General features: G+C 35.3%; 1 protein-coding gene across 1 annotated transcript; it reads left to right on the forward strand.

Moving 5' to 3' along the window:
- The first annotated feature begins 2,726 nt into the window (after window positions 1–2,726).
- SNX2 (sorting nexin 2) lies at window positions 2,727–56,498 on the forward strand. The gene is made up of 15 exons (XM_022588670.3): window positions 2,727–2,871; window positions 24,595–24,712; window positions 29,420–29,583; window positions 30,946–31,012; window positions 31,343–31,386; window positions 33,095–33,236; window positions 37,472–37,550; window positions 43,342–43,417; window positions 44,336–44,449; window positions 44,706–44,799; window positions 46,123–46,328; window positions 52,689–52,832; window positions 54,038–54,118; window positions 54,238–54,309; window positions 56,013–56,498. The coding sequence occupies exons 1-15, from the start codon at window positions 2,764–2,766 to the stop codon at window positions 56,061–56,063; spliced, it is 1,560 nt and encodes a 519-aa protein (XP_022444378.1). The 5' UTR covers window positions 2,727–2,763; the 3' UTR covers window positions 56,064–56,498.
- Window positions 56,499–60,948: the final 4,450 nt, after the last annotated feature.

Genomic DNA, 60,948 nt, shown 5'->3' on the forward strand with positions numbered 1-60,948 from the left:
TACAATATAATAGGTGTTATAGAAACATACACAGTAAGTGATGGGAGCACGGAGAGAAGAGAATTTCCATCCTACTTGAAGGCTGAAGGATTCAACTGGCAGATTTTATTTTGTCATTGAATGAGCAGGCTAAGTCATTTGATGAAAATGAGGAGAAAAGGTGATGGGATACTTTATGATAAAAGAGAACCTTTACTGGAAAGAATAGTTGAAGGGTTTGGAAAAGAAACAAATGGTGGTATCTAGGCAGTGGGGAGTTGCTGTTAGAAATCACGGACTTACAGGCTCTCCAGTTGAGGTTGGGGTTTACTTTTCAAATGCTCTTAGCAATATGGATATAAGATTAGAGAAGCTGATGACTGAATTTGGGATTTCAGAAAAGATATAACAGAAAAGCAAAGGACCGAGGAAGAAAATGAGGCAAGAAAAAGAGCAAGACAATTCTTAAAGTCCTGGTAGAATTTAGGTTGAATAGGGAAAGAAAGGCAATCAAAGCTGCTAGGAGTTTGGGGAAATGAGGCTGAATCTGACCTCCCACTAATCACTAGGGCCAAGGGAGTCAATGCTAGGTTTGGCTTAAGCCTAGGTCATACACTCCATTCCTGAGCTGGAGGAGACTTCCAGGCTAGAGTAGGAAAGAATGGTTACCCAGAAGGAAATTCAGATATGCTACCATAAAAAGAGTGAATAGATGCTTTATAACAGAGACTGCTGGTTTCCTACAATAGTCTTCATTTCTTCCAGAGTAAGGGAACCCCTAGTTTTTAGGGGGTGGCATAATGATGGCATTTTCTAGTCTCCTGTATCTAGGATGGCCATGTAAGTAAGGACCTGATCAAAGGGATGTGGAGAGAAGTGGTGCGTGCAATTTCTGGACTATGCCCTTAAAGTAAAGGGGATGTCATTGCATTTCCCTTTACTCCTTTTGTGCCTGCTGGAATGTGGTTTGTGGTGGTTAGCCAACGTGGACCATGAGGAAGAGATTACACCCTAGGGAGAAGAGGACCACAGAAGGAGCCTGCAATCCCTGGATAAGCTCATGGAGCCTTCATCTTCCCACATGAGGGATAATTACACTGCATTTTTCTAAAGCCATTTGGAATGTGGTTCTGTGTTACAAGCAGCTGGACCTATATTTCAACTAATTCAAATGTCCAATAAAAAAGACATGCTGGGAATATAAATGACCATAGCATAAGACAGAAAGTAGTAAGCAATAAACAGAGGCACAGGTAAAAAGGGTACAGAGAAGAATCACGTCAAGCCACAATGTGAGCTTTCAAAAGAGATTAAAGTTTCTGATCAGTGACAGGCCACAGACTGTCCATAGGTGGTGGAATGCAGGCCAGGGAATGTGCCTCAACATCTGATTCCAGACGAGCTGACGGCAGTGGCAATGGTGATGGGAGCATGACAGTGACAATTGGCCCATGCATCCAACTCACCCAGGCAACATTTGATACCAAGCAGTGACTTGGTATACTTACTTAAATTAGTTCTGGTTTGGGTTGATACTTCTTGACAATAATCATAGAAATTCAGAAATTTAGGGGTGGAAGAAATCCTAGTGACTAGAAAATCTTCTGCTCCAATACCCTTAAAAACATAATAATTACAGTGATGCTAAGTAAGTCTGGCACATAGCCAGTAGAACCCAGGCCTTCTAACTCCCAGGTCAGTGAGGGCTGAGGGCTTCTATATACTTAATTTGTAAAGAATCCCTGTGAAGATTTCTTCTCCAGCAAAATTGTAACTTCAGGTTGCTACCTGCAATGCCTTTTTATTTTTCCATGAACAAACCTTGCATTGGCATAGCAATCTTTAGCTTTCAGAATAATTTCACATTTTTTCTCATTTGATCCTGACAATAATCCTATGCGGTGAGGTGAGGTAATTGAAGCTGAAGGTCTTCAAGAGACCCTCCGACAATGAAGATCTATTAATTGGCAAAGGGAGTTGCGTTTGATGCTCTTACTAACCATCCACTAATTTTCCTAATTGTCATTTTTCCAGCCTTTCTGACTCTTACTTTATTGAGGAAAAATATTGTGTGCTGCCTTGTGATGAAATTGGAGTAAACCTCAGACAACAAGTTATTCAGGGTGGGTTTTGTTATTTGGAGCTGCATTGTCCAATAGGTAGCCTCTATCCACATGCGGACTATTTAGATTTAAATTAATTAAAATTAAGTACAATTTAAAACTCAGTTCTCAGTCACACTAGTCTCATTTCAAGTGCTTGGCCACCGGCTACTCTACTTGACGCTACTGATATAGAACATTTCCATCATGTCAGAAAGTTCTATGGGACAGCCTAGAGATCTAAGAGACACGTCTCTCTTCCGCCAATCCTCAATCTTGCCCTCAGTCTGTGCATAATCCAAGCCCAAAGACTGGTCCCCAAGCTCTCCCACTTCCTAAAGGAGATTTTAAAACTGGTAACGACAACAGAAATCGTTTGGCCTAGTCCTGCTAAGAAAGGGACGTGGCAATAAAAGTCCAAGATTCTTCCACAAAAGTCAGTACAGCAAGTGGGCGGTGAAAAGGTGGCCGCGACCCAGACGTGGAGGTGGAAGGAGAAGCAAATGGGCGGGGATGAACGCGGCGCGCGCCGGGCGGGCGCAGTCTCGTGGCCGGGGGCGGGGCCGCGCGCGGCGGGCCGGGGAGGAGGGGGAGCACAGCGGCCCGCGCGCCAGCCTAGCCGTGCGTGCTCACGTGACAGGTCCGCGAGGTCCCGCTCGCGCAGTAGTCTGGGCGAGCGAAGATGGCGGCTGAGAGGGAGCCTCCTCCGCTGGGGGTCGGGAAGCCCACCGACTTTGAGGAACTGGAGGACGGAGAGGACCTGTTCACCAGCACTGTCTCCACCTTAGAGGTGAGACCGCGTCTCCGTGGGTGCTGCTCTCCGTCGCTGCCGCGCGTCTCACCTTTCGGTGCCTTTGCCGTGCCCCGACTTGTCCCTCCCCACCCCCCGGGATTTGCAAGGACCTGGTTGGGGCGACACCTGTGACGCGGACCCCACCTCGGGGACCTGTCATTGGGCTGGAGTTGGCCTGAGCGGCTAGGCCTGCTTAAGACAGCAAACTGCGGGCCGGGGGGCCGACCTGAACCCCTGAGGGGCCGGAACCGGACAGAGCATCGCAGTGCCCTTTCCCCGTTCAGCTGGCCCTCGTCAGTGTCACTTGCACCTCTTCTTCCAGTGCAGAGAAGGTTTTGCCCTGGGTCCCCGCAAACCTCACCGCGCTGCCGGACAACCTCCGCAGCCCCTTTTAAGAGGTGCTTGCTTTTCCCTTCCCAAGGAAGGGTGTGCCTCCGAAAGGGGAGAGCAGTGAAGAGAGTGCTCAGTGGCCGAGGCGCTGGAGGGAGCGTGTGGATGCACTTTTCCCGGTCCTGGCCCTTTATGGACTGCTAGTTCCCCTTGAGGGAGGTACTTGTTTTGGACTGTTAAATAGGTAAATGCATTTGACCGGTCTTGCTTGTCTTCTTTAGTTCTTAAGCTTTTTAAGGAACATAGTGTTGATAAAATATAAAGTTGAAGGGAGGGAATAGTTCAGGAAACTGCTGGGCGGTGGGGGAGGTTTTTTTTTTTTTTTTTTTAAGTTACCAGGGGAGAAATAAAAACAGATCCTCACTCCTTTTTCCTCTTTCCTCGCATGATCAGCGATCTCTGAAGCTAAGTCTTCCTGTTTTTGTCAAAGGAAACGCCCTCTGTGAACTTAACTGTATTGGGCCTCCTGTATCCAGTTCATATTTGAATTGCTTTGCCTTTGATGAGCGCGCACACACCTCATAGCCCAACTTTAAGTGTGTGTATGTGTATTAAAATATAAGCAAATTTCCCAGAGAATTGTTTATCTTGGGCTGTACTTCTTTATAAACTGCTTTTTAGTAAGCTTTCCTAGCTTGTTGAACTCTGCAGCAAATCAATTGGAAATTACTGTAAAATATCCATTATTTGGCATTCACTTAGCTGAAACTGGAACTTCCGGCACCCGTTTTCGGTACTGACCACATTCTGCTAATTGTATATGCAGGTTCCTGCCCAAACCCCACCTGTCCTCAGGATTATATGCTTCTTGGGCCTAGGGATAGTGCCTTGATCATCTTTGTTTCCTCACAAAATCTTGACCATTGATTGTATTTAGCAAATGTTTGCTGAATTAATTGTCAAAACCAGCATCCCCTAAGAATTAGTAAAAATTATCTTGCACAGCAAATTACATTTTGGGGCAAATATCCTTGTAGTCCTTTATGTATACTCTACAGCTACCTTAACACATATTGAAAGTTAGTGTCTATGCATGATCCTAAGACCTGTATTCCTTGTGAGAGGTACAAAGGTTTTCCACCAGCAAGGATCAGAATAAACTTAATTAACATAGTTTAAACTAGAATATTGTGAACACTAAGCATTCTGTTTAATTGAAGTCTTTTAAAGTTGAGTAAAAGGAACTATAACTTATATTTCCCATTTGGATGGGACTTTTTAGTAAGGTATTTGACTTTTCAGTAGAAGTCTACAGAATTTTGAGTATGAATAAATTTATTTTGGTTACTGCATTATGAAAACTTTTTAAAAAGTTGGTTTTGATTGTTCATCTAAACCCCTTATTTCATGAGACTCATTCAGGGTATTAATTTTAAGGTAGTATAACTGTGAGACTTAAAAATTCAGAAATTTTTTTTTGCTTTTCAAACTATTTGGGGAAGGATATATAGCAGCATTTATTAGTATACCAAAGCTGCTCTAAAGGAATGTTTTTTCAGTATGCCCCTTTTCTTTTGAATAGTACTTCTCAAACTTCAGTGTGTAGGGGAAACCATAGGATTCTTGTTTAAAATGCAGATGCCTTTGCCTGACTAGAATCTGCATGTTTTATAAGTGTTCTAGATCATTATTTTTCAAACATTATATATAAGTTACCTAGAGATCTTGTTAAAGCAAATTCTGATTCTGTAGGTCTGGGATAAGCCAAATTCTGCATTTTTAACAAACTCCTCATGACATTGCTTCTAGTCCCAAGGACAACAATGAGTTGCAAAGCCCCAGGTGATTCTGATACAGGTCATCTGCTTTGAATAGTTCTTACCTAAGCCGTAAATTGTAAGAAAGGCATAAAAATTAATGTCTTTCTATTTAAAAAAAAATTAAGTCAGAGTTTTAAAAATATTATGCATGTAGAAACTTTTTCATTTGAGGGCATTTGGAGGAAAAAAATCAGTTGAAATCCATATAAGTGAAAATCAAATTATACACAGCTTCCATGTCATAATTGTTAAGCTTGTAATGACTATACAACTTAGTGTATATGTATGCTATGAGTATGTTTTTATCCCAATATTAAACTTTCCTTTCAAAATTAAGAACAGTCACATAAAGCTATGTTCAGTAGCTAAAGCATATTTAAAACCCCTAGTGTATGTTTCTGTTGTGACTATGAAACAGAGTGGAGAAGGGCTGGCATGGGGGCAGGGAAGGGACTGAAAAGGGAAAATATCTGGCAAAAGCTTGTTCTTCTTTTGTACCTGAGAGGCTTTACATTGTTTAGGAATACCACTTTTACTGCCTTTTTTTTTTTTTTTTAATGATATAGTCCTAAGCTTAAAAGGTGCTTGCCCTAAGGCAGCATGAAGTAGTAAGACAACACCTTAAAACGGTCAGGAAATTTATATTATATGCCTGTTCTTTTTTTTTTTCTTTATTGGATTATAGTTGATTTACAGTGTTGTGTTAGTTTCACCTGTTCTTTTTTTAAACAGCTTTATTGAGTTATAATTCACGTACCATATAACTCACGCATTTAATATGTACAATTTTATGGGTTTTAGTATATTCACAGATACTACAACATTTTCATCACCTCAGAAAGAAACCTCGTACCCTCTCACCCCCGTCCCCATTCCCTAAACTCCTTTGCTCTCAACCTTAGGCAACTACTAATTCACTTTCTGTCTCTATAGACGTCCCTATTCTAGACTTTATATGAATGAAATCATGTAACATGTGGTCTTTTGTGACTGACTTCTTTCAGTTGGCATAATGTTTTCAAAGTCTATACTTAATTCTTTTTTATGCCTGAATAATAATCCATTGTATGGCTATACCACATTTTGTTTATCCATTTTGTCATTCATTGGACATTTGCATTGTTTCCCCATTTTGACTGTTATAAATAATGCTGCAATAAACATTTGTGTACAAGTAGAATTGCTGAGTTATATGGTGACTCTACATTTAATCATTTGAAGAATTGCTGGAGTGGTTTCCCAAAATGGCCACACCATTTTACATTCCCACCAGCCATGTATGAGGGAACCAGTTTTTCCACATCCTCACCAACACTTGTTATTATTCGACTTTTTTATTCTATCCATCATAATGCATGTGAAATGGTTTCTAAGTGTGGTTTTGATTATATTTTCTTGAAGACATCTTTGCATATGCTTATTGGCCATTTGTACATCTTTGGAGAAATGTCTGTTCAGAGCCTTTGCTCATTTTTCAGTTGGGTTATCGTTTTATTTTTTATTTTTATAAATTTATTTATTTATTTTACTTTTGGCTGCATTGGGTCTTCATTGCTGTGTGCAGGCTTTCTCTAGTTGCAGCGAGTGGGGGCTACTCTTTGTTGCGGGACACAGGCTTCTCATTGCGGTGGCTTCTCTTGTTGCGGAGCATGGACTCTAGGTGCACAGGCTTCAGTAGTTGTGGCGTGCGGGCTCAGTAGTTGTGGCGCAAGGGCTTAGTTGCTCTGTGGCATGTGGGATCTTCCCAGACCAGGGCTCGAACCGGTGTCCCCTGCATAGGCAGGCGGATTCTTAACCACTGCGCCACCAGGGAAGCCCTGTCTTTTTATTTATAAGAATTTTTTTGTATATCGTAGATACAAGTTCTTTACCAGATACATGATTTGCAAAAATTTTTCTCCCACTCTGTAGATTGTCTTTTCATGTTCTTGACAGTGTTCTCTGAAGCACACATTTTTTAAAAATTTGATGAAGTCCAGTTTATCTGTTTTTTATTTTGTTGGTCATGCTTTCAACATCATATATAAGAATCCTCTACCCAATCCAAGGTCATGAAGATTTATATCTGTTTTTTTAAAATTTATTAATTCATTCATATTAACAATAATCAACCTATTACGTGTCAGCATAAATCACATTTTTAACAGAAAATATATTTTCCAAAACAAGAGAAAATATGTGAGGAGTGGCATTGTTTTACATTAAGTTCTTTTTACATAAATTTATGTCACATTTTTTTTTATTCAAAAAGAAAGTCACAAAAATTATAATCATCCTCATCAGTTCACTCAGCCCCATGTAATTAATTTTTTTTTCATCTTGATCTTTTGTTAGCACTTTTATGAATTCATCAGTTTTCCATTAGAGTTCTGAAAATGCTTATTCATTCAGTTCAGCAGTATAGTCAGTTACCAGAAACCTGTACTTGTCAGAGTCTTTTCCATGAATTCCATGAATATCTATTTTCTTCTAAGAGTTTTATAGTTTTGGCTCTTACATTTAGGGGTTTGATTCGTTTTGAGTTAACTTTTGTATATGGTATGAGGTAAAGTCCAACTTCATTGTTTTGCATGTGGCAATCCAGTTGTCACAGCACCATTTGATGAAAAGACTGTTTCTCCATTGAATGGTCTTGGCATCCTTTCTGAAAATTGGTTGACTGTAGATGTTTACACCTGGTTCTTGCACTAACCTCAAATCTTAAGGTCCGCTGAAGTTAAGTTGAGAACCACAGTTTCCCCAGCACTGTCACATGATAGTTTATAGTGCATTTCAAATGAAATTTCCAGATGGGAGGTTCACAGGTCTTAGAATTCCTTTCCCACCATGTAACCCTATGCCATAATTGCTCAGAAGATACTGTACTTAGTTGACTTCAGTGAATACTTGAGTATTTACTCTCTACCATACTTTTTAGATGATAACAGGAGTGCAGATATTAGCAAGATAATGCAAATCTTTGAGGACAGAAAATCTCCAGTGGAGAAGAAAGATATACAGAAAGCTCTCATACAGACAGACTGTGACTATATGATCTGAAAACACTGAAAGTACCAGTGAAATGGGAGCGATTCTAACTCCTATCAGCGTTCCTGACACATAGTAGATGAACAGTGTTTCTGTTGGCTAGGAAAAGCCATTGAGATGGTAATATTTAAGAGAGACTTCGAAGGGTGGAATGAAATTTCAGTGTGGGAGAATGGCACGTGTCACTTAAGGTTCAGTCTATATTTTAGGGAACCATAAATAATTCTGAGTGGCTGAATATAGGATGTTACAGGTTAATGTGGTGAGATTGTGAACAGCTTTGAAATTTGTTTTGTAGGCACGTGAGAGCTCTGGAAGATTTTCAGGGCAGTAACATGATCACCTAGGAAGCTTAATGTGCTAGTGGTCTGAGGGATAAATTTGAGTGCGAGGTATCATTGGTAGGTTGATGAGCCAGAGGTTATTTTAAATCTGAGGTTAAAAGCCTCAAGAAGAAAAGTGCAAATAATAAAGGAGAGAAAGAAGTTGATGCAATAGCAGATTAAAAGATAGACATCTTAAGACTTACAACGTCTAGGGGAAGGAATTATAAGTTTATTTCATTTGGGAATAAGTTACACCAATGCAGATGCTATCAGACAGCTAGAAATACTGGGTGGCTAGAGATACAGATTCAATACAATTTATTGAATGGTGACACTAAACCAAACTAGTTTAGTAGAAATCTAGTCCTTGCCCTTACGGAGTATATGAACCAACAGGAGTCAACATAATAAACACACCTGTGTGAACAAGCATCTGCAATACCAGGTGATATATGTGTGATTGAAATATGCACATGGTACAGAAATAGTATAGAAAACTGGAGTGACTTAATTGCATAGAGATGATCTTTGAAACCCTGAAAAGTGGGTGACATTATCAAGAGAGCAAGTAGAGTAAGACTAAAAAGTCTTTTGATAAAGAACTGAAGTTAGTATCTATTGTTCTAACACAACAGGTAGTAACAGCATATATCTTGTTTTCCTAATTCTGTTTCCTTTGGGTTGGCATCCAACTTTAAATGTTCTAATTTTTTTGAAAATTTCATTATGAATTACCTATGTTTAAGAGGAAAGACATTTCGTGACCAGGTATTTAAAGGCAACAGCATGGAAAATACTAGAAAGAGATTTATGACGAGGTATAACTCTAATTGACTACTTTCCCTGGAAGCCATTAAATATAAGGGTTTTGGAATGAACTATTTTTAATACCTGTAAAAAATGTTATTCTATGTAGTTGCTTGAGGCAGAGGTGCTCAGTTTTTTCTTAAAAAGAATAATTTTTTTTTTTTTTTTTTTTTGCCATGCTGCACGGCTTGTGGGGTCTTAGTTTCCTGACCAGGGATTGAACCCAGGCCCTCAGCAGTGAAAGCTCAGAGTCCTAACCACTGGACTGCCAGGGAACTCCCTAGATTTGTCCTTAATGTTACTTTTCAAATGCCCACTTTCCTATAAAATTGAACTCTGGTGTTTTTTTCCTGTGATGATAATTTTTAGTTGTGATAAAATTTACCTCAGTAAAGTTCACTACCACCTCAATCAAAGATATAGGACGCTTCCATCACCTCCTAAAAATTCTTTCATGTAGTTAACGCCTCCCACTCCCAGCCTCTGGCACCCACTGATCTGTTTTTTGCCTATAGTTTTGTCTTTTCCAGAATTTCATATAAATGGACTCATATAAATGGAATTATATTTTTTATAAATAAAACAGTATGAAATTTCCTGAATGTAGCTTCTTTAACTTAACCTAAAGTATCTAATATTTATTGATGTTGTTGCATGTATCAGTAATTCATTCCTTTTTGTTGCTGAATTTAGTATTCCATTGTATTGTGTATCACAGTTGTTTGTTGTTGAAGAATGTTTATGTTGTTTACAGTTTGGGGCATTAATGACTAGAAACGACATAAACATCTTATGTACAGTTTTTTTTTTTTTTGTGATACGTGGGCCTCTCACTGTTGTGGCCTCTCCCGTTGCGGAGCACAGGCTCCAGACGCGCAGGCTCAGCGGCCATGGCTCACGGGCCCAGCTGCTCCACGGCATGTGGGATTTTCCCGGACCGGGGCACGAACCCGTGTCCCCTGCATCGGCAGGCGGACTCTCAACCACTGCGCCGCCAGGGAAGCCCTATGTACAGATTTTTGTATGAACGATTTTCATTTCCTTTGGGAAAATACTTAGAAGTAGGATTGCTGGTTGTGTGGTAAATACATGTTTAACTTTCTAAGAGACTGTCAAACTTTTAGCCAGAAAGGTTCAAGGGAGATAAAGCATAGGGAGATGAAGTTAATTACTTTTAGTCTTGCAAGTTAATGGCTCTAGTAATGATATAACTCAAGTTATAATAATAACTAGTAATATAACCCAAGACCATGTCCATTAGGACAGTGTTCTCCAAGTCTGAGAATTGATAATATATGGTTTCATTAAAATGAAAGCATGATGTTTCAAGACAAAAGTATGTTATGGTATTTCCTCCCATCATAAAAGTTATTTTAATATTGAAGTTTTAGGGACTTTCCTGGTGGCGCAGTGGTTAAGAATCCGCCTACCAATGCAGGGGACACAGGTTCGAGCCCTGGTCCAGGAAGATGCCACATGCCACGGAGCAACTAAGCCCACACACCACAACTACTGAGCCTGCATTCTAGAGCCTGCAAGACACAACTGCTGAGCTGGCATGCCACAACTGCTGAAGCTGCACGCCTAGAGCCTGTGCTCTGCAACAAGAGAAGCCACCGCAATGGGAAGCCCATGCACTGCAACGAAGGGTAGCCCCCACTCACCATAACTAGAGAAAGCCTGCCTGTGACAACAAAGACCCATTGCAGCCAAAAATAAATAAATAAATTTCTTTAAAAATATATATATTGACACTTTATTCCTATTCAAAGAGTCACACTTTGTATGTATTATTGAGTGCTTGAATCCTGAAGGCTAGTCTGAAGGAAACTAAGTGCCTCTGGATTTGCCTGTTTTAGTCTCTGGTCAGGTTTTCATTCATTTTATCTCTGAAATATAAAAAAATTGTAAAACATTCTAAGAAAGAAAGGGAAAGAAGAAAAAGATAACTGCCAGACTGTTTTCTTCCATGATGGAGAATTCAGTTCTTCCACATCCTTGTCAGCACTTGTTAGTGTCAGTTTTATTTCAGGCAGTGGCACGCTTGGGGCTGGCTTATACTGGCTTGAAAGAACTGATGTTTAAATTTTCAGGAATTTTGTAAACTGTTTAGTAAACAGCCATTGTTAAAAATTAAATTATATAAACATAAATTATATTAAAAAAACAAAGGTAATAAATATATAAAACTTGTCGCTTCCTAATTACTATGTTTTACTAGTTTCTGTATTATGTCTGTTGTATCCGTATGGTGGAAAGTAACATATCTTCCTAGCTCCACATTCAGTCGGGAGAAATCAGCCACAGAGGGTATGTTTATGCCACAGAAATAAGCAAAAGCTAAAATTCAGGGTCTTCTCTCCCAAAGACCTGATTGCTAAACATATACCAGCATACCAGTGATTTTTAGCCAGTCTAAAAGGTATGTAGTGTTATCTAATTGTGGTTTTAATATACATTCCTTAATGGTTAATGATGGTGTGTATCTTTTCACATACGTGTTCACTATCTGAAAATTGTCTTCTTTGGTGAAGTGTTCTTTTGTATCTTTTAGCCATTTTAAAATGGGTTTCCTTATTGAGTTTTGAGAATTCTTCATGTATTCTGAATACACATCCTTTGCCAGATGTGTGTTTTGAAGATATTTTTTCCCAATCTCTGCCTTGTTTTATCCTTTTTTAATTGATAGTACTTCATATGTTACATATGAAATCCTGGGCTAACATTAACACAAGGTCACAAAGGTTTTGCTTATGTTTTTTCTATAAGTTTTAGCTTTTATATTTGGACTTCAGATTGATTTTGAGTTTATTTTCTTATGAGTTGAGGTTCATTTTTTTTTTTTTTTTTTTTTGCGGTACGTGGGCCTCTCACTGTTGTGTCCTTTCCCGTTGCGGAGCACAGGCTCTGGACACGCAGGCTCAGCGGCCATGGCTCACGGATCTAGCCGCTCCACAGCATGTGGGTTCTTCCTGGACCGGGGCACGAACCCGTGTCCCCCGCATTGGCAGGCAGACTCTCAATCACTGTGCCACCAGGGAAGCCCGAGATTCATGTTTTTGAATATAAATATCTTGTTGTTCAACCACCATTTACTGAAAGATAATCATTTTACAGTTTGTTTTATGGCTCAGAATATGGTCTTCTGTGGTAAATATTATGTGTGCACTTGAAAAGAATGTATTTAGTCTGATATTGGTTGGAATGTTCTATAAATATTGTTAGTTGATAGTATTTTTCAGTACATGCAACAAACATCAGTGAATTTCAGATGTTTTATATTAAGTTAGAGAAGCTAGACTTTAAAAGTTTCTTCATTGGGTTGTCTTTGCATCTTTGTCAAAAATCAGTAGAGCATATATATTTCTGGACTCTGTTTCATTGATCTTTTGACTATCTTTTTGCCAGTTCTATGCTGTCTTGATTACCTTGATTAACTGAGCCTTGAAATCAGGTAGTGTGAATCCAGTGACTTTGTTCTTTTCAAAATAGTTTTGGCTATTCTAGTTCTTTTGCCTATCCATATAATTTTAGAATCTATTGATTTCTATCAAAAATGCCTGCTGAGATTTTAATTGAGATTGTAATGAATCCATTAATTAGTTTGGGGGAGAATTAACATATTAACAATATTGAGCCTTTAAGCCATAAGTATACTATTTCTCTCTTTTTTTTTTCTTTTAGGTCTGTCTTGATCTTTTTCATCAGTGTTCATAGTTCTCAGCATACAGATCTAGTACATATTGTATTAGTTTTACCTATTTTATGGTTTTTTGGTGCCTTTATATCTTTTACATTTGCTCATTGGTGGCATATTTACCCTGTTTTCTGCAACTGTTGCTAAACATTCTAGTTCTAGTAGGTTTTTTTCTAGAACCTTTGGGATTTTCTATGTAAACAGTCATGTCTCTGATTAGAGTTTTATTTCTTTCCAATCTGTATGTCTTTCTTTTTCTTGTCTTAATGCACTAGTTAGAACCAATATTGTAATACTGAACAGAAATGGTGAGAGTGGGTATCTTTTCCCCTTTCGTGCTAATAGGGGGAAAATATTCATTTTTTTCTCCCTTAAATATGATTTTTTTTTGGTAGATGACCTTTATTGGGTTAATGAAGTTTCCTTCTATTTCTAGTTTTCTGACTTTTGTATCTCTGAATGATGTTGATGTTGGTAAATGAGTTTTCTGCATCTAATAAGATGTTCATATAATTCTCTTTAGTTTATTGATAAACTGGATTATATTGATTGATTTTCAAATGTTGACTAAACCTTGAATTCCTGGCATAAACCCCACACAGTCATAATGTGTTTATACTTTTTATATATTGCTACATCCAGTTTGCTAGTGTTTTTCTGTTATTGTGTCTGTGTTTGTGAGAGATATTTGTGTGTCATTTTCTTTTACTCGTTATGTCTGATTTTGGTATCAGAAATGCTTACCTCATTAAATGAGTTGGAGAGTGTTTCCTCCTCTTCTATATTCTTGAAGAGGTTGTGTGGAATTAGTCATATGTCTGCCTTAAGTGTTGACAGAACTTGCTAGTAAAATCATCTGAACATGTTTTGTTTGCTGCATGATTTTTAACTTCAAATTCAGTGTATCTGATAGATACAGAAGTATTTCTTCTTGTTGAACTTTGGTGGTATGTGACTTTCAAGGAATTTGTCTGTTCAGTGTAAGCTGTGAAATTCATGGGCATAGGTTTTTCATAATACTCCATTATCCTATTACCGTATCTGTGTAGTCTGGGTAATGCCCCTCCTTTTTCATTGCTTATATTGGTAATTTATGTCATCTCTTTGTTTGCTTATTTATTCATTCATTTTAATCATGCTAAAGGTTTGTCATTTTATTGGAATCTTTCCAAAGAATCGGGTTTTAGTCTCTTGGTTTCTTGTTTATTTTTTGTTTTGTTTTTTAGTTTCATTAATTTCTTTCTGCTTGCTGTCTGTTTAGTTTGCTCTTCTGTTTTGTCAAGCTTTGATCATTGGTTTAAGACTTTTTTTTTTGAGTGCTAGTATTTAGCTATGTATTTCACTGTAAGCACCGCTTTAGCTGCATCCCACAAATTTTGATACTGTGTTTTTGTTTTTATTCAATTTAAACTATTTTCTAGTCACAAGTTTCCCTTGTGATTTCCTGTTTGACTTGTAGGTTATTTAGAAGTGTGCTAATTTCCAAAATTTGAGGATTTTCCAGATAGTTTTCTGTTGCTGATACAGGTTTATTTTATTAGTGTCAGAGAATGTTTTATGACTCCAGTTCTTTTACATTTGTTAAGGTTTGTCTGATGGCCCAGAATGTGATCTGTTATGGTGAACAGTCTGTGTACACTTGAAAAACATGTATATAGTCTAATGTTATTGTTGACGTGTTCTCTAAATGTTAAGTCAAGTTGATTGATAGTATTTTCCAGGTCTTCTCTATCTTCCCTTATTATCTATTTATTGTATCAATTACTGTAATTTAGTATTATTATAATTTCTTGGTAAATTGATCCTTTTATCACATGATACCCCTCTTAATTGCTGATAATACTCCTTAAGTTTATTTTATCTGATGTTAATGTAACACTCCAGCTCTTCTTTGGTAGCATGACATGTTTTTTCCATTCTTTTACTTTTAACTTACCTATGTCTTTAAAGTAGGGTTTTATAGGCAGCATATTGTTGTGCATTGTTATTTTTGTACACAGTATGGTCACTTCTGTCTTTTAATTAGTGTGTTTAGAATATTTACATTTAATGTGATTATTGGTGTGATTGCATTAGATCTAGCATTTTATTTGATTACTGTTTTTCTCTTCTGTTTTTCCCTCTGAAAACAGAGGGCAATATATACCTAAACATTTACAGTCCAGTTAGAGTTAATATTGTACTTTGACAAACAAAATTCAGAGCCTTACAACCATATAGGTCCATTTATCTCCCTTCTTTCATGTTGTATTTCTCATGTGTATTACATTTCCATTCATTGAAAACTTTACCATTGTTATAATTTTTGCTCTCATAGTTATACACATTTTAAATAACTTTTAAGAAAAGAAAAATGGTCTATTTTATTTCCACAGTTACCATTTCTTTGGTTCTTTTTTTTTAAAACATTTTTATTGATGTATTTATTTGCCTGCCTAGGGTCTTAGTTGCGTCATGTGGGCTCTTTGTTGTGGCATGTGAGCTTCTCTCTAGATGCAATGTGTGAGCTCCAGAGCCTGTGGGCTCAGTAATTGTAGCACGTGGGCTCTGTAGTTGTGGTACGCAGGCTCCAGAGCACAGGCTCAGTTGTTGTGGCACGCTGGCTCTCTAGTTGTGGTGCATGGGCTCCAGAGCCTGGGCTCAGTAGTTGCAGCACATGGACTCTCTAGTTGTGGCATGGGGGCACAAAGGCTCTCTAGTTGTGGCATGCGGGGTCTAGAGTGCCCAGGTTTAGTTGCCCCACAGCATGTGGGATCTTAGTTTTCTGACCAGAGATTGAACCCATGTCCCCTGCATTGAAAGGTGGATTCCTAACCACAGGACCACCAGGGAAGTCCCACATTGCAGCCATTTTTAATAATGAGGCTGCATCTAGTTTTCTCTGAAGTTGTCCTGTTTGGAGTTTTCATTTTCTTGGATCTGTAAATTAATGTCTTGCACCAAATTTGGAGAGTTTTTAGGCATCATTTCTTTAAATATTGTTTTGCATTGCTCTTTTTCTAGGACTTCAGTAACATGAATGTTAGACCTTTTTATACTGTTTCACAGATCCTTGGGGTTCTGTTCATTTTCTTCATTTCTTTTTTCCTCTCTATTACTCAGATTGGAGATTTCCTAATGATTTATCTTCAAGGTCACTAATTTTTTCTTTCAAGAACTGTAAAGGGTAAACTTTACCCTCCTGGTAAGGTAACAGATTAACTTGTTTTATGGTTGCTGGAAGTTGACATGGTAAAGGACTTTCTTACTCAAAGCATAGCAAGTATTGGGTTAGCCAAAAAGTGCCTTTGGTTTTTAAGTAAAAATAAAAGACGCACTTTTCATTTTCACCAAGAACTTTATTGAGCAATGTATTCACCCTTTTGTTCCACTACCTTCTGCCATTTTCCAGGCAACTTCATAATTCCATCTTCCCAAAACTTTTTGTCTTTTTGAGCAAAGAATTGTTCTACATGCTTTTTTTGTGTGTGGTACGCGGGCATCTCACTGTTGTGGCCTCTCCCATTGCGGAGCACAGGCTCCGGACACACAGGCTCAGTGGCCATGGCTCATGGGCCCAGCCACTCCATGGCATATGGGATCTTCCCAGACCGGGGCACGAACCCATGTGCCCTGCATCGGCAGGTGGACTCTCAACCACTGCGCCACCAGGGAAGCCCTGCCTATTTTTTACTTTTAGATCATTGTTTCTGTATTCTATCCAGAGCTTTTAGTGTTAATCAGTGGGAGAAAGAGGCTTAGGTGGGCTTCTTTAGTCTTCGTTGCAATCCAAAGCGCTAATTGTTTTGGTTTGTTTTTTTGTTTTTGTTTTTGTTTTTTTTTTTTGAATAGATATTAGCAACCTTGAAACTTTTAATAAAAATAATCTCTAGAAAAGTACTAAATGATGATATGGGGAAGAAAAGAATATATATTTATTAAAAACACTGATGTCTCCTCATTGCCTGTCTCGGACAACTATAATTCTGATCACCCAGAAGCTGTTACTGTACCCTTCCACCATCACTTTCTTGTTTGATGGACCACTCTCTCCTTACTCCTTTCCATCCAGTGGAGAACAACTCTTCCTGAACTCACTAGGAAACTGAAGGAGACATGGAGAGGCAGGGGCAGAGATAAGTGAGTCCTGAGAGCCTTTAGTGAGTGACTGCTCCATGACTGCTCTGTGAGCAGTGGAGCAGGGCACTCCATGCTGCTGATGGATGGGCGCCAATAGAAAATGCATGCCTCATAGTCTCCCCACAGTGGGGTGACTGCTGCCACCACAGCCATTACTGGAGTTGCTCACCCGTCCACACCATTCCCATCTTGTTCTCCACTCTCAGGCACTGAACTATGATATAAAAGAGTCCTTTTTGTTACATCAACATGCTAGTTTTTCATTCTCTGACTTTGATGTCAGACAAAAATGAATACCCAAGATATTAGAGTAGTATAAACATTCAGTTATGATAAGAATACGTTATAGGTTGTTAATAGTCTACATGTATTATAACTATGGACTGCATTACAATTTTTACTTTGAATAGACGTATCTATTTTAGAGAATTGAAGAGGGAAAACGTAGTTTCTTTTTGTTATTCAGATATTTAGCATTTCTGTTGCTTTTCCTTCATTCATTGTTTCCTCTTGTATCATTTTTCTTAAGCGTAAAGAATTTCCTTTACTGTTTTTTTTAGACCTGGTTTATTGAAGATGAATTATTTGTGCTTCATCTGAAAACTGTTTTACCTTTATTCCTAAAGGGTATTTTTGCTGTTTATAGATTTGTGGGTAGACAGTTCTTTCTTCCATCACTTTGAAAGTATTCTTAGACTGTTTTCTTAGTCTTTGTGATTTCTGATGAGAAATCTATGGTCATTTTAATTGGTGTCCCCCTGTAAAAATGGGTTTTTTCTCTCACTACTTTCATTTGTTTCTCTAATACTTTTATTTTTAGCTGTGTGATGATGTGTGTAAACATAGTTTTCTCTGGTTTTATCCTCTTTGAGGTTTGCTCCTATAAATTTATATCCTTCAACTTCAGGAATTTTCAACCATTTCTTCTGTAAATATTTGTGCAAAAATTTTTCATCTGTCCAGGAACTCTGGTGACATGAGTGTTAGACTTTTTGATATTATCTTACAGACTCCTGAGGCCTTGTTCATTTTTTTCTTAATATTTACTTTTTTATTTATTTGGCTGCATTGGGTCTTAATTGCGGCATGCAGGATATTTTGTTGTGGTGCGCGGGCTCAGTAGTTGCGGCACAAGGGCTCTCTACTTTTGGCACGCAGGCTCTAGAGCACATGGGCTTAGTTGCCCTGCAGCATGTGGGGTCTTAGTTCCCCAACCAGGGATCGAACCTGTGTCCCTGCATTGGAAGGCGGATTCTTAACCACTGGACCACCAGGGAAGTCCCCCTTGTTCATTTTATTCAACTTTTGTTTCACTGTTATTCAGATTGGATACTTTATATGGATTTATTTTCAAGTTCACTGACACTTTTTTCTGTCATCTTCAGTCTTTTATTGAACCCATTATGCGAACTTTTTTTTTGTGTGTGTGTGTGTGGTACGCGGACCTCTCACCGCTGTGGCCCCTCCCATTGCGGAGCACAGGCTCCGGACACACAGGCTCAGCGGCCATGGCTCACGGGCCCAGCCGCTCCACAGCATGTGGGATCCTCCCAGACTGGGGCACAAACCCACGTCCCCTGCATCGGCAGGCGGACTCTCAACCACTGCGCCACCAGGGAGACTGAACTTTTTACTTTAGATAATTTTTTTCAGTTCTGAAATTTTCCTTTTTTTTTTTTGGTAGTTTCTATTTCTTTGCTGTGAACATCTTTCTTTTCATTCACTTCATATGTATTTACCTTTATCTCATGGAGCATAGTTAGAAAAGCTTTTAAAAGTTTGTTTGATTAATACTTCGAACATCTGAGCTCTTTTGGGGTTGGGATCTGTTGATTGTCTTTTCTCTTGAGATTTGGTCACAGGTTCATTACACAGGCATTAAATTATAGCAGTGAGTTGAGACTGACTATATTTAAAGTTGCGTTTAGTTTTTACAAATTTTGGTGTTTTGTTTTTTCAAAGTTATTATCAAGCAAGGTTAAGAAATGCAAAAAGAAATCGAATTAGGTGATTTTAGATTTAGAAATTGTGAAATAGTAAAATGTGTAGGTAAAAAAAAGAGACTGTTATAGCAATTCTGATATACTTCTCATTAAATAGACAAAAAAAATGGTACTCAAGGAAATTTATGTAACCATAGACAAGTTAGTGTGCAGGCAGAACTACAATCCAGAGCTTTGATCTCCAGGAAATTTTGGTATTCAAAAATAAAATATTTGTTCAAAATGAAGTTGAGGGTACAGGTATATTATATGTAGGTCCTTAATGCCTGTATCTTATTCAAAACAAGTACAGTTCTCCCTCAGTATTCACAGGGGATTGGTTCCAGGACATCCCACAGATACCAAAAATCCCTTTTATGGATGTCTCTTATATAAAGTGCCATAGTATTTGCATATAATCTATATACAATCTCTCCCATATATTTAAAATCATTTCTAGATTATTTATAATGCCTATGTCAATGTAAATGTTTGTAAATAGTTGTAAGTACAAGGTAAATGCTGTGGAAGTGGTTGCTGGTGTGTGGCAAATTCCAGTTTTGCTTTTTGGAACTTTCTGGAATTTACTATTTTAATATTTTCAATCTTCAGTTGGTTGAATCTGTTGGAACCCCAGAAACAGAGGGCCAACTGCTGAAAACATTTATTTTTAATGAGTAGTGTCATGAAACCGGGTCACATGTGTAACTATTTCTCTTATATAATGGCGTATTAAAAGCATCTTTCTGTGTCAGTAAATGCCACTCTGCTACTACATTGTTTGAAAAATAGACTACTTTTTAGAGCAGTTTTAAGTTCACAGCAAAATTGAATGTAAGGTATAGAGATTTCCCATATAATGCCCCTACACATGCATTTTCCTTCATTATCAACATCCTCCACCATAGTGGTACTTTTGCTACAATTGGTGAAACCACTTTGACACATCATAATCACCCAAGATCCATAGTTTTTACATTAAGGTTCACTTAGAATTGTACATTCTCTGGGTTTGGACGAATGTATAATGATATGTGTTCACTGTTACAATATCATACAGAGTAGTTTCACTGTCCTAAAAATCCTCTCTGCTCTGCCTGTTCATCCCTTCCTTCCCCCAACCCACTGATCTTTTTACTGTCTCCATAGTTTTGCCTTTTCCACAGTGTCATATAGTTGTAATTATACAATATGTGGCTTTTTCAGACTGGCTTCTTTCACTTAGTAATATTTAAGTTTCTTCTGTATTTTTTCATGGTTAGAAAGCTCATTTCCTTTTAGTTTGAATAATATTCCATTGTCTGGATGTACTGTAGTTTATTTACCCATTCACCTACTGAAGAACATCTTCATTGCTTCCAAGTTTTTGCAATTATGAATAAAGCTGTTGTAAACATTATGTGCATGTTTTTGTATGGGCATAAGTTTTCAGCTCCTCTGGATGAGTACTAAAGTTCACGGTTGCTGGAACGTATGATAAGAGTATGCTCATCTTATACAAGTACTGCCAAATTGTCTTCCATAGTGGCTGTACCACTTTGCATTCCCACCAGCAGTGAACGAGAGTTCCTGTTGCCCCACATCATCAGCATTTGGTGTTGTCAGTGTTCCAGATTTTGACTACTTTACTAGGTATATAGAATGTACCACTATGAGGTATAACGGTGTCTCACTGTTGTTTTAATTTGCATTTCTCTAATGATATATGATGTGGGGCATGTTTTCATATGCTTATTTGCCATGCGTTTATCTTTGGTGAAGTATCTTGAAGGTTTTTGTCCTGTTTTTAAACCAAGTTGTTCATTTTCTAATTGTTTAATTTTAAGAGTTCTTTGTATATTTTGGATCACAGTGCTTTTATCAGCTGTGTGTTTTGCAGATATTTTCTCCCAGTCTACAGCTTGTTTTTCCATTTTCTTGACACTATCTTTTGCAGAGCAGAAGTTTTCATTTTAATTTTAGTGGAGTCTGTCTTATCAAGTCTTTCTTTCATGGATTGTGCCTCTGTTGTATCTAAAAACTCATTATGAAACCCAAGGTCATCTGGATTTTCTCCTATGTTATCTTCTAGAAACTTTATACTTTTGTGCTTTACGTTTAGGTCTGTGATCCATTCTGAGTTGATTTTTGTGAAGGGTGTAAGGTCTGTGTCTAGATTCTTTTTTCATATGTAGATTTCCAGTTGTTCCAACACTATTTGTTGAAGAGACTAATTTTTCTCCATTGTATTGCCTTTGCTCATTTGTCAAAAAATCAACTGGCCATATTATGTGGATCTATATCTGGGCTCTCTATTCTGTCCCATTAATCTGTTCTTTCACCAGTACCACACTGTGTTGATTATTGTAGCCTATGGTAAGTCTTGAAGTCAGGTAGCTTCAGTCCTCCCATTTTGTTCTTCTCCTTCAGTAATGTCTCTTCTGGGTTTTTTGATTCTCCGTGTAAACTTTAGCATCATTTTATCGATAGTCACAAAATAACTTGCCAGGATTTTGATTGGTATTGCATCGAATCTGTGGATCAAGTCAGGAAGAACTGACATCTTGACAATATTGAATCTTCCTATTCATGAATATAGAATATCTCTTCATTTATTTAGTTCTTTAATTTTGTTCATTAGAGGTTTTTAGTTTTTCTCATATGGATATTGTATTGATACATATTTTGTTAGATTTATTCCTAAGTATTTAGTTGTTTTGGGTGCTGATGTAAATTTTTTTTTTTTAATTTCAAATTCTGTTTGTTTGTTGCTGGTATATAGAAGTGATTAACTTTTGTATGTTAACCTGTATCCTACAGCTTTGCTATAATTGCTTATTAGTTCTGGGAGCCTTTTTTGTCAGTTCTTCTGGATTTTCTACTTAGAGGATCATGTCATCTGTGAACACAGTTTTATTTCTTCCCAATCTATATACCTTTTATTTCCTTGTTTTGTCTTACTGCATTAGCTTGGACTTGCAATATGATGTTGAAAAGCAGTAGTGACGGGGGGATCCTTGCCTTGTTCCTGATCTTAGTGAGATAGCTCTGAGTTTCTCATTAAGTGTGATGTTAGCTCTAGGTTTTTTGTAGCTATTTCTCAAATTGAGGAGGTTCCCCTGTATTCCTAGTTTACTGAGAGCTTTTATCATGAATGGGTGTTGGAGCCACTATGCTACATTTTTATGTAGCTGTGCTTTAGGGTATTTCAAACCTTTCAGTATTGTAGACAATCTGGTTGACAAACTTGTGGCCAATTCTTACACATATTTGTAATTATTTTCTTAGAATTCAGTTAACAGATAGTCATTGAGTGTTTGCGGCCAGGAACCTGATAAAAAGTAATAAGCAAAATAAGACGTTCTTCTTTCCTTACAGAATTTGTAGTCTATAAACAGATAATAATTATAATATAGTGTGGTAAGAGAAATTATGGCAAAAGAAATAGATATGCTGTGGAAGCATATATATCACTCACCTAACCAGACTCAGCTAGAGATGAGATTGAGGTTGTCAGGAACATCTTCTAGACGAAGCTTATAATAAAAGCTTATTTATTTCCAAATTTCTTCAAGAAAAAATGCTAAGGTAAATAGAGGCATACCTTTGTGAGAGTTTGGTCTATAAGCATGAGCTCCTGAGAGAAAAAAAAACGCTTTTTAAAATTTTCCCATAAGGAATTTAAACTGTTTTTGAAAGCTCTTAAGAAATGCCCTCATGCTGTAGAGGATAGTTTACTCAAAAAGCTGATCAGAAAATCTTATGAATTAGGAGTGGCCTTAAAAGATTATTCATCCTTGGGGACTCCCCTGGCGGCGCATTGGATAAGACTCCACACTCCCAGTTCAGGGGCCCCAGATTTGATCCCTGGTCAGGGAACTAGATCCCACAGGCATGCTGCAACTAAGACCTGGTGCAACCAAATAAATAAGTAAATATTAAAAAAAAAGAAGAAGAAGAGACATGTCTCAGTGTTCCCTGGACAGTGTTTAAAAAAGAAAAATTATTCATCTTACAAAAAATTTACTAATCTTAAAGTTGATAATTTACCCTTACTAAAATTATGAACTTCTATTCATCAATACCTACCATTAAGTAAGTGGAAAGGCATTAAGTACGGACTGGGAGAAAAATATTTGTGATACATATCTCACAAAGAACTTGTATCTAGAACATGTAAAGAATTACAAATCAATAGGAACAATAGAAAAAAATAGGGAAGATATTTGAAGAGACCCTTCCCAAAAGAAGATATCCAAATGTCCGTTAATCATATGAAAAATTGCTCAGCATCATTATTCATCTGGGAAATGCAAATTCAAACCACAAAAGATACACTCTACACCCTCCATAATAGCTAAAACGAAAAAGATGGAATATAGTAAAGTGTTAACAAGGGTATGGAGCAACTGAAATTTTCATATATTACTGGTGGGAGTATAAATTAAATAACCACTTTAGAAGAATGTTTAGCGATATCTTCTAAAGAACATTCACCTACCCTATGATCCAGGTATTTCACTCCTAGGTACATACCAAACAGACATTTGTTCACTGTTTGCTAAAAGATATATGTACTAGAAAGTTTATACAGTGCTATTGGTAGTGGTATAAAACTGATAATGAAATTTGAAAACCCAAATGCCCATCAACAGTAGAATGGATCAATTGTGATGTATTTACACAGTGAAATATTTACAGAAACGAAAATGAGTGTCCTATTATTACATACAATAATATAGAAGAATCTCGTATATATAACATTAAGATAAAAAACCAAATACACAGCAATATATTTTGTATGATTCCAGTTCCATGAAGAGTGAAAACAGGAAAAACAAATCCATGTTGGTAGAAGCCTGGGTGGAGAGAGGGTAAAGAATGGGAGGGAGCATGAGTGGAGCTTCTAGAGTTGACGATAATGTTCTCTTTCTTGATCTGGGTGCTGACTACACAGGGATGTTGGGTTTGTAAAAATATCTAGCTGTGCACTTTTGACGTATTCAACTTCCTTTTTGTTATTTTTTTTAAAAAAAATAGTATTGGTTTTAACTATTACTATAAGAAAACTGTGATAAAACTAAAAGCTTTACAATCTTCATTCCATTTTGCTGACCTTTGTACTTTAAAAAGTACAAAAATAGTCCCTTAGCTTAGCTGAAATGTAAATATTTGGGAGAGGGCATATTTTTAGTTTGAAACTATAGAAATTTTAGAATAATTGTAGTCTCAATTCAACTACTGTTAAAGCTTCCTCTTACAGTAAAGTAGTAGTTGGAACTTCTTGCTCATGCAACATGTTTTCAAGATATGATATTTATTATTATGTCATAATACTATATACTATGTAAATCATTAAAATTTGTTTTTGTTAATTATAAGTCAACATGGCAAATTAGTGTATCTAACTGGGTGACTAGAGAAGATTTTATTTTTAAATCTTAAGTGACTTCTTGTTAAGAAAAGAGAAAGTGAATAAAAGTATGTTTTTGATTCATTCTTACCCTCAAAGGAGGAACTATAAATAGCTGTTCGTCTTCTTTTCTTATCAAGAGAATATTCTATTTCCGTAGTGTATAGAGATATAACAGACAAACGTGGCAATCCATTGTCAATTATTGTTTTTTTAACAGTCAAGTCCATCATCTCCAGATCCAGCTAGTCTTATTACAGAAGATATTAGTACGAACTCCAATGGTCCAAAACCTGCAGAAGTTGTGCTGGATGATGACAGAGAAGACCTTTTTGCAGGTAATTATAAGTACCTTTATTTTTTAAAAAAATAATTGTCAATTATAGCATATATTCTGTTAGAAAATATTCTCTAAAGCAGAACTGACATTTTCTGTAAAGTATTAATGGTAGCTCTTCTTGTTACCAACTGAGGAGGATAGGAAATTTCAGTTAATTTGCTTTGTGAAAAATAAAGACTGTTGAAAGAAGCACAAATGTGATCCTTTCTGGTTTTAAGCATGTGAAAATAAGTCACACTGATAATATGATTATTTTGATCAGTACTTGGACTCAAACTAATGGTTGTGGCATTCATACTTTGAGAAATAGCAAGTGATTATATTTTCTTATTACTTACAGGTTGTCACAAAGCAAAATTAAACTCTGGACTTAAAAATCACTTAATTTAGGGACTTCCCTGGTAGCGCAGTGGTTAAGAATCCGCCTGCCAATGCAGGGGACATGGGTTCGATCCCTGGTCCGGGAGGATCCCATATGCTGTGGAGCATCTAAGCCCGTGCACCACAACTACTGAGCCTGCGCTGTAGAGCCCGCAAGCCACAACTACTGAAACCTGCATGCCTAGAGCCCATGCTCTCCAAAAAGAGAAGCCACTGCAATGAGAAGCCCGTGCACCACAAGAGAGAGTAGCCCCCGCTCTCCACAACTAGAGAAAGCCTGTGTGCAGCAATGAAGACCCAATGCAGCCAAAAATAAAATAAATAAAAATTTTTTAAATAAAAAAATAATTTAAACTAATCACTTAATTTATAGTCTACATATATTTGAGATCTGTTTTAATAAAATGCTTCAGTATTTACCACATGTTCCATTTTGATTGAATTTTAGGTGAGTAAATTGATATTTCAGGAATTTATTTTTGATGTGGGGGCAGGATTTGGTGTAGTCCATTCTACTTTTTAAAAAATTGGACTCTTTAAAACAGTTATCTGTTTTAAGATTAAAATTTAGGTACAAATTAATGTTTGGATATTAAAAAGCAAAATCTTCCTTAGAATTAGTGACACAAATAATTAAAATAGTAAATCTTTGTGTATTTAAGAGCTTAATTTACGTAAACTGGCTTTCATGAGTTAAAACTTAACAATACATCCTCAGGTTTTATAGTGGTTGAATATTCAAACCATCCTGTATTTTTTTTTTTTTTTTTTTGGCTGCGTTGGGCCTTCATTGCCGCACGAGGGCTTTCTCTAGTTGTGGCGAGCGGGGGCTACTCCTTGTTGTGGTGCTGTGGCTTCTCTTCTTGTGGAGCATGGGCTCTAGGCGCACGGGCTTCAGTAGTTGCGGCACACGGGCCCTAGAGTGCACGGGCTTCAGTAGTTGCAGCACACAGGCTCAGTAGTTGTGGTGAGCAGGCTTAGTTGCTCCGCAGCATGTGGGATCTTCCTGGACCAGGGATCGAACCCGTGTGCCCTGATTTGGCAGGCGGATTTTTAAACACTGTGCCACCAGGGAGGTCCTGGCAGGCAGATTCTTAAGCACTGCACCACCAGGGAAGTCCCCTACAAATATGTTTAAAGATACAATCCTCCATCACAGAGGTCCATATAATTTCCTGCTTGATATATGAAAAGCTTTCACTGCAGATAAATTCATGTATTTTATGAATTCACATCAGAAAGTTAAAAATGTGATACCAAATTCCAATCATTTTCCTACCCCCACCCCCCTTTTTTTGTAGCTGCCTTACAACTTAGAGTATAATGACAGTTAACCAAAGTTGTAATATTCCTTTTTCTTTCCTTTCATGGACTTTTTTCCAGGCAGTCCTTAAAAGTTTTTTCATGGCATTTATGTTTTAATCTGAAAGATGACACAAGTTCTTTCTCTGCTAAGTAGGTGCTAACCTAAAATTGTGCCTATTCCTCTAATAGTAGAGGGTCATACATAGAACACTTAGATTATCCATTTTATTAAAGGATCTTTCACCTTTAAGTCTCAGAATTCTGTTAATGAGTGTGCTGAAACTCTAAAAACAGAACTGTGTGTGTGTGTTTGTGTAAGGAAAGAGGGTTTTCTTGTTTACAGTGTGCCCAGCTGATCAAACAATTTGCCACATGCGGATTATACAGTGATATTTGCCCACTAAGCTTGATTAGAAAAATCTTTGTGTTTTAGTCTACCTAGTGCAGCCTATACTAAATATAATGATACAAATATGGTCAATGTCAGTGTTTGTTTTGTTTGTCTTTGTTTTTAAGGAGAGACATGGACTAAGCAGTAAAAATAGTTATTTGTTTCTTTTGTTACCTACAGACACTTTTTTATGCTTTATCTTTTATCTTAAACTCAGCTGCATTTCATAATGACATCATTAGGTGTTCTAAGACATGTATCAGAGGAGAAACTATAGGTATTGCTCTAGTGATTTAGCCATTTGGTTTTAAAACCATAAGATTAGATTGTAATTGGTATGTATGCTCATGTATTTTGGGTAGCATTTCAAATACTATTATGTCAGAAGTGGTATTAGAAAAAGTTCAAGTGTGACTTTTGTTACTGTTACTAGCTTACTTACAGAGTGTTCACCAAATATGGGTGACTACAGAGCCCCTTTCCACCATTACTTACATCCTGCACTAACATACTAGGAAACTGTCCTAGAAGAATAAGGGAGGGTGAGCAAATTGCCAATATTGAAATTGTCCTAGACTTTTAGAATTGTTTCTGCCAGGGTATTTAGCTTATTTCACTTACACTTTTCAGCAAATGATACCAAATCTAAGTTTAATGAGTATTCCTTTGTTTAAAAAATTCTCTGGTGTCTGTGGTATGAGTGAAATATTACTTAGCTGACATTGACATAATCAGTTTATATTTATCTGCAAAGTATCTCTTTCAAGGAAATGCTAATCTTTGTACTTACATATGGGGCATTTTATGGAATCTTTAGGTCTGGTTTTAATTAATTTTTGTTAATTTGTAGTATGTTAGATCACTTTTACTAAAATAATAATTTTTCATGGGAAGAATTTAAAGCAAATTGTACATTGGTCTGCTGAACCTAAATTTCTATCCATTTTATTTTCTTTTTTAAAAAATTTTTACTTATTTTTTTATTGAGGTATGGTTGATGTACAATATTGTGTAAGTTTCAGGTTACAACATAGTGATTCACACTTTTTAAAGTTTATACTCCATTTATAGTTATAAAATATTGGCTGTATTCCTTGTGCTGTACAATATACCCTTGTAGCTTATTTATTTTATGCATAGTAGTTTGTACCTCCTAATCCAAGAGGTAAGATACCACTTCAGGTAAATAACATGTTACTAGTGATATACTTTTTGAGGTATTAAAATGACTCACTATCATTACTACCTTCCCAAACCTCAAGGAATGTAGGAAACTCAGGTTAGAAACGGCTGATCTGATCCTGTTTCCTTTATACTCCTGCCTGCCTTTTCCTGGTAGCATTCTATAAACCAACAGATTATCATTTTGGCCACTGATTGTAATTTTCACTTTTCTGGCTTTGCTTTTAGCTTATGCTGTTATGGTTGACTCCTGAACAGTATGAGTTTGAACTGCTCGGGTCCACTAATGTGCATTTTTTTAAATTAGCAGATACTACAGTACAACTTGATCTGAGGTTGATTGAATCCAAGGATGTGGAACCTCGAATACAGAGGAGCCACATATATGGAGGGCCCAACTATACGTTATACTCAGATTTTTGACTGTGGAGGGTCGGCAGCCCTAACTCCCGCGTTGTTCAAGGGTCAACTGTATTTCATTTTCGTGGAATGCTTCCCTCATTTTTTCTCTAAACTCATTCAGATCTTCTCAATTCAGTTTCATAAAATATTCCTCATTTTCCCCAGCCTAAATTATTCTGTCCCACTTAACTCAAATTATAGCGTTTATTCTTTAGTTCATACAGCAATTAAATGTCTTGTAATTTTCTTTTTCTCTTGGCTGTTATTTTTCTTTTATTATTATTTAACATTCCACATGCTTATGTCTTGTTTTCCCAACTAGATTATAAACTCCCTGAGGGCAGGTGTGATATTTTACATTTCTTTATGGTTCTCCATTGCATTTAGCACATGTTACATAGCTTGTAGACATTCGGTTTATCGATTTGATTTGTTTTTAAATATATTTAATTTTAGATTTTTCAAATGAACGAACACTTTAAATGAAAACCTAAGCACCTGTTTGTTTTGCGTCGTATTTGTGTATTCAGCTAATATCCAGTAATCTTTAGTGGTTAATTGCTTTAGATTACTAACATTGTGGACTTTCCATAACGAAGTTTTAATCCCAGTTGGGATAGTTCTGGGCAGTTTTCTGCCATGAAATTTGTGTTCATATGTATAAAAGAATAGTAATGTTAGCCTGAATACAAGATTTTGGAAGGTAAGTTACCACAAGTATTAGATATATTACAGATCCAAACACAAATGAATGTGGGATTATCCACGTCATTGCTTTCCTACTGGCTTTATCCCTACCACTAGTATAGACAGTTATGCTGACTTACTGGGATTCTTCCTAAAATCAACAAAGTCACTGTTGGTTTTAAAGTTTTGATAAACAATTAAGGAAGGATTCATAAATTATTTATAACAGTTATTTTAAAATAATATTTTGATATTGTGGATCATATAAAAATATTTTTCATAATTTATTGACTGCTCTGTAGACTATTGGGAGTTTGTTACCAGTGTCCTCAACTAACTTGTTTAATTTTTATCTAGAAGCTACAGAAGAAGTTTCTCTGGACAGTCCAGAAAGGGAACCTATACTCTCCTCAGAACCTTCTCCTGCAGTCACACCTGTGACCCCCACGACACTCATTGCTCCCAGAATTGAATCAAAGAGTATGTCTGCTCCTGTGATCTTTGACAGATCCAGGGAGGAGGTATGGAAAAATGTTTATATTCTAAGTTAATATGTAAATAATACATTTTTTGTCCCCCACCCAACATTTCTTTACTGTTAGTCATTTGTAATCAAAGCCTTTTAGAAATGTTTGGAAAAGAACACTGAACTAAAGAGGTCAGGTGATTTGGCTTCTAATTTTATCCCACCCCTTTTTCATCCAGTAACTTGGGCACATCACTTTCCTTCTCAAGTCAAGCAGTTTGTCATTTGTGATCTCATGATGGTAATGTGTGCCTCTCAGTGTTCCTCTCTTGGTCAAATAAGGTAATGTCTGAAAGTGCTTTGAAAACTTAATCACAATAAAGTGGTATCTTGAGTAATTTTATTTGATAAAAGTATAATAAATGTTAATGGTTATGTCGGCAGAGTAAGAGATGTGTTGTGAGTGGAGAGGAAGCATGAGGACCTTCTAAGGTGTAATGATGGTGTTTTTTCTTAATCTACATTCTGGTTACGAAGATGTGTTTACTTTGTAAAAATCATTGGGCTCTTTACCTAGGATTTATATACTTTATGTGTGTTACAGTTCAAATAAGTCTTACTTTTAAAAAATCTGTACAGGAGGGCAACTTTGAAAAAAATTATTAGAAAAACATCCCTTTATTTTTGGTAGCTTTAGACTATTAATATTGCTTTTAAAATTTGCAAGATTTAAGTTTCTGTGTTTTCTTCTTGAAAGTAACAAAACTTTCCCTCAGAACTGCTGTTAATAAGGATTGCTTATTTACAATGGATAAAAAGTGCTTCTCTGTAGTCCCGTAGGTTTATCATTTTTCCTACTTCTTTTTTCAGTGAGCTTTATAGTGCTTTCATTGGCTTCAAGAAGAACATGTGTTTACTAGGTAATTGGTGAAATCATGGTGCTCAAGTTGCTTATAATTCCTGCAAGTATGTAGGATTCTACTGGCAAAAGTAATGGCTACCTCCTGGTTTTTAAAGAGGAGAGATACAACCTTGAAAAATACTAATATTAAAAAAATCAAGGAATTAATTATTTTCATAATCTGAATCTGAAGATTGAGTATATAGAACAAAAACATTCCACAATATTCCTACAGAAGACTACAATGTTTTCTCTATATCTGAGGAGTTGGAGGAAAACAAGATTTTCTGTTCCTTCTCCCAGTGATGCTTTTCCTGTTGTCTTTGTGTGTGTGTATCTTTTACATAGTCAGGAAATGTGAAAGCTTTTATTGTTTTTCATAAATGGAGTGCTGAGTGACTTTTCAAATTGATGTGACAGTGACCCTAATAAAAGATAGATGGTAAAAATTATAGTTATTAGTATTATGACAGTAATATAAACTGGAATCTTTAATAACAAAAAAAATTTTTCTAGATTGAAGAAGAAGCAAATGGAGATGTTTTTGATATAGAAATTGGTGTATCAGATCCAGAGAAAGTTGGTAAGTTAATATTTATTATATTTTGTACTTGCTTCTTTTTGATAATTAGCTTGGTTGTTAATGTGCTATTTTTCTTAACTAAATGCATTGTTACAATACTAAAATGGTGCTTTTATTTTTAAACTCGTGGCCGCTTGTTTTGTTTTTTCCCAGCTTTATTGAGGTCTAATTGACAAATAAAAATTGTGTGTATTTAGGATGTACAGTGTGATGACTTAATATATGTTATAAAATGATTACTATAATCAAGTTAATGTACCTCATATAGTTACCTTGTGTGTGTGCATGTGGTTAAGCTTATGATTTTTAATAGTTTGACTTTTCTTGTAGGTGATGGCATGAATGCTTACATGGCTTATAGAGTAACAACAAAGGTAAGTCTTTTGCTCCTTTAAAAAAATATTGAGCCCTCACCATGTGTAGTATGAGGATACTACAGTGATTAAGGTGTAAGTGATCACTGTCTTTACAAAGGTTATCATCCAGTAAAAGTTGCATATAAATAGCTACAACGAGTTCTGAGTGGTTTGGTAGGTAAAGTATTCCGGGAGAGTATGTGGGAAGGGATCTAATCTAGGCAAAGGTAGGAGAAGTGGTTTGGGTGGGAGAGGGACAAAGGGATTTGCTTGTGTAAAAGCCAGAAATCAAGAAAGCATTGTTCTTTCTAGGATCTGCAGGAAGTGATGCCAGATTAAATTGTTTGGCAGTAAGCCTTCCTATATTATGAACAGCCACATTAGGAATTCAGCCTTCATCCTTAGTATATATAATGGAGAGCCATTAAAGAGGTTCAAACAAGAATGTGGTACAATTGATCTTTGTTCTAGAAAGCTCTCTCTGACTCAGTATGGATTGGGAGGATCAAAGTAAAGGTCAGGATTTCGAGTTAAGAGGCGGTTGCAATCCTTAAAGGGATTGTAGGCCTTCAAATCTTAAAGAGAGAGGATCTGAAACAGTCCTAGCTGTGAGAAGCGATTCTTAATACTAAGGAATTAGTTCTAGGGATGAGTGAAATAAATGGCTTCTTGTGATGTATAGGAGGTAGAATCAGTACGGCTTGGATGTAAGGAGTGAGGAAGGGGGGGGGGGATGCCTAAGTGTGTTGTTTTTTTTTTTTTAATCTTTATTGGAGTATAATTGCTTTACAATGTTGTGTTAGTTTCTGTTGTACAACAAAGTGAATCAGCTGTAAGTATACATATATCCCCATATTCTCTCCCTCTTGAGCCTCCCTCCCATGCCTGAGGTTTTTTTTGGTTTTTTTTTTCCCCCGCGGTACGCGGGCCTCTCACTGTTGTGGCCTCTCCCATTGCGGAGCACAGGCTCCGGACGGGCAGGCTCAGCGGCCATGGCTCATGGGCCCAGCCGCTCCGCGGCATGTGGGATCTTCCTGGACCGGGGCACGAACCCGTGTCCCCTGCATCGGCAGGCGGACTCCCAACCACTGTGCCACCAGGGAAGCCCCTGAGTTTTTGTCTAGAGGAACTTTGTGGTTGTTGGAGTGATCCTGGAGAAGAGGCAACACAAGGGGAGGAACACAGTATGGAGTCAGATTTGTTAATTCATTGAACAGATATTTATTTATTAAATACCTTGGGGTCAGGCTCTTTTCCAAGGACTACAGTATAGTAGTAAACAACACAAAGAATGCCCTTCACTCATGGAACTTATGTTGGAGCAGGGAAAAATATGGTGAAATTGAGGTGGCAGTGAGATTTAAGTGGAGGTTTCCCTTGGGCTATGTTATTGGACTGAAGCTCAGAGGAGATCTGGGCCAGAGGTAAAGATTTAAGAATCATTAGCATAAATACAGGTAGAGTCAATGAGATGAGTTAAGGGTAGAATAAAGCAAACATTTTCTGTCCTCTTAAGTTTCTGTAAAAAAAAAAAAAAATTCTATGATTTGGGTGTTTTTCAGTTGTTAGAAATCTTTACATCCCATTAGTTAGCTACTCTGCATTTTTTTCAGAGTAGATCAGTGTGTGTGATATGTATATATGCATGTTCACAATTATGTATTACATTAACTTCTAAAAAATTGTTTAGTATTCAAAATTTGAAATACCTCTTCTTCACTTGTAGACTTCTCTTTCCATGTTCAGTAAGAGTGAATTTTCAGTTAAAAGAAGATTTAGTGACTTTCTCGGTTTGCATAGCAAGTTAGCAAGCAAGTATTTACATGTCGGTTATATTGTGCCACCAGCTCCAGAAAAAAGTATAGTAGGTAAGTATGAATTTTTAAAAATTTATTGTTGTTACTCTTACTAGTTCAGTTTTAACTGTATAGATGTGTATATTCCATGATCATTCACTATCATGACATCTCAATATCTAGAAATACTGAATTTAAGTATTCTGTTTTTGATAGTCATTCATCAACTGAAGAGTGTATAGCTAAGTTTTATTTTCTAAAACTTGAGGATTCGATTTGTATAATATGATGTTAAATATTTTACAAGGTGAAAGCAACTAAAAACCCTTTTAGAGTCATTAGAGTATCTTATTATTGAGTAACACTTAGAGAATATTCAATATTATTAGTATATTAACATCTTTCTAAGGGTTTGGAGGTGTCTTGTGCTTAGCTATATATACATTGTACAGAAAGATTTGATCTAGCCTTGCTCACACAGGAGCTATTTAAACTCATCTTAGTTTATTACATACTTCAATTTAACATTTAAAAACATTTCTACTTTTACAGGTAATAAAGGCTTACTTAGTTAAGAATATGCAGAATATTACAAAAGAGGAGGAGAACCTCCATTTTCCCACCATTAAAAAACATCTGTCGTGTCTTAAAATTTTGTAGTATATTTTCCAAGCTTTTCAATCATAGGTTTTTATTTATCTCTATTTTTTTATATACATGATTATTATTCTGAAAAGTATTCAAAATGAATTTTACTTATCTTTAAGTTATTGTTTTTACTTTTTTAAACATTTGATTTGAAAAGCAGTTTTATCCATATCTTTTATGATTTTTGAAACCTGATATATTTAAATGTATTTATTATATTCTTTCTCTTTTTAAATTTTTTTTTTTATAAATTTATTTTATTTATTTATTTCTGACAGCTTTGGGTCTCTGTTGCTGTGCGTGGGCTTTCTCTAGTTGCAGCGAGCAGGGGTTACTCTTCATTGCAGTGCGTTGGCTTCTCGTTGCGGTGGCTTCTAGTTGTAGAGCACAGGCTCTAGGCACTTGGGCTTCAGTAGTTGTGACATGTGGGCTCAGTAGTTGTGGCTTGTGGGCTCTAGAGCGCAGCCTCAGTAGTTGTGGCGCACAGGCTTAGTTGCTCCGCGGCATGTGGGATCTTCCCAGACCAGGGCTTGAACCCGTGTCCCCTGCATTGGCAGGTGGATTCTTAACCACTGCACCACCAGGGAAGTCCCTATTATATGAGAATTTTAAAATTGTATTTATTAATGCACTTAAAAATAATAAACTCGGGGCTTCCCTTGTGGCACAGTGGTTGAGAGTCCGCCTGCCGATGCAGGGGACACGGGTTCGTGCCCCGGTCCGGGAAGATCCCACATGCCACGGAGCGGCTGGGCCCGTGAGCCACGGCCACTGAGCCTGTGTGTCCGGAGCCTGTGCTCTGCAACGGGAGAGGCCATAACAGTGAGAGGCCCGTGTACTGCAAATAAATAAATAAATAAATAAAAATAATAAACTCATTACCTGTTAACAAATTAAAAAATTTTTGTGAAAAATAATTTTTATAAGACAAAAAAATTTATTAAGAGTGGCTTGCTTTTGCTTTTTTGTTTTTTACATTTTTGCAAAATCTCTTTAAATTGTGGTTTAATAGAAAATAGCTGTATTTTCGTATCTGTTTCTACACTCTACCTGTTGTGATACAACACATCATATAACTTTTGGAAAACTCCACTGAGCTCTCATGAAAGAATGGGAGCAAAAAGGACACAAATAGCAGCTTAGTATTATGAAGGTCGATTTTTGTATACATCCCCCATCAGCCCAAAGGGTCTCAGAAACCTTACGAATATGCTACCCATACTCTGAGAACTGCTAGTCTAGTTAATAATGTTATTTCTCTGTCCTCTAAACTGTTGCAGTGGTATCTTTTGGCCTCCCATTATCTATGTAGTGAGCTTGAGTTTCATTTATCATAAATTATTTGTTATTAATATCCTTTTTTCTTTAAGTTGTACAGCTATTTATTTTTATATATCAAAAGAGAAAAAAACAAAAAATAGTTTTTTTCATTTTGATGGCTAGATGCACTAGTTTAGTCCTTAAACATTGAGCCAGAAAAAAAAAATTTTTTTAACTAAATTTTTATGCCCAAATTTGTTGTGTTTCAAACTAATATTTTGCCCTAATAATCTTCAACCTTCCACAAATTATTGAATTAAAAGGAGATTGAAAGAATTTGAGGCAACCACATAAAATGCAGTTTAAAAAAATATATAAATAAAGAAATTAGCAGGAAAAATAATTGTAGTTAAATAAAAGATGAAGCCAAGTTAAACAGTTTCCTCTAAACGTGTGCATAAAGTCTGAACTTCAGTTTTTGAAGGCGGGTAACAAGTTGTTCTGTGAAGTTCCTGGCAGAAAATCAAGTAGAGAAGCAGTCATTAAAAAAAATTTCATATTGTCCATCAATTTTTAAAAATAAAAATGAATATATTGTCTAAGAAAAATTTTAAGTATGAGAGGCCCTTTTAATTATATACCCAGTGGTTTTCAAGTAACAAACACAGTGGTGTAATAAGAATAGTAACTTCTCTTTCCTGGGAAGCTGTAACTGCCACTGAAGGAAGAGGGGTCTTTTCATTAGCATATAACTGTTACTGCTTTTATAGAACCTTAGTTGACTAAAAAGCACTATTTTTGTGAAGCTTTTAAAAAAGAGCAACAAAGAAATTGAAAAGTATTAAGGAGTAACTGCTTACAGTTAGTTTTTATTTACCGCAGTGGCGCATAATGGTTACTTACCTCTAGGAAGTAGCATGAGCAGATCACAGAATTTAAAAAAGCAAAAAATTATATAGTGGTAAGGCTTTTTTCCACAAAAACAGAATATGTGAAATAACATCCCACACCTAGTAGGTAATTTTAAGTGGTTGAATGAGTTTTCCTTTTCAAACTATTGTATTTCAGAGGAATTATGTTAAAACATTCATAGGTGGGGCTTCCCTGGTGGCGCAGTGGTTGAGAGTCCGCCTGCCGATGCAGGGGACATGGGTTCGTGCCCCGGTCTGGGAAGATCCCACATGCCGCGGAGCAGCTGGGCCCGTGAGCCATGGCCGCTGAGCCTGCGCGTCCGGAGCCTGTGCTCCGCAACGGAAGAGGCCACAACAGTGAGAGGCCCGCGTAATGCAAAAAAAAAAAAAAAAAAAAAGAAAAGAAAACACTCATAGGTGATATATCGTTTTTCACCAGGTGTACCAACCTGAATAAGAATTACATGGTTTTACATGACCTATTTTTAAATGGCTTTATTGAGATATAATTCACATGCCATACAATTCATCCATTTAAATTGTATAATTCATTATTAGCTTTTCATATATTCAGACTTGTGCATACCTCACCACAGTCAGTTTTAGAATATTTCTATTACCCCTTAGCCATCATCCTCTAATTTCCTCATCCACCCCCAGTCCTAGGCAATCACTAATTTACTTTCTTTCTCTATAGATTTTCCAATTCTGGACATTTCAAAAAACAGGGAATCATATAATACATGGTCCTTCGTGACAAGCTTCTGTCAACGTAGCATAATATTTTTAAGGTTCATCCATGTTGTACATATGTCATTACTTCATTTCTACAGAATCGAATTTTGAGAGTAAAAAGAACAGGGAAAGAAGAAAAATCTGCAATCTGATAGTAGTGTTAAAATTGAAATTGCTAATACAGAAATGATTAGCATGATTTTTATTCTCTAAATTTGAAGAGTTCTAAATGTCTCTATGAAAGAGCTCATTATTTCAAACTTTATATAAAACCAGCTATGATAAATAAACATGTTCTTAGAATCTGCAACAGAGGAAATACTTAGCATATTAATGGATTACACGTATTTTTATTTTTCTAGTCCCCAAAGTAAAGAACGTTAATTATTGCTCATATGAGATGAAAATATCAAATGTGCTTAAATTTACTAATTTGAACTCCATTATGCATATTGAAATACAAACACATTTTAACTTATCAAGAGTTTAATGTATGTCAGATAAAGAGTCCAAACAGTTATAGGTTAGAAAACTAGACACAGCTCAACCTCTGCTTTAGCTGTACTCTTTTAAAACTTACCTTATAAGTGCTTGCCAAGTACAGATGTTAATTTCTCAAAACTATGATACTAGTTATAATTTTAGCTTTTTTGTCAAGTTCAAATTTAAAATATATTTTAAATTATGCAGAAATGATTATAAAAGAATGTTTCTCAGTAATAGAAAATCATGAGTCTTTCAATTTTTTCAAAGGCATGACCAAGGTCAAAGTGGGTAAAGAAGATTCATCATCCACAGAATTTGTAGAAAAACGAAGAGCAGCTCTTGAAAGGTAATTCTAATCAGCTGTGTTTTATTACTCTAATGTTTTTACTTCAGTAGTATAAGTCTAATTCCATTAAATGGCACAAGTATATTTTAAGTATTAAAATTCTCAAAGTACCACTTGATTACTCTTATTAAGTGCTATAAGCTTTTATTAAGAAAATTGATTCATTCAGAAACACAGTACTGTATACTTGTTCCATTTTTATTCTCATTATAGTCTAACAAAGTAATACCTATTTTCATCTGAATTATTTCCTTTGAATTATTACTTGGTGATACTGAAATGTTATTAAATACAATGAAAAATAAGGTTTGTGCTCCCTCCTTCAATTCTTTATAATCGATTTTGACTTGAGTGTACAGAAGTATTAGTCATTGCTCGAGTTGACTGTATAGTTAAAGGCTGATAGATATATATGCTGTGCCTTGCTTTAGACTTCTTGACCTGACACATTTCCTATGGCTTTGAAGACTTGTGTTCATTGTGGCCGACTAAACGGGAAATGGATGGGAGGAATCCCACTCCCAGAATCTTAACATTTCTTCCTTGCTATGCTGAAAATGTGAGAAAACAAGTTCAAAACTATCTTAAAGCCCAATTTGTAGTACATAAGTTGGTAATTACCTGCACTTAATACATTTTCTAATTTCATAGTTTTTGTTTGTTATTTTAATTGAATGTGCTTATTTGTTCTCTGTCTTATTTTCTCTCTTGGCTTAAAATTAGTGGTTGGCATAGATAGGACAGATTTTAGGAAATAGTATATATATATATAGGGTACAAATTATTTTGTAAAACTCTTTTTGAGGCAGTGAATTTCTGGGTTTTAGTAATAAATTGTTTCAATTTTAAGAAAATACCACAGTGGGCTTCCCTGGTGGCGCAGTGGTTGAGAGTCCGCCTGCCGATGCAGGGCACACGGGTTCGTGCCCCGGTCCGGGAAGATCCCACAAGCCGCGGAGTGGCTGGGCCTGGGAGCCATGGCCGCTGAGCCTGCGCGTCCGGAGCCTGTGCTCCGCAACGGGAGAGGCCACAACAGTGAGAGGCCCGCATACCGCAAAAAAAAAAAAAAAAGAAAATACCACAGTAAAGTCAGGTTTGAACAATTTGCAATAAGAAAAGCTAGTGTGCAGCTTAAAATCTTAAAGACTTAAAAGATGAGATTATGTCTATGAGACTCAGCAGTTACTCAGGAAAGGGATTTAAATTGCATTGAAAGAAGTTTAATTTAGGCATTAAAACTGATTCTGTTGTGAAAGAGGTCATAGAATGTGTGTTTTTAAGAGTAAAGGTAGATAATGTGCTGCCTTGATTTTGCTTAGTCCTTCCTGAAAGTATAACCATGACCTTTTGAGAAGCCTTTCCAGTCCTATTTTTCTGTGAGTAAATTTGAAATATTTTGGATGGCATTCTTGATAAGGAAGTTAATGAAGATTTATTGTACCAAGGGCATATAATTTGATTCTACATTCACCTTTTTTTTAACTTGAATGCATTGCATAGTACTTAAACCATATCTTCATTCACTGTGTAACACTGAGGAGAGTTTTAAGGAAATATTGAAGCTTGACCTAGTGCATATGTGAAGATAGTTTCTTACTGATAAATGTTACTTGTTAAATACTACCTTAGTGGAATTTGCAGTAGTGGGGGGGGAAAAAAAAGGAAACAGTGTACTGTGAGTTCATTTTGCATTAGAAAAGATAACTAAAGAAAATACAGGTGTAAAGATACAGAAGCAAAGGAGCTGGAATGATTTTTCTCAAGTGATTTTTCTGTGGCATTTCTTAAAGTTTAAACATTAGAATAGGCATGTTTGTGGATATATAACCTAGTTGGATCTGGCGGGTCAAGGAAGTATTTCTTTGTTTACACTCTGGTATTCATTTACATATTTATTTGTTTGTACAACTTAGAGAATCCAGATAACTATCTTGAACAAAAGGATAAACATCTGGTATTGAAATATGGGAAGAGAAAGGGAGTGGTTAAGAACCCAAGTAATTTCCCTGTGCCACACTCAGTAAAGTAAGCAGAAATTACTTCTAAGTATCCCGAAGATCGCTCACTTGATTTTCTTAAGAGTGCTTCATATCTTACCTACAAGCATATTGAATTTATTTTATAGTAAGGATACACTTCTGTAAATATAAACTAAAAAATGTAAAGTAGCATTATACAGTGTGTAGGGTTTTAGAATCCTTTCTCTGTTGAAGCCTGCACTCCATTACACACTACACCCTATCTGTGAGGCCTGGCAAAGCCTAAACAGTTAGTGTCGGTTGATTGATCCATTCGTTCAGATCAGGAAGTTTGGAGGTAGGCAGATGTTTAGTATTATCAAATCCATCAGGAAATCCTATTGCTTCCTTCTGATACCTGGACAGCCATTTTTTCACCCATCCACTACTAGTCCAAATGTCTGAATTAACTGCGGTAGACTCCTCATTGGTCTCCTTGTTTCCATCCTTGTACCTGTACTCTTTTTTCTAATATAGCAGCCAGGGTCATCCTTTTAAAACATGAGTCAGATCATCTTCCCACTCGTATTCGTCCACCCACCCAGTTTCAGTCAATAAAAGCCAGAGTCCTTATAATGACCTATAAATTCTTACATGACTTGCACTGCTATCCTCCTCGATCACTTTGCTCTAGGCCGCACTCAACTTTTTGCTGCTCCGCAAAGATCCCAGGCATCTTCCCACCTTAGGGTTCTACCCCCTACCCTGTCCTCACTGCCTAGAAAGCTTTTGTTCCCAGGTATCTGTGTACCGAATTCCCTTACCTCTTTCAGATTCAAACATTCAGATGTCACCTTGCCAGTGAAGCCTATTTTGATTATTGATTTCATTCTGACCTATTCTGTTTACATCGCCATCAACCACACCTTACACCCTTGATCCCATTTACTTGTCCTTTCTCCACTTGTCCTTTCATTTTTCCACAGCATTTGCCACCTTATCACGTACTACATAATTTTTATGTTTATGATTTATTGTCCATCTTCTGTTAACTAAAATTAAAGCTCCAGGGACTTCCCTGGTGGTCCAGTGGTAAAGAATCCGCCTTATAATGCAGGGGATGTGGGTTCAATCCCTGGTCAGGGAACTGAGGTCCCACACGCCACAGGGCAACTAAGCCCACGTGCCACAACTACTGAGTTCATGCGCCTCAACTAGAGAGAGCCCACATGCCACAAACTACAGAGCCCACACGCTCTGGAACCCACAAGCCACAACTACCGAGCCCACGTGCCCTGCAGCCTGCGCGCCACAACTAGAGAGAAGCCCACGCGCCGCAAGGAGGGATCTTGCATGCCTCAACAAAGAACCTGCGTGCCGCAACTAAGACCCGATGCAGCCAAAAATAAATTAATCACTTAAAAAATAAATAAATTAAAACTCTACTAGAGAAGGAATCCTGTTCTCTTTTGTTCACTAGTACATTCTGAGTACTCAGAACGGTAACTGATGTGTAGTAAGTGCTCAATAAATGTTGAATGAACAAATGAATGTCATCAAAGACCCAGGCTCTTTCTACCTGTCTATTCTCTCATTCTTAGCACACATGTCTGAGTCTTAAGCGAGAGAAATATCTTTAACTCTGTTCCTCTCAAGCATTTTGTATAACCTGCTTTATTTTGTTTTGGTAAGTAAGTAGGAATTTGAAAGCCCTAAGTGATTCTAAATGTACCAATAACTTTTCCTTAGCACAATTCTCAAGAACAACTACTGACCACCTCTTGTTGAATCTGATACTTATTTTTCATCAGTTCCATTGCATCTTCCACTTCTGTCTTCCTCAGTGTCTCTGCTTCTCTCCATACCTCTTTTCATGTACTTTTCTCACATTCTTTTCCTTTTTGTTCTGTATTCTTCCTTTATATATCTACAACCCTCTCTGACCTTAATTCTGAATTGATGACTATTTACAAATACTTTTTTTAATGGTTAATTGCTCTTTATTTTCATGTAACCCTTAAGAAGAAAAGTTTTACAATCTCTTTTTCTAGAATATCATTTTCCAAAATGGATTCCTCAGATTGCTAGTATGCGGTAGGGTGAAAAAAGGAAATCTGTTGTCAGTTGAGGTTTATAAATGTAGGATGTAGCAAAGTTAAACCAGGTTTTTTTCCTGCAGTACTTCTCACAGCATTTAATATGCTCCTGTTCATTATAGGTCTTAAAGAAAGGAATATGTATGTAATATATTTCAAACTTTCTTGATTGTAGAACGAGTCGTTTTCATGGAATATTGTATGAGACTAGTATTCTGCAGAACTCACTTTAAAAAGCTATTTTAGAATATAAATAGTATTAGGTATTTCCATTTAGGTAGAAATATTAGAATATTTCTTAAAGGTTTGGGTACTAGATGTTTTGTCTTCCTGCTTGTTCATTTTACAAACATCTGAGTGCTTGCTATTTATCAGCTGTTGTGTGCACTCAGATGAACAACTTACACAGACTGCTTTAAGCAGTGCACAGTCTAAGTAACTAAATAACTCACCTAGAGTAGCACTGGAGAACTTCAGTGTTAAAATTGCAAGTAAAATTCCAGTGGGAAAATACCAACATTTCTTAAACTTACAGGATTAGTGTTCCTACTGCATCTCTTTTACACCTTTATAAAGTAAGCCTCAAATACTTTTTAAAACCACAGTGTAGATTGCATTGTACATATCTATTAAATGCTCTGTTTCTGTTATAATGACTTCTTGTGTGGGCTGTTGACTTAAAGTGAAGTTTAATATGGTGTGTATTTTATTTAAATATACAAAAACAGAAGTTAACATTTAAGCAGCGATTAGTCATTTGAACCATTATATATAGTGTTTGACTTTAGAAAAGATTATCACTTTTTTTAGAAACTATTTTAGGCATACTTTATAATCTTGTAAAGAGATAGAAGTCATCACTGACTACATTTATGCTGCAGAAATAAAGGTATATTAACTGTTAGGCAAAATATTATAATTGAAATATTATTGCATGTTACTAATCTGGGGAAAGAGCAATTTTTAAAAAATGGGATTAGTTAAGTAATCAATGATCATCAAATAGTGAACCATTTTTTTAAGAAAGATTGGTAATTTATTATGAATGTCAGGGCTATACCTTTTCTAGTAAAGGAAAATTACTAAAGGTAGGCTAATAGTGATTTAATAATGATGTTTCTCTTTACTTTTTATTTTATGTGGTGTCATATAAGGAAGACATTTATCAAAAATAGCAGAACCTTAAAAATAACAATATTGAAGAAAATTTAGTCCTTGTCAAATAAGGACCAAAACTTACTTGATAATTAAAATCTGCTGCCAAGGAAAAAGAAATTGGTAGGCTGTTCTCCATTTTGGTAATGATGACAATTTAAAAAAAAAAGTTTAACTGGACTATATAGTAATATATATATTACTAGAATATGTATAGTAGTAACTGGAAATATAATGACCCACCGAAAGATAGCATTATTTGATAAATTTACCTATATACCCTTTTATAACTCTAATACTTCGCAGTGAGAAGTTTGGTAAGTTATTTAACCTCTCCCCATTCCTACCCCCACCCCCACCATGTCTCTTTTTACATAATTATGAATTTTCAAAAGATGAACGAAAAGCTTTTTAATCATTAAATTGCTATAAGATTCTACATAATTAGAGTGAAGGCAAACTGATATGACAGGAGGCAAACAGGACATCTTTTTTTTTATTTTTTAATTTTTATTTTGTTGAAATAAGATTTAAAATAAGATGGTACTGATAAATAAAGGAGCATTTTATTCTTAAATCTAGGTATCTTCAAAGAACAGTAAAGCATCCGACTTTACTACAGGATCCTGATTTAAGGCAGTTCTTGGAAAGTTCAGAGGTATTATTTCTACTTTAAATTTTTATATGTAAATGTTCTCATTTATGATTATCAGTGTAATAATTTGTATAAGAATAGGTGTTCAGTAAACAGTTGCATTAATAGATGGAATAAAGCAAAGATTTTTTTTTTGCTTAATGCTTTAATTAGCTTTAATTACTAACAAAATATCTTCTTTGCGTCGATAATTGTAGGATGATCATTCCCTTTCTTGAAAAATTAAAACCAGATTTAAAAGAATGGCTTATAAATAGTCTAATTCTGAATTCCCTAAGTTGTTGCTTAGGCATTGTGTTGAAATAAGTTTATTCAGACCTCATTTTAGAGATAGTTGAATAATGTGTGTTTGTGTGTCTACATTCTAATCGTCTTATTAAGGTTTTGAAGTGCAAATTTATGATTTGAAAGAGCTTTAATTATAACCATGCTGCTCTTTATATTTGGCACATTTTATCCTCTAATTGTTACCGTTTGAGATTTGTTTTTAAATTTACTTGAACCCCAGAATTGTTAAAAAATTCAAAATCATACAGTTCTAACTAAACATGAGATTTTTCTCAAGACTTTCTTCTTTTTTCCTTATAAACAGTTTATTTCTGCTAGCAAACAGGTGGCCAGTGTTAAAGTGCTTGGCAATTTCTTAATATATTTTGACAAACAGAGTGTTGTTCCATCTAAATGTAAACGTGCAGAAGAAAAACAAATGGAAAGTCTATTTTTTAAGTTTTCCTTTGAGAAGTAGTGTATTTGAGAAATTACATCTCACTATTGAAATATATGAGAGTGAAGAAAATACAACCTCCTTTTTTTCTTTTTTTTCTTTTTCGGGGCTGTGTGTGGGGGCAGTCCCTTCTGTGGCCAGTTAAACCTCCAGGCTTTTAACCGGTTTGTTTGCCCTTATTTGTCATTCAATTCCAGCTGCCTAGAGCAGTTAATACACAGGCTCTGAGTGGAGCAGGAATATTGAGGATGGTGAACAAGGCTGCCGACGCTGTCAACAAAATGACAATCAAGATGAATGAATCGGATGCCGTAAGAGCTGATTTTTTGACTTGAATAATGAGATGAATTAATGAGCCCAACAATTGCATTTTAAAGCTGTACAAGTAGAAAATAGGATATTAATTTGCTTATTGAGTTTAGTTCTCAGCACATCAGTTGACCACCATGGTTATACATGGTTAATTTGTTGCTTTAAAACAAGGAATGTAGCTTGCTATTTATTGGTAACCTAATTTACAGTGGTTTGTTCTGGCTAAATTAGCCCCATTTTTCATTTTTTTCTTAGTGGTTCGAAGAAAAGCAGCAGCAATTTGAAAATCTGGATCAGCAACTTAGGAAACTTCATGCCAGTGTTGAAGCCTTGGTCTGTCATAGAAAAGGTTTGTTTGTCTTGTTATTTATATGTTTAACGCTGTAAGTTAATTCAGATATTTTATTTAAATTTTATTAAAAATGAACATTTTAAAGTTATGAATATTTTAAAGAGGATGTTTTCTGTTTCAACTTTGTTATTTAATGTTTTCTGTTCCATTTTATGTAATTTCTAGTTTAGAAGGAGAAAAATCTTGAACTTGTAAAAGGTATATTTTGAATTTTGGATTAAAACTGATTAACTCTTTGTTAAACATGTTTAATGAATGAATGAAGATGTCTTATTAGTAACTCTTATATAATTACGGAATGAAATTCAAAAATGAATGATGAAATTTTTCTTTAAAATGTTAGTTTTGTACCTATATTTCATAGAGAACTCTGGAGTATTTTCTTCAAATACCATATTTAAAAACCTGGAGGGGGTGTTAAAAATTCATAGAAAATTTTAGTTGTAATTTTTTGATTCCATGGTGAGGTTTTTGGTTTTATTTTTGAAGAATACATGGCTTTTACAATCATCTTTCTAAAACAATCAATAATTTAGTATGTGCCATTCCCAGCAATACATTGCAAAAAATAATTACAGAAAATCTACTGGTACATTTATTATTGAAAGTAACTTATAACAGTTTTTGCTATTTGTATTCTTTCTCTTAGGGAACATTTTATGGTTCTTTAAGAGAACTTTACATAATGCAGAGCAACAGAGCAATCCAAGCAATATAATAGTTAGTCCTTGACATCTGTTTTTCTTTATTTGATGTATCTGAAATAATCACATTGAAAAATCTTTTCAAAAATTCTTAATATTTCACTACGCATTGTTGTTGCACACAAAGAAGAAAAGAATAAGATTTATGTGAATTGCATGTACAATTTTACTTTGCTTTCCTCCTGTGAGCTAAATATTCTTATCAAAAATTATAGACATTATTTTCTATAAATGTTTAAAGGCCAAATAATGTAGTATGAATCAATTGTGAGTGTTCCCAGTGCTTTCCATATGAAAAATATATTTTTTGTCTTTTTTAGGACTAGACAGAGAAACAGTGAGCACTTTAGGGGAGAAAGGGAAGGGAGATTATTATATTATTAAACATAGTTCATCCCCTGGGAATATAGGCAGTGGTTCTTTTAAATTTTCAGTAGAGCTCTGAGCAGTTAACATTTATCTGCCCAAGGCATTTTAATGACTGATTGTTGCATGTTAATTATTTTAAAATATTTGAGCAGTTTGTGAATAGATAAAACTTAGAACGACAGTAAAAAAATCAATATTAAAAAATTTTCACTAGTGAACACTAAAAGTGCATACTTTTTTATTTCAGAACTTTCAGCCAACACAGCTGCCTTTGCTAAAAGTGCTGCCATGTTAGGTAATTCTGAAGATCATACTGCACTGTCTAGAGCTTTGTCTCAGCTTGCAGAGGTTGAGGAGAAGATAGACCAGTTACATCAAGAACAAGCTTTTGCTGACTTTTATATGTTTTCAGAACTACTTAGTGACTACATTCGTCTTATTGCTGCAGTGAAAGTAAGCCTTATTTTGTAATCTTCCTTGAATCCTCCATACTTCAGTGTTTTGCTTATAACAAGAATATGGTATCCTATTAGGCATGCATTTAAGTGTGTAAATTACATACTAGTAAGTATAAAATGGCTTCAAGATGATTATTCATAGCTTAATATTCTCTTCCCCTGTGACTTAGTACAATAGACAGAATTGATGTTTTTAAGAGATCTAAGGATGCCAAATAAAATAAAACCATTACACACTTACTTATATATTTATATATAGAAGTTTGCAACCAACTGATAGCATTTGTTTACTCCTTCTAGCATAAGCTGAAACTACCCAGTGGATCTGTTATCATTAGTAAAGTTATAATAAGAAGCAGGAAAAAACCAGAACTGATTATTGCATGAATATGTTTAACGGTGGCTTTGGCATGAATTTGGACTATAAGCAAACATTCTGTGTATATGTCACCATCTAATTATAGACAAGATGGGACTAGATTAGGTAAAAAATTGTGTTACCTAGTGGTAATGTTTAAGGATGAACAGTCTTAAGTTTCTGAAGAGTTAAGAAAGTAATCCCATTAACTAATGAAAATTAGTATTTTATAGATAACTCCAATATTCAGATAATGAAACTGAACTGACTTATGTTACATGTTTTGGAATATACTTTTTAAGATCTTACGGTGTCTTTGAATTACTGTTAGGAACATTAGTTCTCATGGAGTCGGGGGGAACTGGAAGCTTACATTGGATTCAAACATCTAGAAAGTTAAGTTACTATTTATAATCAGAACATTGATGCATTGCATATTATAGACGATTCTGTTCTCAGGCTAATGATGACAGTTATTACTAGAGGGTTCTTAGCATTTCAGAGTGGTACTTTCTTAGGTTTAGGTTTGTCTGCATTACCAGTTTTGTTTGTATTTATTCTTAGGTGTTACTCTTTCAGTTTTTATTGGAGTGTAGTTGATTTACAGTGTTGTGTTAGTTTCAGGCGAACAGCAAAGTGAATCCGTTATACATATACTTATATCCACTCTTTTCTTTTTTAGATTCTTTTCCCATATAGGCCATTACAGAGTATTGAGTAGAGTTCCCTGTACTATACAGCAGGTCTTACTACTTATCTATTTTATATATAGTAGTGTGTATATGTCAGTCCCAATCTCCCAGATTATCCCTCCACTCCCTTATCCCCTGGTAACCGTAAGTTTGTTTGCTACATCCATGACTCTACTGCTGTTTTGTAAATAAGTTCATTTGTACCCTATTTTTTTTAGATTCCACGTATAAGCAATATCATATGATATTTGTCTTTCTGTGTCTGGCTTACTTCACTCAGAATGACAATCTCTAGGTCCATCCATGTTGCTGCAAATAGCATTATTTTATGGCTGAGTAATATTCCACATCTTCTTTATCTGTTCCTCTGTTGATGGACATTTATGTTGTTAGATGTTACTCTTTATATTCCTGGTGGTTAATTTTTCTTTTCACCTATTTAAATATATTAATATAGATAGTTATCAATTCATTTTATATAGGCAACTTGTGATATACAGAAATTCAGTTTACAGATAATGGTTCCTGTTTCTCACCTGCTCTCACCTCATACCAGAGCTCCCACTAGCATGAGAGCTATTATTAAAAAGTATAACACCTGCAAAAAACCTGTGGGTTCAGAAAGGGACACTAGGCACTGTCTGTGAGAAGTAGTACCTGCTGAGAAGAGCTAACCTGGGACAAGACTCCCTGACAGGGTTGGCCTCCCTGTGTGTTGGATGCTCATCCCTCAAAAACAGCTTTTCTCATACTGCCTCTGCCTTCTTACTGTTTTTTTTACATTCCATGAAATTACAGTTATATCAGTGTTTCCCGGAATGTTTTCTACATAACACTGACACCGAAAGATGTGCCACAGTCAGCTGAGTTTTGGAGATAATGTATGCAGTATCCCTATCTTGCAGATTCAGAGTGCATTTAAAAAGCTCAGGACTGTCTAGCAGTAAAAAAAGACATTTAACTTTATTTAATCCAGAGGCTTCCAAATTCATATGAACAGGAATTCTTTTCCACTTAATATATTTTTACATATATGCAACACACTTTGGGAAATACTGAATTAGTGATTCATTGACTAAAGGAAGAGTTAAAGAGCTATGGCCAAGTTATACCTTAAGATGAATTAAGCTCTTTCAGATTGATTGTCTACTGAAACCTAGCCCAGGTCAACTTCATAAAGGAGTTGAGAAATTATGGAGTAAGATGACAAGGCATTTTTTGTGGTCTTTATTTTTTGTTTGTTTTTTATTTTAAACTAATTCATTTGTATTTGAAAGAGTAATTCATGCACAGAATAATTCTAACAGCCCTAAAAGGGAAAATTTCTTTTTACTAAAACCTCTAGTTTCTCTTCCCTTGGTGAAATTCTGTTAGATGTCTTTACAGAATTAGCTGTGCACATTTATGAAGCTAATTTTCTCTTTGTTTTTCTTTCCTTCTTTCTTTCTGTTTCTTTTTCTCAGCCCCCTTCTCCCTCCCTTCATCTCTTCCTTCCTTCTTCAAAAAGGCACATATTATATCATGATTCTTTGCCTGCTTTTTTTTTACCCACTCTATTTTAAAAAGGTCTCTTTATCAACTTACGTAAATATGTGTTGCATTCTTTTAAATGGTTGTATCATATTCCATCATTTAGTATATAGGTGGACCTTGAATTATTTGATGAGTCCAATATTAAATATTAAGTATTTTGATAATAATTCTTTGGGCATAAAATTCCTAGAAGTAGAATTACTTGGCCAAAGGGTATATGAAGTTTAAATTTCAATAAACATTGCCATATTACTGTCTGAAGAGGTTATATCTCTTTATACTCTCACACCAATATATGTGTTGCTTCTTCTCCCACCCAGTGATGGTTTTTTTTGTGTGTGTGTAAGTTTTAATTTCTTTAGTTATTGTGAATTTAAGCATGTTTACAAATGATAAGCCATTTGCACTTCTACGAATTGTTTATGTTTATGCCCAGTTTTATTTTTTGTCTTACTGATTTCTAATACCTGTTTAATACTATTTAATACTTAGCTCTTTCTTTTATCCATATTGAGAGTACTTTTTAAAATGATGGTAATTTTGAAACTAGGAGTACTTTGGGAATTAGAATTTAGGGCCAAAGTAGGGGTACTGAGAACATGAGAAATTGGGGCCTTAAAGAAAGTGATGAAGTTCATCCACTCAGAATACTGCCCAGGCCTGGCCTTGTAGCCAGGGAACTCCTGTTTCCCTCTTTTGTATAGGCTCTGACATCTGGGACTCTATATTTTGGATAATACAGTTAGTTAGCTCACGTGTATTAAGTGGTAAACTCGTTAGATGCATTTTCATGTATTGGCCTTCTGTGAGCCACTAGAGTAGGGTCAGGGATTGAGGGTAATAGCTTTGAATGTTTTTAGCACTAGAATCTTCATAAGGAATTCTTGCAGGGAATGCAGATCTATAAAATACATAAAATAATTTTTTAAAAAACCAGTAGATGGATTCCCCAAGGAGTTTAACATATTCATCGTTTGGCTGTAAGTAATCAGCACCCTTTCAGGACTCCAGGAATCTAGGCAGCATACTTTCAGATTCACTGAATTAGAATATGGTATTAATTAAATTAAAATTGCAGCCTCAAATTTCCTTATTGGCCAGGAAAACTCCACAACTGCAACCTTGTCTAACGTAGATGAGCTTGCATACAATTGCGTACCATAAATTGGCAGGGGGTGGGGGATGTCTAAAGTGAATCATCAGTGTAAATGTATCCCTCTTGTAGAAGAAGCTGGTTGTACCAGAGTGGATTAGTATCTTGACATGCAGAGGCATACATTAAGTTATGATTTGATATTTGGGGATTGACATATATACACTAATATGTATAAAATAGATAAATAATGAGAACCTGCTGTATAGCTCAGGGAGCTCCACTTCGCTGTACAGTAGAAACTAGCACAACATTGTAAAACAGCTATACCCCAATGGGAAAGAAAAAAAGATAGCATTTTTAGAAGATCAGGTATGGTTCTGATTCTTTTTTTCTTTTATATTCTGGTGTTACAAGGGTAGGAAACCAAATGAAGAAAAAGTTAATTCTTATGGAGTTAAGATTAATTTTTTTATCTAAAATAACCTGACTTTAGTAGCTTTGCCTTTACCATAGCTCCTATGTCTGTACCACAGTGAACATGTGATTTTTGGAATATTATGAGATAAGAAACTGGGCAGAGACCAAATTAGTTTAAGTTGGTGTATCACTGAAAAGGCCAGTTGATATACACTAGGAACTTAAGCAAATATTGAAATTAAAGGGCATTTTGGTTCGCTGTTGCACTGTATTGGTACATATTCTAAATAATCAAATTGTTATTGAACAGAGGAATTTATAAATGAAGAGCTGATATGGCCGTGTTCCTTTAAAGGAAAACTAGGCCTAAAGTCTTAAATTACTTTTAAAATTTGTGTATGTGTAGGGGGTGAGGCACAGGGATTGTTTATTTGTTGTAAATGATAGTGACTTTTTGAATGTACTTGTGTTAGATGTATTACTTTTGTGATTTTGGCCCAAATTAATTTGGCTGAAGCAAAATCAATTCATAATGAGAAATGTTTTAAGGAGAGTGTAGTCTTTTAAACATAAAAAAAGCAAACAGAGAACAGTAAGACTACTGAGAGAAGAGAAATTATATGAGATGACAAATCTAGTAAAATGCATTTAAATGCCTATAGAGTGCGTTTAACTTACCAGTTTGCCTGGGATGTCTCGTCCTGGCTAATTAAAATGTGTACGGTCTTTAAGAACTCTGGATTTGGAGTTTTTAATATTCTTGCCCACATTTTCAAAATATGCTGCATGCTGTAAATACAGTCCAATTATGGTTTTTTTCTATTACTTAAGTTATTATTATTTGCACTTCTGGTAGAAATCTAAGAGTTAATCAACTACGTTTATATGTGTATGTTATCTAGAAGTAATCCATAATAGTACTTACTAATCATTAAACATCCACTAGGTTAAGTCACCATGCGTGCTATATACTTTTCATTTTATTCCTAGTCCATAAATCTAGATCTCATTTCACTCTTGTATATTTGGAAGAACTGTGGGTTATAGAAATTAAATGAATTTCCCCAAGATCATACAGTGACAAAGCAAAACTAGTATTTGAATCCAAATATGATTTGTTCCAAAGCCTACGTCTTGAAAATACACTATCTACGTGCTTTCTTCTTCATCAGGTTCCTATAACAGCATGTATTAATTTACTGTTTCTTGATCCAAAAGCTCTCTATTTGGAATAAATGAAAATAACTCTGTTTCACCCATGTTATTAATGCTTGCTTCATTTGTTCAATTAATAAATACTAAAAAAAGTGAATATATCCCCAACATCAAGCTAGAAAAGGGATTATTGTTGTATTCCAGTCTGTCCATCAGTTTTTTTTAAATGAAATTTCTAATTACTGTCTTACATTCATATTTCATTTCTTTCCTCCATTCACTTGCTCTTGCTCTACCAAACCCCTTGAAAGAAGTCATGGAGTTGGTTGAATTGTTCTGTTACGGTCTTTTTGTCTATTCATTTAATTCTGCATACTAGATACATATATCCATTTGCGCTTTTTACCTTGTATAGGACTATCTCTCCCTCCTCCCCCGGCATTTTGTTATATCTTTACATTGTTTTGCCTTTTCTTTTATTTGCTATTGGTAATCTCTTCCACCACATCTTTACTTTACTTTCTGTTATCTTATGGCTTTTCACATTTCCTATTTTTAATTTTTTGGCATATTTCCAACACTTAAATCTGCTTTTGATATTTTAGTAGGAAAACTTTCAGTTGTAAATATGACACCAGCATTTTCCTATTAAATCTTTCTTCAAAGCATAAAACTCTATTAGAAATCTTATTATAAGCCACATTTTAAACCCTAAAGATGGGACTTCCCTGGTGGTCCATTGGTTAAGACTCTGCACTCTCAGTGCAGGGGGCATGGGTTTGATGCCCCTGGTATGGGAACTAAGAAAAAGAAAAAAACCCTAAAGGCTAGTGAAATGGATTTTATATGTAGTTTTGTTTTTTGTTTTTTGGTTTTTTATTCTGAGCTCTTATATTTCATCCAATTACCAGGTTTTTGTTTTTAAGCAAATGAATATGGACCTCTGTTTTCTTTGATATTGGCGTGTTTATTTTCAATATCTCATTATATTAGAGTAGTATATAAGTACTTGGTTTTATTGTTTTTAGTACTATAGCACTTCTAGTATTTTGAAAGTATTTCAGTGTTAATTCCCAGTAGTAATATTATGTCATTCACTTATAGGGTGTATTTGACCATCGAATGAAGTGCTGGCAGAAATGGGAAGACGCTCAAATTACTTTGCTCAAAAAACGTGAAACTGAAGCAAAAATGATGGTTGCTAACAAACCAGATAAAATACAGCAAGCTAAAAATGAAATAAGAGAGGTGATTAATACAAAATGCTTTATTTATCTCTTTACCCAAAGTTTCCATGACTCATTCATATATGCATAATTTTTCATAAATTTTTTTCTGAACCATTCAACACTTAGCTATTTTTCATAACTTATGAACTGTTTTATAATTACTTTAACATTTTGATCATCATTAAAATCTCCAGATCCCTTTGTTACTTTCACATAATTATGGAATGGACAAAGAAACATACAAGGAAAAGATTTAAATTAACTTTGAATTAATGATCACACATTTCTTTTGAGATGGTTAATTTGATTTCAGATAATTACTTATTTTGTGTCTAAAATTGGTTTTAGAGATAGACTTGTCCCACATGTAGCTGTCCAGGTGACATTATCCCCCATATATATGTATTATATATGGTATTTTGTAAATTTGTATAAGTTTATTATAATTTATACACTTTTTTTGCCATGCTTCAATAAGGAAATTGAAGAGGTAGGACAACCTTTATATTACTTAAAGTAAATGTACCTGCTCTTTGAAGAGTATGTACCAGTGTTTTGGTTACATAGTGGGAAAATATCATTTCATTGCTTAAGTCTTCATTTATTTTATTTTAGCTGTTCCATTGGTCACTAATCACAACGTTCATTGTTTCTGTAGTGAATTTAATGTTTACCGATAGGTGTTCAGTAGACCATAATTGCACAATTTTTTTTTAATCTGTATATTTCACCATTACAAAAATGTTTTTTAAATGTTTGTCATATAATTTTTCTAATTAATTATTTCCATGGGCATATAAATTGTGATGAACATGTATTCTTGAAATTAGCCAGTATTATTGATATATTTTGAAATAATTTAAAGGTATATAAAGAAATGAGAAAATTACACTCTAGCACTGCTAAATTATTTGATGGTGAATTTTATACTCAAAATCTTTTCATCTGTATTAAGGTGTGGAGACTGTAGTTCATTAAGCACTAGAATATCCTAATCGTAAGTCTGACAGTAAAATATTAATGGAAATTAAGCTGATGTGCATTTCCACTACTGGAAAGTTACATACAAGTTTGAATGATGCCAAACTGGGCTTTGCCAGTATTGAGCTTTCAGGATTTTTAGGCACTGCATTATAAATCAAATGAGTGGTCATGACAGCTAGTTCTATAAATTTTTCTCAGACAAGATTAAAAAATTTGTACCTTTTTTTTTGTTTTTGTCAGTGGGAGGCAAAAGTGCAACAAGGAGAAAGAGATTTTGAACAGATCTCTAAAACAATTCGAAAAGAAGTGGGAAGATTTGAGGCAAGTATACTAATTTCACACTTAACAGCTTGGTCACATTTTGCCACAATATCATGGTAAAATCAAGTTTGGTTTTGTACTAATGGACCTTTTTTTCCCCATGTATTGTACTTTAACAGAAACAACGAGTGAAAGATTTTAAAACTGTTATTATCAAGTACTTAGAATCATTAGTACAAACACAACAACAGGTAAGGTAATTTTTTATAACTTAAAAACTTCTAGAATTTGTTTTTGATATGCTTTTTTATTTTAAAGATGATAATCAATGAAATGAGCTTTACTTGAGAAGTAATAAATGGAGTAGAGAAAACCAAAGACAGCAAAGGAAGAATGGTAGTAAAAGTAATTGGAAATTCTCGGGTCCTTTTTACCCCTACTGCTAACTTCTAGGAAAGATATACTTTTCCCAGTTTTAGAATATGAGAAACACTCTGGACTACTTTTCCCTTTTTCTCAGTCTTCCCAGTTTTACTTCCCTATTGATCATAGCTGTTTGAGTACCTTCTTGTAGTAAGTTCTTCTCTTCCATACCAGCTAGAACTTAAACTAAAAACTAAATTTTAAAGGTTTTTTAAAAAATGTTGTCTTGATTTTTCCTTTAGTTTGTGTGGGTTTGGTGTTGATTGTATACCGCAAGTGGCATTTGTCTCCTCAAATAGAGAAAACCATGGATTTTAATGTTATATTAAAGAAAAGTCTGTAACAAGATAATATCAGAGGTTTGTTCCTGTGTATTTTAATATAAATTTGAGTAATAGATCAAATTATTTATTATCTTGAATAGAAGGATTTCTTCCTCCAATTCTTTTTAAACTATATAATATCAATAGATTAAATTTTTAAATTAGGTGATAATATTATATCTTCAAATTATATTTGTTTTTTATTTTAAATACTTAGTTCATAAGGTCAGATTCTTTAAATATAAAAAGAAATCAGGCTTCCCTGGTGATGCAGTGGTTAAGAATCCGCCTGCCAGTGCAGGGGGCATGGGTTCGAGCCCTGGTCCGGGAAGATCCCACATGCTGCGGGAGCAACTGGGCCTGTGCAGCACAGCTGCTGAACCTGCACTCTGGGGCCCGCGAGCCACAGCTGCTGAACCCTGTGCACCTAGAGCCCGTGCTCCGCAACAAGAGAAACCACGGCAATGAGAGGCCCACGCACCGCAACAGAGTGGCCCCACTCACTGCAACTGGAGACGGCCCACGCACAGAGCAAAGACCCAACTCATCCAAAAATAAATATAAAAAAAATTTTTTTAATGAATAAATAAAGCAACTATCTGTAAAAAAAAAAATAGGTTATATAAGCTTGTTTTTAAAGGAATTGTTTTAAACTTAAACTTAATGTCAGTCTATTCTGTTCTCTGGACTCTGGACTATCCAGGAAAGACTGGCTGCTAATTCCTTCCAGTCTCTTTTATATTTGCTTGGATATTTTCTTTTCTTCCTCCTTTTCTCATTGTTTTTGGCTAGCAATAACATAAAATGTGAATATCCTCTGAATTAGGAGATGTTATCACTTTATATTGGAAAAGCTCATTGCAGTTTTATTATTTAAGGTAATCTTATTTAACTTATACTAACAAACTGTTTCTATATATACAATTCATAAAGAAATCTTAAGTTTTTCGATATTAAAAAATTTTTTTTCTTACATCAAAAACTAAAATTACCCAGGAGTAATTAATATTTTAAAATAATTTATATATGAATTATATTGACAGACTTAATATAAGGGAATTTAGATGATCCCTTTAAGAACCAGACTTTAGTAAATGTTAATCATTGTTAGCTATTTGTATAGTTTTTTTTAAATGCTTCACAGGATATATTATATAAACGACAAAAAGATTATGAGAATGTCTTTGATTTTTTGTTATCATCCACAGCTGATAAAATACTGGGAGGCATTTCTACCTGAGGCCAAAGCCATTGCCTAGCAAGAAGGTTATTCCTGTTAAGAAGATCTTGGATGCTTGTTCCAGTTATGCAGAATTCCATAGTGAAATCATCTAAAACCATCTAAATAAACCACTATATATTTTATGAATTACATGTGGTTTTTTATAAATATATATTCTGACATTTTATTACAAGCTGCATGTCCTGACCCTCTTTGAATTAAGTGGACTGTGGCATGACGTTCTGCAATACTTTGCTGAATTGAACACTATTGTGTCTTAAATACTTGCACTAAAAAGTGCACTGCAAGGCCAGAAAATTTTACAATATTTTTTTCTTTACAATATGTTCTGTAGTGTGTTCGCCCTCTTTATGAAGTGAATTATCAGTGCATTGATTAATGTTCACTTATACATTCCTGTACGGAAATGATGATTTTGTGATTACAGTAATAAAATGATATTCCTTGTGAAGTATTAGTAACAGATTATTTGGGTATGTAAACATATTAGGGATCTTTTAAAAGCATTTTAATAGGAAGAAACTTTTTCTTTTAGATGTATATAGGTGATGCTATGATCACTAATTTTTTTAATTCACAAAAAACTGAACTCTTTCATTATTAAATGACTCAATGAAGGTTAATTAAGTTTTTTTATCTCTTGGTTCAACTTTGGGGAGTGCTCTTGTCTTGAGTAAGGGAGTAAATAATTGTGTTTGTTTGTTTTTATCCATTCCTATTATAAGTGCCCAACTTAAGAATTAGGAAAAAGTAGATGTTTCTGTTACAGGTCCTGTGGATTTTGCTCATTTTCTATTATCTTCAAAGTCCAAGACTTTGCATATATTTAATTTATTCCTTGCCTTTCCTTTGTTTTTCGTTTTAAACTAAAAGTAGATCATCTGTGGTCATCATTGACAAAGAATAGTGCCATGCTAAAATACCCTGTGATTTGATGAATTATCAAGGATAGTGCAAAGGAAATTTGAAGTAAAATGAAATTTGTCTTTGGCAGCCATCTCACCTATTTCTGTATCCTGTTTAGATGGCAATTATATAACCCTTAATGTTGATGAAAGTTTAGTTGTAACTGGGATCAGAGTTATTTCCATTTTTTAAAAAGTATTCTTAAAGATGCCCCTCTTCTCAGGCTTAACAACTGTATCTCCCTTCCAGAAGAGTAGGATGTTGTATGTGTAACTGAGTCCTTTCTAGCAGTGCACTGGATACAATTAATATATCAGAGTATCCTCAGGATATGTTTGCTTCCACTTATTTTAGTTGAAATTTTAGGCCTACTGTAGGTGTTGTTCATATATATGATCCTGGTACCCAGAAGAATGCTTGATACATAATAGGGAATAATAAAGACTTGATGAATTGAACAGGAAAAAAAAAATCCTGGGTGATGCAAAATAATGTTTGCTGTCTTGAGAAGAAGGAGAAATTGAAGCAGAAATAGTACAGTCTTCTGTTGTTGCTTCTGTTGGAGGTAACTTAGATATGTTTAAGAAATGAGTAATTCCTATTAATATGTATCAGATCCTATCTTACTGGGAAGATGAGCTAGTATTAGGTACATAGGTTACGTTTACACATAGGATAATTTAGTTATTCAAGCCCAAATCGTCCATTCTGCTGTGGTACATGTGTAATAACAGTCAGTACCTCCAAATAAAATAATAAATATTTTCAGACTTGATCAAGCTGAAGAGAGTAACAGACCTGAATCCATTCCAGATTTCATTCCCCTTAACAACCTTTACTAAAAGATAAAGAGGCTGTTGGAAATTTCAAGTAAATTCTATGAACTTCTGATACCTATGTACATTTTAACAGGATTTACTTTCTTCAACACTACACCTATCTCCACCCATCAACCTTCACATCTCTTATTCGTATTACTAGAATACTTTCATTCTAAATAAATAGAACAACAAGAGCATTAATAGTGCTGATAACATAATCTGCTAGTTATAAAGGTCTGAATTTTAATTGTGTTTTCTTTAACCGGATAAAAGTTAAAGAAGGACTAAGGCAGCGTGGTACAGTGGGACAAGCTGAACTTGGAGTCAGCACACTTGTGTTCAGTCCCTTATCACTCAGTAGCTGTGTGCCACATCTATAAAATGAGAATACAAAACTGATTCCTGAAGTGCCTTTCTACTTTAAAATATGTTGTTTAAAATATCAAACTTCAGTATAAATATTCTATTAGAGGATCAAATCCTAATCAAAACCACCTTCTATTAATAAAGTAAAACAAGGCTAAAGCAAAATAAATGTGTGCAAAAATATGATTTCTAAAATGTAAAGTAAGTTTTTTTATTGTATTTTTTGATGAGGTATGTTCAACTATCCATCTTGTTTTATACATATATATATTTATACTAGTGTCAAAATACCCTGGTTTCATTGTTGCTATTCTTTAAGCCTTTTTATTTTATTATTCAGATATAGCAAAGTTTTACAAATTCCTTGTACAAATTGTTTCATAAGTGGTTTTTAAATATAAAATAAATAAGCCTCTTAATAAATCAGGTTTCTTTAAAGGAAGGAAATCAGATGAGTAAAGAAGATGATTATATCCCTTTAAAAAATATTTCTTGATGTCTAAGGGAATTATAAAGACTCTTTTTTTTTCCCTAAAGCATGTGACTAGTTATAAAGCTAAATGTCTACTTCACTTTCTTGTTATGGCTCCCTGCATGGACAGTCATGTGATTAACAAGAGTCAGAACTACATAGGATGAGCAAAAGTCATCCTGTTTTAAAGGAACGAAGGTCGAAGGTCGCTGGTAGGCGAGAAGATAACATGCGAAAAAGGAAGTGCAGTCACTAGCTTGATATCTTTGGTTGCATTTCCATATCCACTAGCAGGAAATGTATATGTTACACTATCTCTCTTTGTGATGGAGTCTCTTTCAAAGTATTGAAAAAAAGAATAGAATCACCATCACTTATCCAAAATCCGGAATCAAATAAGTTTCATTTCTAATCCTCATAGTGAAGGATATAGTTTCAAGTAATAATGAAGGTAAATGGTTGGCCAGACACAGAAACAGCAAGAAGAGGGGAATTAAAAGAGTAGTATTAAAATTGTTGCTTACTCCGCCTTTGTAATCAAGGCCATGAAGAGATGTCATGGCGATCTGTGGATGTGGTCCTTAGAGTTTAGACCAATAGAAATATAACGTGAGCCACATACATAATATAAAATTTTTCTATAGCCAGATTTTAAAGAGTAAAAGAAACAGGTAAAATTAATTTTAATTTTTAACCCAGTAGCTCCAAAATATTTTAACATGTAATCCAATATATTAAAAATTACTGTGATATTCTACAGTCTTTTTTGTACTAAGTCATCAATATCCAGTGTGTATTTTACACTTTCATCATATATGTGTTCGGACTAGCCACATTTTAAGTGATCAGTTGTCACATGTGGCTACTGGCTATAATTTTGGACAGTGCAGATGTAGACAATGCGTGGAACTGGAAATGGGGAGTGAATCCAACAGCTGTTTGTTATTTACCATCCCAAATCCTGTGAAGAACTCAAAACTGAATAAAAGGGACTAGTAGGTGTTGCTCTCAAAAGCAAGTACAATTCAGGTGCAAGACTTTATAGCACAGTGCTCTGCAAGCAGTGATCACTCAGTATCTACTGTGAACAAGTGGTAGCACTTTATTGCCTGATGGAAACACAGAGACTATAGTACAACTTCCTTATTTTACAGATAAGCAAATTCAGAGCTTAAGTCATTATGATCTGATTTTTCCTCTTAAATCTGTTAATCGTCTGTGAACATTCTTCCTTGAAAATGTATGATAAACTTTTTGAGATTCCTCTTCTAATCATTAACATAGAATTCTAGGAAGTCCTTTGGTATACAGAGAATTTATTTCTTCAAACTGTTACTTCAGAAGTGGCTAAGAATAGAAGATTATACAAAACAGGAAAGTTATGGCTTGCTCTAATCTTTTAATGCACATGAAGAAATTAAAAATCCTCATCTTCCTTTCTCTTGTCACATAGTCTTTTTTTAATTCTCAAAAAACTGAATATTTTAAAGTATTTTTTCTTAATTAACTGGGTCAAATGGAAACTTTGTAACAAGGTGAAGCTGCCCCCATGTTAATAAACAGAAAACTTTTTTTAAGACCAGTTAATGGGATAAACTGCCTTAAGGGACTACTTTGAGAAAAAAAAAGTTCTATTTTAAATTTATATATATGTAACTGTTTAATAAACTAAAATCAGACAAAGTTTAACAAAACTGAACAATAAATTGCTACCTTATTGCTTCCATAGTCAAGTCTCAAGTTATCTTGATTTTAACCTGTATTTATTTCCTAGATCTTTATTTCAACTCTTCTCACTATATGTGTGTATAAGTGTGTGTGGATTTATGTATGTACATAAACGTGCATGTGCATGCATGACAGGAGGCTTTTTAACCAACCTTAGTTTCTAAATTTCAGTTAAAAATGTTTCTCAGCCTCTTGTAACTGGGACAAAGCAAAATGCTTACGTTTTCAGTTACATTGCTTAGGTGTCATTTTTTTGCCAAGACCAACTTGAGTTGATTATGTTTCTGAAATCTGTTCCCTTTTCATTTCTACTTTTTCTCTCCACAAGATCTTGTGATCGTGATAAAGTCCAAATTATCCAGAATCTGGTTTCAAACCACTTTTCCTGTCTTGATCCTACCCCCTTGCCTTCACCCACCCTTGGCTCTAATCAGATGATGCCCCTGTCTTGTGAGCATGCTCTGTCCTTTTCTGGCTCAATGCTGTTGATGTTACCTTGTCTGAGTTATCTTTTTCCCCTTTACCAGCAATTGGTTAAATCCTATCCAGTCTTTAAAGTCCACATCTTCCATATATCCTTTTTAGTCTCCTAACTAGAAGGAAGCAAG

Source organism: Delphinapterus leucas, chromosome 3, assembly GCF_059928025.1.
Source record: "Delphinapterus leucas isolate spDelLeu-1000000601 "Yukka" chromosome 3, BTC_Dleu_Yukka2, whole genome shotgun sequence".
Lineage (NCBI taxonomy): Eukaryota > Metazoa > Chordata > Mammalia > Artiodactyla > Monodontidae > Delphinapterus > Delphinapterus leucas.

Excerpts from the sequence above, each read along its gene's own strand:
- SNX2 (XM_022588670.3), top strand. The coding sequence starts at position 2,764 with ATGGCGGCTGAGAGGGAGCCTCCTCCGCTGGGGGTCGGGAAGCCCACC. Across the intron at positions 31,013-31,342 it reads ATCAGATCCAGAGAAAGTTG|GTGATGGCATGAATGCTTAC; the intron begins GTAAGTTAATAT and ends CTTTTCTTGTAG. Across the intron at positions 54,119-54,237 it reads AAGAAGTGGGAAGATTTGAG|AAACAACGAGTGAAAGATTT; the intron begins GCAAGTATACTA and ends GTACTTTAACAG.